The sequence below is a fragment of the Aotus nancymaae genome, unplaced genomic scaffold, assembly GCF_030222135.1.
Source record: "Aotus nancymaae isolate 86718 unplaced genomic scaffold, 86718_ANA_hifiasm-v0.15.2.pri h1tg000031l, whole genome shotgun sequence".
NCBI lineage: Eukaryota > Metazoa > Chordata > Mammalia > Primates > Aotidae > Aotus > Aotus nancymaae.
Window position 1 is genome coordinate 3,666,082 of NW_026988444.1, and position 70,487 is coordinate 3,736,568.

Sequence of the window (70,487 nt, forward strand, 5' to 3'; positions counted from 1 at the left end):
CCTCGGGGGTCGCTGGGGATTTGCCCTCCCTTCCAAGATCATCTCCTAACATAACAGGTTCTTCAAGTTACATTTCTCCCTGAGTCCCCAAGCCTGTGTAAAGGGCCGGCTCCCTGGCTCCGGGAGGGCTGGGCTGGGGGTGTGCATGGAAGGTGTGCTGGTTGCTTTCCAAATGACTACACCTGTCCTGCTTCCCCATCAAACAGCCTCTGAGTTTACAGCTCCTGCAGGCTCTGTTTTTGTGAACAGACACATTTAGGAGCTTTGGATGTGGCATTCCTCTCCTTGGTTCAGCAGGCCCCAGGGAACTGGGTACTGAGGTGCTCTCAGGGGGCCAAAACCTTCAGCTGGGGATTCCAGAACCAGCCAAGAGCTTGAGAACGGGCGGAGGGAGAGGGGAAGGAGAGTGGGAGGCATTGCAGACAGATCAGAACTGGCCTCGGCGAATCTAGGGACAGAACCCAGGCTGCCCTTACCGAGGGTCCTGCCGGCTGGCATCCTTCCCCGGGGAAGGCAGAGTGGGGTTCTCTGGTGTCTTTCCCTGGGCACCCAATGTCCTGTGGTTTATTGTGTTCATGTGATGGGCGTCAGTCCTGCAGCAGCACTGAGAGGACAAGAGGTGGGCCCTGGGGGCTTGTGGTTCCCCAGCCTCTGCTGCTGGGTCTTAGTTACCTTTATTGTTTTCCTTACTGATCACCAAATTCATATGAATTCATCTAGAAAACAGCATGAGGAAGTACATGAATAAACATCACTTGTAAATCCCACCTTCCAAAATTGACCACAGTTTATAATGCTAGTTGCTGGTGTGTATCCATTTTCTCGTGTGTGTGTGTGTGTGTGTGTGTGTGTGTGTTTACCGTCTTGTCTATTACAGTCTGTTGTCTGTATAACACACACACAGAAGCACACGTTTATACCATAGGACTGTGCTGCTTGCAGTGTTATGTAATGTTGACTTGATTTTCAGTAAACAATTTTACTACCTTTCTTCCGTGTCACTAACTGATGTTCTCTTAACCATGAGCTTGAATTTCACTGGATGGGCACCTTATTTTAGTTCCGTTGCGTATACTTTCTCATTTCTATAATAATTTCTTCTTTAGCACGTTATGAAACATGCTGCTGTTTTTTTCTCCTGGGCTATCTTTTTATTATTGAGTTCTGATTTGGTTGCATCTTGGTGAGAGAATGTGGCCTGCTCAATTCCGATGCTTTGAGCTGTGTGGAGGCTGCCTTTATGGCCCACAACATAGTCACTTTCATAAAAGCGCCATATATTTTTTTCACAACTCAATTACTTTATTGGGCTTAACAAATAGCATTTTCTGCTCACTATGCTAGATGGAATGATACGGAGAAGATTAGTGCGGCCTCTGGGCAAGGATAACACACACAATTTTTGAAGCATTCCATATAATTAAAAAAAACAGTATTTTGACATATCGTTATATTTTTACTGTAAAATACACGTAACACAAATAACCTTTTTTTTGAGACGGGGTCTCACTCTGTTGCCCAGGCTGGAATGCAGTGGCATGATCTTGGCTCACTGCAACCTCCGCCTCTCAGGTTCAAGTGATTCTCATGCCTCAGCCTCCTGAGTAGCTGGCAGGCATACACCACCACACCCGGCTAATTTTTTTTTTTTTTTGTATTTTTAGTAGAGACAGGGGTTTGCCATGTTGGCCAGGCTGATCTTGAACTCCTGACCTCAAGTGACACCCGCCTTGGCCTCTCCAAGTACTGGGATTACAGATGTGAGCCACCCTGCCCGGCCTCTCCAAGTGCTGGGATTACAGATGTGAGCCACCCTGCCTGGCCTACCATCTTAACCATTTTTAAGTGTACAGCTCAACGGCATTGAGTACATTCACATTGCTGTGCAGCTGATCTCTAGAACTTTTTCACCTTGCAAAACTAAAACTCTGTGTCCATTAGACAGTGACTTCCCATTTCCCCTACCCCCAGCCCCTGGCACCCATCATTCTACTTTCTGTGTTTGTGAATCTAACTGCTCTGGGAACCTCTTATGAACAGAATCATACAGTATTTATCTTTTTTGTGACTGGCTTGTTTCACTAAGCACAATGTCCTCAAGGCTCATTGATGTTGTAGCATGGGTCAGCATTTCCTTTCATTTTAAGGCTGAGAATAATATCCCGTTGTATATATAGACCACATGTTACGCACCCACTCATCCATCGGTAAAGCTTGGCTTATTTCTGTCTTTTGGCTATTTGCGTAATGCTTCTGTGAACATGGGTACGCAAATATGTCTTTGAGATCCTGTTTTCACTTATTTTGGGTATATACTCAGAATTGCTGGATTACGTGGTAATTTTGGATTTAATCTTTTCAGGAACTGGCGTACTGTTTTCTATAGTGGCTATACTACTTTGCGTTCCCGCTAGTAACGTACAAAAGTTCCAGTTTCTCCATTTCCTCAGCAGCAAGTGCTATTTTCATGCTCTCTATAATTCTGAGAAGGATCTGTACCTTCATATTGTTGGGCACAGTGCTGTCGCGTATGTGCCCTTCTGTCAAGCTTGTAACTGTTTTGTACAAATCTGTATAGTAATAGATGTTTTTCTATTGGACTCATCACTTTCTGAGAGAGGTGTTCTAAAGTCTCCCAAGCACTATGACTAACAGTTTATTTCTCCTTGCAGTTTTTTCTGGCTCATATATTTTTTCATCCTTTGCTTTAAATTTTTCTGAATTCTTATATTTTAACTGTGTTTTTTATAAGCACTGAGTCAGGGCCAGGTACAGTGGCTCACGCCTGTAATTTCAGCACTTTGGGAGGCGGAGGCAGGCAGAGTGTTTGATTTCAGGAGTTTGAGATGAGCCTGGGCAACATGGCAACACCCATCTTGACTAAAAATACACACACACACACACACACACACACACACACACAATAGCTGGGTGTGGTGGTGCATGCCTGTGTGGTCCCAGCTACTCTGGAGCCTGAGGTGGGAGGATCGCTTGAGCCAAAGTGGGCAGGGCATATGGGGGTGGGGAGTGCAGGGGAGCAGAGGTTGCAATGAGCCAAGATCACGCCACTGCACTCCAGCATGGGTGACAGACAGATACCTTGTCTCAAAAAAAAAAAACAAAAAAAAAAACATAAAGTCAGTAGTCTTTGTTTTTACCTGGAGAGGGTTCATCACGTTTGGATTGATGATACTATCTTATTAAGTGCTGTTTTTCCCACTTTTTGTTTTTTCTCAACCTCATTTTTTTGAACTTGTTTGGGAGACAGAACGGTTTTATCCTCTTATTTATTTTTCCTAGATCTTCCTAGTTTAGAGTTTGTGTATTATATGACTGTTATTTTAATAGTTACAGTAGCTACTTTAACACTGGTAGTTGTGAACTCTAAGCTTAATCACTTCTTTAGCTTTCTTCAAATAATACAAGGACAATCCTAATGTATCTGCTATATTGTCCAGTGTTTCCATTGTATCCTGTGGTTTATTTTTTTTAGACGGAGTCTCGCTCTGTCACTAGGCTGGAGTGCAGTGGCACCATCTTGGCTCACTGCAACCTCCAACTCCCTGGTTCAAGGGATTCTCCTGCCTCGGCCTCCCAAGTAGCTGGAATTACAGGCGTGGCACCACCATGCCCAGCTAATTTTTTAGTACAGACAGGGTTTCACCATGTTGGCCAGGATGGTCTCGATCTCCTGACCTCATGATCTACCTACCTTTCAGAGTGCTGGGATTATAGGCGTGAGCCACCGTGCCTGACTTACCCTGTTTTTAAACTCACAAATTAAACATTCTATTGTTTAGGCAGCCAAGGTTTGTCAGAATTTATCTACCTACTTACCAATATCTCATGGTTTCATTTTTAATTTTTATGGGTACATAGTAGGTGCATATGTTTATGGGGGTACATTCATTATTCCTCCTTGCATCAAATACCCTCCATCTGGGATCCTTTTCCATCTTTCTAAAGTTGATCCTTTAGAATTTCCTTTAAGGGATACAGGATGCAACAAGCAGAATTGTCTGAAACTAGCCCTAGAAGCTGGCTCAGGGTGGCCTGGAGAGGGTCAGTTAAAACCACCCCGCCCCCACTCAGCCTGCCTTCTTTCAGTGGGAGGGAGTGATGCAAGCCCAGCATCCCTTGGGGCCCAGGTGTGGGGCAGCTGGCTTTCTCAGGCAGCAATGAAAACAGCTGGCACCCAAGTCCCAATTGCTGCTGCCTTAGAGAGTCATCCCCCTCCTAATAGGTCACTTCCTGTTTGCCTTAGAAGGGTAGCAACAGGGGCCAGTGCTTCTCCCTGGAAGGTGAGCTGTCTCAGTGTGAGCAGAACAAGGCGAGGTGGGGGTTGGAGGCTCCCTGCTTTTGTGTCTCTTGCTGCCACTTGCCATGTAAGCTTCTGATGCAGGAGTTTTCATGGCTACTTTGCTATCTGGGGACCTCCAGCCAGTGACACCTCCGTCCGGGGCTCACTCAGCCCCAGGTTCGCCACAGAAGGTGCCCCACCCACTCAGTCTGCTGGGCCGCACTTGGTTGCACTCTGGCGCAGATCCCGAGGCCACCACAACTGTGTGCTCAGCTCCTGGCTGGAGGGTGTGTGTGGGCGAGTTGAGTATGGGGTCCGGCTGGCTGCTCCAATCACTGGCACAGAAGTGGGCTCTGTGTGGGGCTTGTGGCTGGACCAGGCATGTCGCAAGTAACTCCCACAGTGAACTCTAGCGTCCAGATGAGGGGAACACAGTAGCACTCAGACAGGGAAGCTCGCAAACTTGAAGCCCCAGAAGGTGTGCTAACAGCTCTTTTAGGCCTGCCGGCAGCCTGACAAATGGGAGTGTGTTAACAGCTCTGTCAGTCCTGTTAACCCACTCTGGCCCATGGCTCTGGGGCTGGCCTGGCCCTGCCACTGCTCCCTGTTGCAGGATGTGGCCACTAGGCACTAATGGTGGGTGGGGAGGGTAGAGGGCTAGAGTGTTACTGCCTTCTTTGTACCTGAGTTCAGTGAGGTCCTGCTTGTTCCACATCCAGGAAGAATGTGATTATGTTGACAACTGAAGGATGAGAATAGTGGAGAAGAGTTTTATTGAGTGATGAAACAGCTTCAACAGAGATAGTATTTGAGGATGGTCTCCCACCAGAAGTCATCTGGTCTCTCTCTCAGTGTGGCTGGGTCTGGGGCTTTTATGAGCTCAGAATGGGGGTGTGTGTGCTGATTGGTTTGTGAGTATGCAAAAAAGGCTAAAACAAAGGTACCATTCAAAGGTGGTCATGACACTAAAAAACCAATTAGGGAAGGGCGGGCATATGTAAAATAGGTGAAGGGTGGAGATCAATCAGAGGAAAGCACACCAAATGGGAAGAGAGGTTCTCAATCTCATCCCTGGACTTATCCAACATTGGTAGCTTGGCTTTCAGGCTTTAAACTGTCTTTGGTTTGAAGGTGAGGTTTCACTGGAGGCCTGCCCCCATCTGCCTAAGTATTTGTCTACCTCCTGCTATCACTTCCCTAATAAAGCTTATTTCTTAATCTATTGTTTTATTGGGAAATCATCTAAGATCTGCTTCCTGGCAGGTGGTGACCACCAAGAGACCCACCTTTTGCCAGTGCCTTTTATTAATAAACTTTGTCTATTTTGTCATCATACCTGAAAGATAGTTTCACTGGGTATAGAATTCTAGGATGACAATTGATCTCTTAAAGCACGTTGAAGATGTCATTCTAGTGCATTCTGGCATCCACTGATGCTGTTGAGAAGTTGGCTTTCAGTTACATTTGTTTCCTATGTGATCTCTCTTCTTTCTCTGGCTGCTTTTTAAATCTTTTTCCTTGGCATCCTGTAGTCTCAGGACTTCAACATGAGTTGAAGTGTGCTTTTATTTAAATCTTGCTAAGAAATTATTAATGAGATACCTGGATTTCTAACTCTGGAAAAATTTCATTCCTATCTCCTTTAATATTGCTTCCTCTCTTCTCTGTTGACTCCCTTCTTGAACTCCAGGGTAGATGCTTCTTAGACCCTCCTACCCCAGCCACCACATCCTTTACTTCTTGTCTGTATTTTCCTGTCTCTGTCTCTTAGTCCTACAGTTGGGATGATTTTGTTTTTATTTATTTTTATTTTTTATTATATATATATATATATATATTTTTTTTATTGTGTTTTAGGTTTTGGGTGTGTGATGCTCCCCTCCCTGTGTCCATGTGTTCTCATTGTTCACCACCTGCCTATGAGTGAGAACATGCAGTGTTTGATTTTCTGTTTTTTATTTTTAAAATTTCATTTACTTTTTAGAAATGGGGTCTCACTCTGTCACTCAGGCCAGAAAGAGTAAAATAGTGGGAATATAACTTACTGCAGCCTTAACCTCCTGGGCTCAAGTGATCCTCCCACTTCAACCTCCTGAGTAGCTAGGACTACAGGCACATGCCACCATGCCTAGCTAGCTTGTTTTTTTGTAGAGATGGGGTCTTACTCTCCTTCCCATGCTGGTTTTGAACTCCTGGCCTCAAGCGATCCTCCCACCTCAGCCTCCTGAGTCTCTGGGATAACAGGTGTGAGCCACCTTGCCCAGCTAGGATGATTTCTTGAGCACTGTCTTTAAGTCCACAACCAGTTGCCTCTTCAGACATCTCTAATACGCTTTTCACTGCAACCATTTCATACTTTTTTTGGCCATTGTTTTCATTTCATTTTAGAAGTTCTAATCTTTTTTCAAATATACTGGTTCTTTCTGTGAAGTCTCTGGGCCCTTGCTCACATTTTCTTCCTCCTTTTTTTTTTTTAATTATCTCGTTGCATACCAACCTTGTTCACATTTTCATGCCACTTTTTACTACTTAAACACTGAAGTTGAGATTGACACCTTCCCCAGCCTGGCACTCCCTGCACCCTTCTCATGTGTGTGCGTCGCCAGGGTGCAGGCGTGTCAACTCCCCGGCGGCCGAGACTTTTGTCCATTTATCTCACTTTTGTGTCCATGTCCTTGAACAGGGCTCAGTAAGCCAGCACTGGACGGATAGACGGCGGCTCCATATTCGGTGCCTTGTCAGTGTCTGAAGCCTGTGAAGGACCCTTTTGCTGACTCTCCTTCCGTGTTTACTCTGCTGTTCTTGCCCCATGAGAGGTCATTTTTCTTGGAACTTATCTGTGGGAGTTCTTTGAGGCCCAGGTTGAAAGGGTCTCTAGAAAGGAACTATATTTGATCTTGCCAGTTGCTTGGGGCACCATGGACCTAGAACTCCTGTCAGTTAGGTTCTATGCTTGAGAGTTTTCAGAACACCGAAGTGTGAATTTCGGTGGGATTCCGACTAAACTTCATGTGAGGCCCAGCCTGGGCTAAGGTTGAGATGAGCAGGCTTTTTTGCTGAGCCAATATTTGAGTTCTTGTTACTTCTACCTCCACCTCCTCCTCAATGTTATCTTAAAATTTTTTTTTTTAATTGTGATAAAATACACATAATATATAATTTACCACCTCAACCATGTTTAATTGTACATTTCAATAGTGTTAAGTGTGTTGACATTGTTGGACAACTGATCTCTAGAAGGTTTTCATCTTGAAAATGGAAACTCTATACCCATTAATCACTAACTCCCTGCTTCCCCTCCCCCAGCCCCTGGCTGAACTGCCCTTCTTTCTCTTGATGAACTTGACTACTCTAGATACCTCATGAGTGAAATCATATAGCGTCTGCCCTTTTGTGTTGGATTATTTTGCACAGCATAAATGTCTTCAGGATTCATCCGCATGGTAGCATATCACAAAATTTCCTTCCTATTTAAGGATGAAGAATATTCTAGGATGTGGATAAACCACGTTTTGTGGGTCCATTCATTCACTCACGGATGCTTGGGTTGCTTCCACCTTTTGGCTGCGTGAATAATGCTGCTATAAATAAACATGGGTATACAAACATCTAAGTCCCTGCTTTTAATTCTTTTGGATATACTTGGAATTGCTGGATCACGTGGCAATTCTGTTTGACTTTTTGAGTAGCCACCGTACCATTTTCCATAGCGCCTGTAGCATTTGAAGTTCCCACCAGTAGTGCACAGTTTCGCCATATCTTTGCCAACACTTGTCATTTTCTATTTTTTCTTAAATAGTAGCCTTCCTAGTGGGCGCAAAATGCTGTTGCATTATGGTTTTGATTTATATGTCCCTAAAGGTTAGAGACGTTGAGTATCTTTTCAAATGCTTATTGCTGAATGGCATATCTTCTTTGGACAAATGTCTATTCCAGTCTTTTGCCTATTTTGTTCTCTTTTGGTAGAGGTCAGGGTCTTATTGGGATGCCCAGCTGGTCACAAACTCCTGAGCTCAAGCGATCCTCTCACCTTGGCCTCCCAAAACACTGGGATTACAGGCATGAGCCGCTGTGCCCAGCCACTTTGCGTGTTTTTAAAATGAGGCTATTTGTGCTTTGTTTTCGTTGCTGTTCTTACTCTCATTACTGTTTACCCTGCGGGCAGGCTCTCTCGGTGCCAGCTCTGCGTGAGCATTTTGTGTTAGTCTCCTGCCCTAAATTGCTTTCTGCACCCTATGCAGTCATCTAGGTCGAAGCTCAAGCCCTCAGCAGAGAGTCTGAGATGAGTGCTGCTCTGGCCCCATTAAGCTGCCAGGTTTCTGCCTTCTCTTTGCTTCTGGCCTCTGTGGCAGCCTGAGGATGTCTCTAACAAGAGGATTTTTACATTTTCTTCAGCATTTTAGCTGCTTCCACCGGCAGGCCCATCAGGCATCTAATTCCCCACAGTACAGAAACCGTAGCTCCTGGAGATTGATTTTCTTACCACGTCCTGTTTTGCTTGTGTCTGAGAGAGCCTGAGGAATTCCATATAGATAAATGCATCATTAGGTTCACGACAGAAAGGAAAGCGGGGGACAAATGTGTGTCTACACCATGATCCTGATTTTGTAATTTTATATGCCTGTGAATAAGGACATGAAGTTTATGTAGAGAAAGGAAAAGAGGTCATTTCTTAGATTGGTGTAATGGGGATAACTTACTTTCCTTTTTAAAATGCACTCCTCCTGTCATCAGCCCTGCAGCCAGTCAGTCCGTCAGTCCGTCAGTCCGGCAGTCCGGCAGTTGTCAGTCAGTCCGGCAGTCAGTCATCCAGCAGTCAGTCGGTCTGTCAGCCAGTCAGTCCAGCAGTCAATCAGTTGTCAGTCAGTCCGGCAGTTCAGCAGTCCGGCAGTCAGTTGTCAGTCAGCCAGTCGGTCTGTCAGCCAATCAGTCTGGCAGCCAGTCAGTCCGTCAGTCCGGCAGTCACTTGTTAGTCAGTCTGGCAGTCTGGCAGTCCAGCAGTCAGTCAGTTGTCGGTCAGTCCAGCAGTCTGGCAGTCAGTCATCCAGCAGTCAGTCCGGCAGTCCGGCAGTCAGTTGTCAGTCAGTCCAGCAGTCCATCAGTCCTGCAGTCAGTCAGTTGTCAGTCAGTCAGTCTGGTAGCCAGTCAGTCCATCAGTCCGGCAGTCTGGCAGTCTGTCAGTCCGGCAGTCAGTCAGTTGTCAGTCAGTCCGGCAGTCTGTCAGTTGTCAGTCAGTCAGTCCAGCAGCCAGTCAGTCCGGCAGTCAGTCAATCTGGCAGCCAGTCAGTCCATCAGTCCGGCAGTCTGTCAGTCTGTCAGTCTGACAGTCAGTCAGTTGTCAGTCAGTCAGTCCAGCAGCCAGTCAGTCCGGCAGTCCAGCAGTCAGTTGTCAGTCAGTCCGGCAGTCTGTCAGTCCAGCAGTCAGTCAGTTGTCAGTCCATCAGTCCGGCAGCCAGTCAGTCCATCAATCTGGCAGTCCGGCAGTCCAGCAGTCAGTCCGTCCGTCAGTCTGTCAGTCTGTCCAGAGTAAGTCCTTAACTCCAGCCCTGTCTTGGAAGCAGGAGACCCAGAGACCGAAGAGATTAGAAAGTGTCCAGCCCTGAGTCATTGTGCTTGTGATGCTGGTTGTGTAAACGAGGAGCAGTGACCTGCAAGCGAGGTTTGGTGATGCAGTACTGGCATGGGGGTTAAATGCCTTAACAACGGAGGGGCAACCTAAGAAAGAATCCCAGCAGTTTGGGGGAGAATGCCTAGTTCTCCAACAAATGTTTTCAATGGACAACAGAACTACTGGAAAAGTTTGAAGTTGTGACTTTCCTTAGAATGGTGAAAACAGGATTCCATTTTCAAAAATGTCCTTTTCACACTGGTAAGAAATGCCAGCCACAGAGGGGCTCTCAGCTGCGGGGGTGGGGCAGAAGTGTCTAGGGCTTAGAGAGCATCCCAGCCCACTTCGGGCTTCCAAGAGCAATTCAGAATTCCTATGTGGAAAAGGAGAGCGGGGCAAGTTCCCAGAGAGACGAAGGGCAGCGTGGCCGGGAGACTTCCTCTCCGCGGGGACACCGCCTTCTCGGGCGGTCGGCAGCCTTCTTCAGGTCCCCTGTCTTTGCAAAAAGTGGTGCTCAAAGCTGGGACTTAAACTGAACAGATTTCCTAGAGGAAACACGCACACACCATCACACTCTGCTAACGCTGCTTTTATGGACATTTCCCTGAGAAATATTTCTCTCTGGAAAAATAAATTCACAGGATGTAATTAAAACCATGATGTGTGTATGTTGGCCAGGGCTCTTCTTAAGTGCTTCACCAAATGGGCCACTAAATAAAGCAATGAAGGCTGGCTTTGTTCACGTCGGTTAACAATGCCATTTATTAATTGTAACACAGGGCATTCTCGGACTTTATGGTTTCAGAAACAGCCTTGTGGCTGGCCCTTGCCCAAGGCAGCCCCGGTTCTGACCCCAGTGTGACCTCTGCAGGAGACACAGCCGAGGGCTCTGCGGTGGCACTGGATGAGGCGACAGGCTCAGCTCCACCGACGCGCCCATTAGGCTGTTTTCTGCTGATAACCTAGGGGAAAATATATTCCAAACGTGAGACAAATTCCTGAAAAAGAAAATGTTAGCAAGGCAGTGCTTTTGAGTAACAGGGCTAAGGGGAGTTATGTCTTCTTACCTTCGGCGTGGCTCCCAGAGAGGCCTCCCTGCTCCCAGCCCGGCCTCTCCTGCTGGTCCTCAGCCTGGAGCAACTGTAATTCCAGTTTCTTTACTGGATGTATGAGTTCTGAGGCTGTGGAAACAGTTCACCGCAGACCTGTCTGAAGCCTGGGTGTCCCCAGGGCTGCGCTCCCCCTGCCCCCACCCCCTGCATGAGGGTCCTCCCTGCCTCTGTCAGCTTCTGGGGACCCCAGGTGTTCCCTGGCTTGTGGCCACATCACTGCACTCTCCAGCCCCGTCTCCACACCGCCTTCTCTCTCTCCAATCTGCCTTTGCCTTTCTCTTGTAAAGGCAGCTGCCATTGGGTCAGGGCCTGCCCTCAGTCCAGGGCCATCTCATCTTGAGATCCTTAATCGCATCAGCAAAGACCTTTTCCCAAATAAGGTCCCAGGCTGTGGACTGTTTCGGGGGCTGCCATTCAGCCCTCCACGCTGGTCTGTAGGCTCCACGGATGGTGTCCAGCTTTGCTTGCCCCTGAACCCTAGGACCCCGGTGCCGTGGTGTGGCAGTTTGTCAATTTCAGAGCCTGAAAGACTTTATCTGTTGGTTCAGGCGTGGGCCAGCTCCTGTGAGAGAATCAGAATACCCCTCCTACCAGAAGCCACTTTCGAGGAGCCTAAGCGTCTGCCAGGAGAGATAGGCCAGCTCCTCTGGCAGCTGCAGTCAGGTGAGGAGAGATAAATGCTGCCGGGAGGGCCTGGAGCCAAGGCCCCAGCTGGCCAGGTAAAGCTGCCAGGGGGTGTGGGGGGGGACATCTGGTGAGGAGAGAGAGGTCACCAGGACAGGGGTCTGGGAGGGAGGGAGCCTCGTGCGCAGACCCCAGGGAAAGCATGCTGGCCCTGGAGGGTTAGGTTCTAGGCTGGAGCTTGGGAGCTGGAGGAGGGGAAGGAGGTTGGGGCTCTTCTCGGGACGGGCCTCAGATGCCCAGTCCTCCAGGAGTCTATACATGGGCATTCAGGGGACCATGAAGGAGTCTGTGAGTCCGAGTGACAGAGACCAACTGGCATGGCAGGAAAAGTTACTGGCATTAGGAAGGCATGGTGGGGCCAGCTTAGAGACTCCAGCACCGTAGTAGGACAGGCAGGGAGAGGAGCCCAGGGCTGGGATAGGGTCTCCACTCACCCTTCTCTGAAAACTGCCAGGCCTGTGTTCTGGAGCCCGCTCAGTGCTGGGCAAGCTGGGCTGTTGGTCCCCCTGGGGCCGAGAAGTCTCTAAGAATCTCCTGCCTCTGCAGCCAGTCCCTGCTCTGGGACTGAGATTTCCTCACCTCTGACTCCTCCCCCTGAGGCAGTGACCAGCACATAGTAGGTGCTTTCCATGGGTGCTGCCTGGAGAGACGCAGGCCTCTGCAGAGGATGCATGGTCTCACTGAGCACCGTGGCCTCCCGACACTCGTGGAGTTCTCGGTCACACCACGTGAGGCAGCACGGCACCTGTGGGGGGAGTGGGCGAGGGCACCCCCTTGACAGGGCTCTCAGGGCTCACACTGTCCTCTGCAGTCCCCGCTGCTGGGCTCCCCGGTCCTCCCTTGGGGCCTCCACTGCCAGGATAAACCACATCCAGGTAGAGGCCGACTTGGCTAGAGGGAGGCTTCGAGGGCTACAAGAAGACCACTGCCCACGCCCTGCCCAGCCCCACGGGGCCCAGCTGAGGGCCTGCTGGGACACTGCCTCTGCCCCTGAGCCCTGCTCTGTTCCCAGCTGGGCAGAGAAGGTGGGTTCAATTTGGGACAGGGTGGGGTGGGGTGGGAGGCTGGAGGCGGGACGGGCTTCACTCAGCAGAGCCCTGCCATCGTGAGAGTTAGCAGCCATGGCGCCGATGCCACTGTTTGCTGAGGCTCTCTCTGCCCGGAAGCCTGTGGCACTTTCTATGGGATTTTGGGTCTTTACAAAGCCTGCAAGGTAGGTATTACCAGCCCATTTTACAAGGAGGCAGCTGATGCTTGGAGGCTTTGCCCTGTCTGGTGGCTCAGCTGGAAGGAGGTGAGTCTGGCTCCCTAGCTTAGGGCAGACACCCTGACTCTCCACGGGTGGGCTCCAAGGCCTGAGACAGGGTCTGCGGGGCAGGGGCTGGTAAAGCTGTTTCCAGGGCAAAGCCTGGAGAGTCAGCCAGCTGCCCTCATCTCACGGCCTCACCTGGTAAACCTTTAGATGCCCTGCTTCCTTCAAAGCAGGTGATCCTTCAAAGGAGAGGGCTGGGCCCCCTGGGAGGAGACGCCCCAAACACAGGCCCACAGGGCCTAGGACCAGGAGAGATTCCCATTTCTGGTCCCTGTCTGGGTGACATCTTCTGCCCAATTCCCAGAGACAGCTGTGGGGGTTGAGCGGCAGCAGCATCGGCATACCTAGGCCCGGCAGGGTCCTCACCAGTCTGCAGCTGTGGGGCTCAGGTTTCCAGCCCCCCATATGCCTGCTGTGCTTCCGGAGGGGCCCCCGGTTCCCTGCAACAGGAGGGATGAGGGATGGGAGCCCCTTCTCAGACCTCTGGAACCAGAAGGCCCATTGTTGGACATTTTGTTATAAAATGATGCTTAACCAGTACTACTGTAGCTGAATCTCACACATCTGATTACTTCCCTAGAACGAATGCCTGGAAGAGGCATTTCTGATCAAGGACTACTCATTCTGATGCTTTAGCTAGACTGCCACATTTTCCGCCAGAAAGACTGGGCTAGGCTACACGGAGGAGCCACTGGGGCCACCATAGGGGAGGCCTGAGCCTCAAGGGGGCAAAAGGAGGCGATGGGTGATTTTATGGTAGGAAGAAATGCAGGGGTGGGGAAATGGGAGGGAGCCATGGGGTCCTGGAGGGGCACAGACAGCCCCCTGCACAGGTCCCGCCGCCGGTGTGCTGGCTGGGACGGCACTGGCAAGGCCCTGTGGCTTGCAGGTGATGTGACCAAGTGGATTCAACTCCAGTGGCCACTGAGTGTCTCTGTGCAGGTGGCTCTTTTATGTTCAGAGGATCTGGAAGAAAACGGGCTCTGGAGAGGTGAGGTCTGAGGGGGAGGTGGGCTGTGGGGCTGCACAGTCTGGGTGTGAGCCCAACTCAGCCACCTGTGGGCTGTGTGGTTTTGGGGACAGCAGCAGGTCCCCTGGTCTCAGGGTCCTGAGAAATGGGGGTGATGGTATTGGCAGAGCATGGCCAGTGATTACGTGTCCTTCCCGCTCCCGCACTGCTAGTTCTGTGGATGCTGTACTGCACCCTGCGGGCATCTAAGAGGCACAGAGATAGGGATGTGAGGCCACCTCTCCACTACGGGCCATGCAGCCTCAGGTTTTTCTAAGAGGCAAGATCCCAAGGGGAACACGTGGCAGGGGAGGTGGAGCTGCAGGAGCAGGAGGGAAGCTCTGTTCAGGGCACTCAATACCTTGATGCAAAGGCTGCTGACACGTGGGACGCTCACTGTGGGCCCACAGAAACCAGACAGGCGGAGCACCGGAGGCCCTGGGAGACCTGGCTCTCACCTGGCTGCACATTAGGTCACCCGGGCGCTCTGAACGACCCAACGGCCAACCCACACCCCAGACTGACTGCACCAGAGCCTCTTCTAAAAAATAAAGCAATTGCGGTAAAATATAGAACATAAAATTTAACGTTTTTTAAATGCACAGTTCAGTAGTGTTAAATCACAGTTCACATTGTTGTGCAACCAATTTCCAAAACTTTTTCATCTTCCTCAACTGAAACTCCGTCCCCATTAAACAGTAACTCCTCATTCCCCACTTCCCCAGCCCTTGGCAACCCCCACTCCACTCTACGATTTCACTGCTCCACATTATGACCTCACGTAAGTGGAATCACACAGTACTGTATTTGTCTTTTTGTGACTGGCTTATCTCACTCATCGTAACGTCTTCAAGGTCATCCCTGTTGTGGCATGTGTCAGGATTTCCTTCCTCTCTAAGGCTGAGCGCTATTGCATTGCGTGGATGGACTGCATTTCGTTTATTCATTCAGGAACACGTGAGTCGGTTTCAGGCTTCGGACTTGCTGAAGCTCCAAGAGTTTGGATGTGCAGCTGTGGTGGAGCAGCGTCATCATCGGTCACCTGTCCCTCATGTCAGCGGTGCTCTCTGCTGTCATCAAGTCCAAACACCACCGCAGGAAGCACCCCTACTCCTGCCTCCACCCCGCACAGGGCCTGCCAGGTCTGCACCCAGGTGGACCCACCCAGTGTATCTGGGCCACTCAGGGCCAGCCTCAGCAGGGGCACTTGCGGGGCTGCGCCTGCGGCTTCCTTACTCTCTGGTGTGTTGTACACAACGATGGGCCAGCAGGTCACGCCCACGACTGCAGGGGTTTCCGTCCTTCCTTATCAGTCTCCTGCTGTGCTGTGAACAAGTCAGTCCTCCTCCCGCCTGAGGCCTGCATTCTAACTCGGCGGGGCAGAATGGGAGGACCCCAGGGGAATGCGTGCTGAAGGACCAAAACCAATACTCACGGTGGGACGACGCTGCGATATTTGAACTTGGGAGTGTGCAGGGAATGTTACTCGTTTGTTCACAAACGCATTCATTTATTCAATGAACTCCGCGTCAGCCACTGGCTGTCATCAGCCGCCGAGCTGATTGCGGGCTTCATGGAAGGGATTTGGGGGAGCATTCATTCAAAACAGCACGCTGCGACGCTCAGCCCTGCGGTGGGCCGTCACCCCTCCCCGTGCCTCCGAATCCACCCTCCCGGGGCTGCTAGTGGCTCGGTGGGCACCTGCCGGGACCCCGCCAGCCTAGCTCAGGCCCGGGTCCCGCTCGCGAGGTTCCCCGCCCACACCCGGCAGAAGCCACGCCCCGTCCGTGGCGGCGGGGACGACCCGACCGACCGGACCCAGGCTGCTGCCCCAGGCAACGAGCTTTCCGACTCCTCGGCTTCTTATGAGGGGAAACCACAGCGCAGCCGGCGCCCCGAGAGTCGGTAACTCGCGAAGTCCACGCCGGAACCCGCCAGCACCCACCTCGGCAGGGAAGGCGGAAGTGGCGGCGCGGACCCGGAAACCAGTGAGGCTGGCGCGCGCCCGCCGGAAGCCGTGACCCCGACGCGGCCGTTTCGCCCGTGGCGCCGGAAGTGGTCGCAGGCAGCTCTGCTTCCTGCCTGAGGGGCGCGGCGGGCCCGTGGCGGCCGCAGAGGCGGAAGCACTCATGGCGGAGGGCGGCAGCCCAGACGGGCGGGCGGGGCCGGGGTCCGCAGGTAACGTGCGCGCGGCTGCCGCGGGGCGTGTGGGGATGGCTCTGGCTGGCTCTGGCGTCCCTGCCGAGGCCCTGCGTCCTCGTCCCGGGCTGGCCGGGCTCACCGGGCAGCCAGGGAGCCGCTTCCCGCAGGCCGGGGTCGGGGGTCAGTGCGGCTCGTCGTGCGGGGCGGCCCCACCACGGACGCGCTGCCGGCTCGTCAGCCTCGAGTGCAGTCCCCGCGCTAGATTTTCTTTCCGGTGGAACTTGCTCGTAACTTCTCTCCGGTTAGCCGATACGAATTTGATATGACCCAACTGCAAAAATAGGCCGCGGGCCACCTTCCAGCTCTGAGTGCACGGATCAGGAAAGCCTCCCGGAGGGCGGGCACCTTTTCAACCCTCTGCCACCCACGACGTGACCGGTGGTACAGCGGGGCAGCCTTCCCACCCCCCACGGGCACAGACCAGCGACAACGGGGACGCCATCTCCAGCGAGCTCGTCAGTGACACAGCATGTCCAGAGGCAGCTAGAAAGGCTTACACCCACCATCCAAAATAACCTCCTTATCCTACCTCCACCTTGAAGGGCCCCTACCACGCACATGTGAAGGAAGCGGTCAGGACAGGTTCCTCTTTTCCGGTGGTGTGGTAGGAGTCCCTTCTTGCCGGATTTCTGAGTTTGCCATCCGCGCCAATGGTTTCATGTGCTCTGGGCTTTACATTCTTCCTCTCCTTCTTAGTAATAAACCAAGAAATTTGTTAAAAATCTCAAAAGATTGACTTAGAGACTGGTGCGGATAGTCTTTTTCCACCCCTCCCTCCCTCCCCACCTTCTTCCAATCATTTAAGAGACTTTTGTTGAAGACCTACTGTTGGCTAGACCCAGCGGAGGAAACTGCAGTGACCAGAACAAGCCAGACAAAGCATCCACCACCCTGGGCTTTGGTTGGCATTGACTTTGACATCAGAGACAGCCGGGGCCTTAGGGTCTAGGATGTCATTCCATGTGAGAGTGAGAGATGGAATGAGACGTGTTCCGTGGGAAAAAGAGGACTAACAGCTACTTCCCAGTATAGAGAGGGGTCCTGGGGAAGAAACACTGGCTTTGGCGGCTGCACAGGGCTCCTCTTTTTTTGATGTTTTTTTTTTTTGAGACGGAGTTTAGCCCTTGTTGCCCAGGCTGAATTGCAGTGGCGTGATCTTGGCTCACTGCAGCCTCCGCCTCCCGGGTTCAAGCGATTCTCCTGCTTCAGCCTTCCGAGTAGCTGCCCAGCTAAATTTTGTATTTTTAATAGAAATGGGATTTCACCGTGTTGACCAGGCTGATCTTGAACTCCTGAGCTCAGGTGATACCCTGGCCTAGGCATCCTAAAGTGATAGCATTACAGAGGGCCTTTTTTTTTTTGAAGGAGTCTCTCGCTGTCACCAGGTTGGAGTGCAGTGGTGCAGTCTCGGCTCACTGCAACCTCCGCCTCCCGGGTTCAAGCGATTCTCCTGCCTCAGCCTCCCGAGTAGCTGGGACTACAGGCATGCGCTACCATGCCCACCTAGTTTTTGTATTTTCAGTAGAGAAGGGGTTTCACCATGTTGCCCCGGATGGTCTCGGTCTCTTGACCTCGTGATCTGCGCCGCCTCTGTCCCAAAGTGCTGGGATTACAGGCGTGAGCCACTGTGCCCAACCGAGGGCTCCTTTTTATATCCTCATGCACTGCTGTTTTGTTATTCAGTGTGTTTGGGCCTGGGGTGGAGGGACAACAGATTTTCAGTTGAAGCTTAAGTGCTATCCTGGGGCAGTTGTGTTGTTATTGGAATAGCTGGTCAGCAAGACACAAACTTGAAGTTGCTTTTGAATCTGGAGCTGGGGAAAGATTCTGAGGCTACTTTTGAGATGGGCCAGAAATGGATAGCACAGAGGCCAGCAGAGGGGGCCCAGAAGAGAGCTCAGCAAAAGTCCTGTGGCTGCTGCTTACCTGTTGGTTATTGCCTTACACCTGAATCTTTCCCACTCCTACTTTGAACTTTTTCACTCTGTGGTAACCACAACTGTGGGGTTAATTACAGGGGAGGATAGTTACTGAAGGAAGACAGGGATAGTGGCGTAAAGAGCTGTTCATGCCTGCTTGTTGATCTGTGGCCGGCCTGGTTGTGGAATCAGCGTGAGCAGCCCAATGGACTCAAATCCTGGAGGGCAAGGACACTTCCTCATCACCCCATTGTACCAAAAGAGATTTGATTTTAATATAAAAAAAAAATTTCAGCATCTGGAAGAGCCCCTTATGGAGGGCGTGCTTTATACCTGCATGTCTGGTCTCACTCTAGGACAGCATGGCAGGGCAGGGACTTGAATCCAAGCCGTCTGTGTTTTTCTTTGTTACATACTTGCAAATCTGTGTAACTATTTTTACAAAACGTAAATCTCCAGGTGTTTATTTTGGGTTATGATGTGAGGTGAATGACTCAGTATTTCCAAATAAGTACTTAATGGTACAAATGCCATTTGTTGAATACTCTTACATTCTTGCTGATTTTGATGCTGGTTTATAATTTCAGGCATACCTTGGAGATAGTGTGTGTTCAGTTCCAGAACACTGTGATCAAGTGAATACTGCAATAAAGCAAGTCATGTGAATTTTTTGGTTTCCCATGCATATATAAGTTATGTTTACATGATGCTATGGTCTATTAAAAGTGCAATAATACCATTATGCCTAAAAATGTACACATTTTAGTTAAAAAATATTGCTGAAAAATGTTCACCATCATCTGAGCTATCAGTCACAAACTTTTTGCTGGTGGAGCATCTTGCTCCAGTATTGATGGCTCCTGACTCATCAAGGGGCAGTGGTAATTCTTAAATTAGATGACAATGAAGTTGCCATATCGACTGGCTCTTCCTTTCATGAGATTTCTTTGTAGCATGAGATATTGTTTGATGGCATTTTACCCACAGTAGAGCTTCTTTCAAAATTGGAATCGGTCTTCTTCAGCCCTGCTGCTGCTTTATCAATGAAGTGTATGTCGCCTTCTAAATCCTTTGTTGTCATTTTGACAGTGTTCACAGCATCTTCACCAGGAGTAGATTTCATCTCAAGAAACTGCTTTCTTTGCTCATCCGTAAGAAACAACTCCTCATCCATTCAAGTTTTATCATGAGATTGCAGTAATTTATTCATATCTGCAGGCTGTAATTCTAGTTCTCTTGTGATTTCCACCACATCTGCAGGTATTTCCTCCACTGAAGTCTTGATCCCCTCAAAGTCATTCATGCGGGTTGGAATCAACTTCTTTCAAACCCCTGTTAAAATTGATATTTTGACCTCCTCCCATGAATCACAAATGTTCTAAATGACATCTAGATTGGTGAATCCTTTCCTGAAGGTTTTTAATTCATTTTTGCCCAGATCCATCAGAGGAACCACTATCTATGGCAGCAATAGCCCTACAAATTGTATTAAATGATGTTAATACGTGAAAGTCAGAACGACTCCCTGATCCACAGGCTGTGGAATGGCTATGTTTGCAGGCATGAAAACAGCATGAATCTTGTACATCTCCATGAGAGCTCATGAGTGACTAGGCGCTTTGTCAGGGAGCAGTACTATTGTGAAAGGGATCTTCTGAGCAGTAGGTCTCAACAGTGGGCTGAAAATATTCACTAAACTATGCTGTGAACAGATGTGCTGCCACCTGGACTTTGTTGTTTCGTTTTTAGTGCATAGGCAGAAGGAGTTTTGGAATGGTGAGTGAGCACTGACTTCAGCTTAAAGTCACCGGCTTCGTTAGCCCCTAACAAGAGAGTTGGCCTGTCCTCTACAGCTTTGACACTAGGCATTGACTTCTCTGTAGCTGTGAAAGTCCTAGATGGCATCTTTTTTCCAATAGAAGGCTGTTTCTTCTACATTGAAAATCTGTTGTTTAGTGTAGCCATCTTCACCAATTATCTTTTAGCCACGTCTTCTGAATAACTTGCTGCAGTGTCCACGTCAGCACTTGCTGCTTCACTTTGTACTTTTGTGTGATGAGATGGTTTCTTTAAACCTTGTGAACCAATCTCTGCTAGCTTTAGACTTCGTTTCTGCACCTTCCTCAGCTCTCTCAGGCTTCATAGAATTGGAGAGAGTTAGGGCCTTGTTCTAGATTAGGCTTTGGCCTAAGGGAATGTTGTGGCTGGCTTGATAGTATCTCCAGACAACTCAGACTTTATATCAGCAATAAGGCTGTTTTGCTTTCTTATAAATTGTGTGTTGTTCACAGGGATAGCACTTTTAATTTCCCTCAAGCTCTTTTCCTTTGCATTCACAACTTGGCTGTTTGGCACAAGAGGCCTAGCTTTCAACCTTTCTCAGCTTTCCACATGCGTTTCTCATTAAGCTTAATCATTTCTAGCTTTTAATTTAAAGTGAGAGATGTATGACTGTTTCTTTAATTTGAACACTCAGAAGCCAGTGTAGGGTTATTAGCCTAATTTCAGTACTGTGTCTGGGGAACAGGGAGGACTGAGGGGAGAGAGAGAGAGAGAGACAGGGAGTGACAGGGAGCAACAGGGAGCGGCTGGTTGGTGGAGCAGTCAGAACACAGACCACGTGGATGGATTAAGCACCCTGTCTCATTTGGGCACAGTTTGTGGCCCCCCAAAACAATTACAGTAGTGACATCACAAATCACTCATCACCATAACAGATAAGATAATAATGAAAAAGTTTGAAATATTCCAAGAATTACCAGATTGTGACCCAGAAGACACAAAATGAACACATCCTGTTGTATAAATACAGGGTTGCCACAGACCGTCAGTTTGTAAAAAACACAGTTCTCTCTGGAGCTTGATAAAGTGAAGTGCAGTGCAATGAAGGGTGCTGGTATTGAGTTGTTTGTACTAAGGTCTTTCTGGGCGTTGATGGTTTGGTTTATTAATTTTTATTTTGATGAGCGTTCTGTTACCTAGTAGGGTAGGGCTTTTTCTCTGTAACTTACTAAAAAAACCAGAAAAGTTCTCCCTTATTTATATTTTCAGATAAACTTTAGAATATTTTTTGTGACATCTGATAACAAAACCCCAAAGAAATGGTTCGTACTTTATTTAAAATTCCTTAAATATTGAATCTTTTTATCCAAGTGCATGGTGTGTTTTTTCTGCTTATTCTGTTCTTTTGTGTTGCCTTTCAGTTTTATAGTCTTCATTATATGGGCTGGATTTATGTTTACGTACATGTATTTTTAACCTTTTTTATTGAGGTGGAACTTCCGTATGGTCAAGTGCACCTTTCTCATGAGTTTCTTAGGCAGGCCTCCCTGTGGCCATTACCCAGGGCAGCATGGTAGGGCGTCATCCATGTGGCAGACGGCAGCATTTACTCAGCCCTTGGGTTTTGCCCTACGTCTTTTTTTGTAGTGAAGGAGATGACGATGTTTCTCTTTCATAGTTTCCCAGTTTTAAGATATTCCCATATACTTGGAGTAAATAGAGTAATTGCACGCTAGATTCTTTGGTACAGTATTGATTCAATCTGCAAATATTTTCTTTAGGATCTTGCTTCTGTATTCTTCAGTAGGTTTGGCTTATAATTCCTGGGCCCCACCAACTTTTTAAAAGTTAATCTTGTCAGGGTTGGTGTCAGGAATGTGCTAGTTTTATAAGGGAAAGTTTCTACTATTTTCTCTTTTTGTTTTTACAGATAGGGTCTTGCTGTGTTGCTTAGGCTGGTCTTGAACTCCTGGCCTCAAGTGATCCTCCTGCCTCAGCCTCTTGAGTAGCTGGGATTATAGGCGTGCCACCATGCCCAGCTTGTGATTTATTTCTTGAGCATTTGAATGTGCCCCATAGCTGGGAGAGGGAAGACTTGCTGCAGATGGTACCCTCTTTTGGTTAACCTTGGTAGGGCCTCCCTGAGCTAACAGGAGCCCCTCTCTTCAGTGCAGGTCGTAATCTGAAGGAGTGGCTGAGGGAGCAGTTTTGTGATCATCCGCTGGAGCACTGTGAGGACACGAGGCTCCATGATGCAGCCTACGTCGGGGACCTCCAGACCCTAAGGAACCTGTTGCAAGAGGAGAGCTACCGGAGGTGAGCAGCGCTGCCCCGGGGCTGGTCCGGGCGCTTGAGCCCTGCAGGGCTGCATGAAGCTGAGCCCCACAGTCAGGATTGCAGATAAAGACCTTGATGTTGGGAGGAATGTGTTCCAGTTTTAGAGGAAGGGGAAAAAGGAGACTGAAGCAGCATGGACAGAGTTGTAGGAGACAGCCAGATAGTGTGGGCAGGGAGACCTGACTTCAGGTCCTGCTCTGTCATTAACTTTAGTGTTTTCTGGCAACTTCTGGGCCTCTGTGGACCTCAGCCTCCTGATGTCACCCCTGAAGTCAGCACCATTTCTGTCTTCAGTGGCGGCCCTGCCCCATCTTGGGTCTCTTGTGGCTCTTGATCTCAGGCGCTTCTGTACGTTCACCTTCCTTCACCAGCTTCCCTGGCGCCCTCTCCTCTGCTTCTCAGGCCCTCAGTCATCTGCCCTCGGACCTGGGCCTCAGCCTTAGGCCCTCTGCCTCATCACCTTTCTCCTTACTGTTCTTATCAGTGGTCCCCTGCCCTGGCCTTGCCAAACTCTGCCTGTCTCCACAAAACGGCTCCAGCCCTTCGTTCACGGCAGCCGATGCTTGCCCCTCCCTCTCCCTTCTCAGGACGCCTGGGAGAGCAGAATTTGCCTGCTCTCTGGAGTGTTCTCTGATTCTTCTGCGGGTTTAAGGTTGGAGTCCCAGCTAAAGCTTAAATTCAGCCGCAGCCGTGAGCTGTCCGTGCTGCTTTTGTGTTTCTGCTGTTCCTCCAGGACCCACGTGGCAGTGTGTTGATAGGAGCAGTGCCTACGTGTCGGTGCTGAGACTCATGCTGCCACTTTTCTTTGGATAGTTTCCAAGAAAAGGATTTCTACAGGAATATGTTTCTTCATTTCCTTCTAATGTCTTAGTGGTATTTCATCAGAAAAATATCAGTTTTTAAAAGAAAAATACCAGAAAGGACTGTCAGATAAAGATGGATGGGTCACATACAAATATTTAATGTGGATGACTCAAGCCCAAAGCAAACCTAAATTAAACTTGCAGATGTAACAGTAGAATGAGAGTTCAGTGAGGCCTCAGACCAAGTCTTTCCTATTGCTTTTCCCAGCACTGTTTATTCTTCCTTTACTCAGGTCCAGGGCGTCTCTGTTTCTTTACGTTTTCCTGTTGCTGTTTGTCACTTCTTTGGTGATGAGTTCCTGGAGCATTCCTCCCTTGACTTTCCTGTGCAGTCAGAGCTGGGGCACAGCTGACGGCGGAGTCCGGAGGGCTGGCTTGCGGAGCTGCTCCTGCTGCATGTTCCTGGGGCCTGGTTTGATGCTCTGGGCCCTTAGCTTTGTTCTCAGTTACACCGGGAGCTCGCTGTGAACTGGTTGCGGTTGCTGCCTTGCTGGGTTAGTGGTTGGGGCAGGCAGTTGCAGTCTGATTGCGACATCTGCTGAGAGCTGAGTCTGGACAGGTTCCTCTGCAGCTGTTGGCCTGGGGTGTAGCCCCCATGCCACCTTAGTGATCCTTTAGGCCATAATTTGTTCAGTGTTAGAGGTTGGGGGGCCTACATAGTCACCTAATCCTGGTGAGGATGCTGAGGCCCAGAGAGAGGCCCAGCCTCAAGCCTTCACATGTGGTAACTGAGGAAGAGCGGCCTGACCCAGACTCCTGGGTGAGTGCGCTGTTCATTTGGCACTGCCTCCCAGGCAGACCCTTTCCACCTGTGTAGAGGAAGGCACTTTGGACAGCAATCAGGAAATCTAGGAACTAGGGATCTTAGCATTGATGCTGATCATTCTGCTGATGCCTCGAGTTTCCTGTCTCTGGAATGGGGCTGGTAATGCCTGTCCTGCCCTGCCATGCCCAGGTTCCACAGGGGAAAGGTGTGAAAGCATTTCAGAAGGCAGAGCCCATTAACGAGGTGTTATTAACCAGCGGGGGACTATGTCAGTCACCTCCTCGGGAGTCTGTCTATGGGCCAGGGCGAGGGGGGCAGTGCAGCCTGCCCCTGTCCTGGGGCTGCATCTCATGAGCCCCCTTGTGATCCTCCTGCAGCCGCATCAACGAGAAGTCTGTCTGGTGCTGTGGCTGGCTCCCCTGCACACCGTTGCGAATCGCGGCCACTGCAGGCCATGGGAACTGTGTGGACTTCCTTATCCGGAAGGGGGCTGAGGTGGATCTGGTGGACGTAAAAGGACAGACGGCCCTGTATGTGGCTGTGGTGAACGGGCACCTAGAGAGTGCCCAGATCCTTCTCGAAGCAGGCGCGGACCCCAACGGAAGCCGGCACCATCGCAGCACCCCTGTCTACCATGCTTCTCGTGTGGGCCGGGCTGACATCCTGAAGGCTCTCATCAGGTCAGTACTGCGGGGCTCCTGGCCGCCAGGCTCCTGCGGCCACTTCACTTTTCTTCGCTGTATTTGCAGTTTTTCTCTGTTTAGAATTCGCTTCGTTGGATGACTTGCCTGTTTTGCTGGTCTTTGTAAAGAGCTGCTTCTTGGCTTTATCAGCTCTCTTTGTTTTTCTGCCTACGTGTTCCTTTATATCTGCTTTTATCTTTTTCTGATTTTTCATTTTTTTTCCCTTTTAAGTTGAATGCTTAGTCTTTTTTTTTTTTTGATTAAGAATGAAAACTTTGGTGCATGCCTGTAATCCCAGCATTTTGGGAGGCCAAGGCAGGTGGATCACGAGGTCAAGAGATCGAGACCCTTCTGACCAAGATGGTGAAACCCCATCTCTACTAAAAATACAAAAAAAAAATTAGCCGGGCATGGTGGCAAGCGCCTGTAATCCCTGCTACTCTGGAGGCTGAGGCAGGAGAATCACCTGAACCCGGGAGGTGTAGGTTGTAGTGAGCCAAGATCGTGCCACTGCACTCCAGAGTGAGACTCCGTCTCAAAAAAAAAAAAAAAAAGAGGAATGAAAACTTGTAAGGTTAACTTAACCTTTTACTATAGTTTTGATCATCCTCTCTAAGCTTCTTCCTTATTTTTTAAGTAGCTCTAATTGAAGTCGCTTTCCTCTTTGTTCTTAGAGTTATGGAAGATAAGGTTTTAATAACACTTTTATTATATTATGCTCAGATGATATGGACCATATAGTTTTCATTTTGGGGATTCTTTGAATTTTAAAGAAGTTATTATTATTATTTTTGTTTAGTTTTTGAGATGGGGTCTAACTTTGTTGCCCAGGCTTGAGTGCTGTGGTGTGATCATAGCTCACTACACCAATCTCCTGGGTCCAAGTGATCCTCCAGTCTCAGCCTTCCTGGTAGGTGACACTGTAGCTGTGCACCACTGTGCTGGCCTTATTGTTACTTATTAATGTCAGATTACATTGTTGTGAATGCTTGAAACAAGTACATGACCATGGGTGTTTTATTTACATATGATACTTTGTTAACCTAAATTAGGTTAACGCTCTCTCTTTTTTTTTTTTTTTTTTAATTTTCTTGCCATTGGATCTGCCAGAAATTTAAAGAAGTCTGTTAGTCTCTGATCACATTTGTGATTTTGCCATTTTTCCCTTTGTACTTTGAATAGGTTTTGTTTTGAAAATGTTCATGGTAATTGAGATCATAAAAATTCCTGCTTATGTATGATGCTCTGTCAAAACAAGAGCACTGTTAGTTTCATTTAAGGCCAGTTTACATGGCATTATATAATATTTTTAATCCTAGTGCGTTTCAGTAGTTCTGTTTGCACTTGTGTAGAACTATTTGTCTAGGCGTTTTTGCTTTTTAATACAGTTAACGTTATTGCTGTAGCTGATGTTAGGGTCTGTTTCTGTTACCTTTCTGTTTTGTAACTATTTGCATTTGATATCTTTTCTTCATGTACGTTTTTATTGCTTTCCCCTTCCATTGTATTACGTTTACGTCTTATTTTAATCATACTAATGGTTGCCTTTTTTTTTCCCTTTGGAACCAGATTGTTTTTTTTATTTTTCATGTTTCTAGTGACTTCTTTCCAGCAAAGGTGGTTTTTTCCCTCCCTTACTCTGGAGACCAAATTGCTCTGCATTTGGACAGGGTGCAGTTTAGGTAGCTCATTCTCAGCAAATGTTTCCGTGTTGGAAAGGATTAGGTAAGCGTTCTGTTGTTAGAGGCTGCAGCCAGGTTGGTTCTGAGGAGCAGGGACCTGACATTCCCTTTACCCAGCACAGAACATGGTTTTTAAATTAGGCACTGAGAATAAGCTTTTCCGGTTTTATAAATTAAATAGCTACACAATTGGCTTTTGGGAGGATAAAGAAATGAGAGTGGTAAGGTTGTTATGTTAAGAGGATGCTAAAGCTGCGAGGCTTTTTTCCTCTTTTTAAGGCTTTCTAAAGCCTTTGGGCATTTCAGTCAATTCATGATGCACAAGTACTTTGTTACCTGTAGGCCGACCGAGAAGTATGTACACAGATGCCCTTCTTGTGAAAATATTACTAAGTCATCTTATTCCCTCACTGGAGCACAGGACATTGCTTTTACAAGGCAGTACCAAGAACATATATTATTCTATTAAAAAGTTTCCTATAGTCTAAATTCCAAGATAATTGACTGTTGGAAGGAAGAGTGATGTGGTTAAGTTACTGAACAGCAATGTTATCTGGAAATAACTTGGCTCTGCCTTCCCTGTGCCAGTTCCCTCTTAGACAGGGCTCTCATCTTTCACGATTGCAATTTTCTGTCCCTCTATAAGTCACCTCCATTTTGTTATTTATAAATTCCCTTGGTATATATTGCTCATATTTTAGAGAAAAGGTACAGAATGGTATTTCTGTATGTGCAAAAGTTATATTGATTTATTGAGTTCTCCCAGTGTTTCCTTGACAGTGATATTAAACGCAATAGAAGAATTTGGAAAAAATTCAGGATTAAAATTAACTGGATCTCATCCAGTATATTTTTATGAGTGGATGAAGGGCTATCTTTCCCACAGCTCAGCTTATACCAGATTGTCATATTGCCCAACATTACAAATGTTTTGGAAGATTTTCCCTAAGAATAAGGAGAAAAAAGCCATCACTGCTTGAGATCTAGTTTTCCTTTGCTTAATTGGTTGGGTGTATGAAATGAAATATGAATTTCTTGTTCGTTCTGTGTGTTTTAGAATGCTTCCCCTGTCACGCCTAGAATGTCTTGGAAAGGGAGTGATGTTTGTGTTTGTTGTGGAAGCTAAATTGTCATGTAAGCGTGTTGGTCCATGTGCTCGTCCTCAGTCCTGTGTTGCCTGAAAGCAGCTGTTTCGGTTCCAGGGGAACGTTTCTGTGGTGGTGCTGAGGAGGCGCTTGGAAAGCTTGGTTGCGGGCCATTCCTGTCGGCCAGCGCTGTGATTGTGGCATGGAAGACGACGCTGTTCTGGCCTCCCCGCGCCCTGTGTGTTCTGGCCCTGCCATCGCTGCTCTCCACATACTCCCCTTTCCTATTTTCAAATGAAATACTTTGGTGGTGGTGAATCTTGTGAGACATTGTGGGACCGTGTGGGGCTGACGAAAGCTCAAGAAAACAGGTGCTGACTCTGATGTTTACTCAGATGAGAGTCACTAATGCGTTTTGGGCAGGAATCTTGAAGTGAGGTTGTGTTCCCATTCCCTCCGTCAGGCTGCATGTGATCTCAGTGTGTCCATTACTGCTGATACTCACTTCCGTTACTTGATGAAGATGGTGCCTGCCGTGTTTCGGTACTGTAAAGCTATTCCTGTTCTCTCTGTAATTAGGATTCTGCGGAGAGGTGCTCTGCAACCATGTATATATCCTGTTCAGCTCAGATTTTTAATTGTTCGTTTATTTATTTGTTAGTATAGACTCATGGTTTCTGTATTATTCAATGAGTTATAATTCATTATTATTGTTACTTAATTTGAAATTCATATTGTCCCAGATTTGGCTATTGATAGCTGCTTCAAGCCGTCTCTGTCCTTTTGACGTGTCCTTATCATTTTGTGAGTAGTTCCTTTCTCATGGAACAAGATATTCTGGGCTCATCTTGCACTTTGACTGTCTCAGTCCTGGAATAAGTCATTTCTCCAAGGTTTCTTTTAGTGAAGAATGGTGTGCAGAAACCTACATCTGGAGGCTAGGAGTGCCTGTTGCTTTTGGGGTGTCACTGTTTTCACACCCTCCTCCTGGACCAAGCTAAGGTTTTATGTACATTCCACATTTTTGTCTATATTTATTTTTTTATTTTTTAAGACAGAGTCTCGCTCTGTCACCCAGGCTGGAGTGCAGTGGTGTGATCTCGGCTCACTGCAACCTCCACCCCCCTGGTTCTAGCAATTCCCCTGCCTCAGCCTCCCAAGGAGCTAGGATTACAGGTGCTCACCACCACGCCCGGCTATTTTTTTTGCATTTTTAGTAGAGATGGAGTTTCACCACGTTGGTCAGGCTGGTCTTGAACTTCTGACCTCATGATCTACCTGCCTCGGCCTCCCAAAGTGCTGAGATTACAAGAGTTCACCTGGCTATCCTTAATCCAGGCTAACGCCACAAGGTTCTTCCTAGTTTCTTCCTTTCACCAGTGAGAACCTGGCTCCCCTGCCCCTCTTCACACACTACCTGTGTTGGCTATGTTGTCCCCTGTGTGGCACCAGATAGCCTCCTTTTGTGGCCCCTTCCCATACATGGCTCCTGGCCTGTTTGTGCTCTTATACCTCATGCCAGGTAGCCATTCTTGACAGGTGGCCTCACTTTGCCAGGACTCTGGGAGCCAGGGCCCCCTCATTGGCTGATCCCTGTTCAGAGTAAAAATGATTAGGAGTTTGGACTTGGCCTGGAAGAACCCTAAGTGCCTGATAGAGAGCAGTGTATTTGGTCATCTCTGAGCAGAGTGACAAGGGCAGGTAAAGTCAGTGGAGTCATTTAGAGATTGGCTTTGGTGGACAATGAGGCTTCTAAGTCAGGGGGCTCCTGCACCTGCCCTGTGTGAGATTTGTTTCCTCCTATCCAGGCTGCTGCTGGGGGTCAGGAGGGGCAGCCTAGGGGTTACCTTGCTCATGGCCGTGTGCATACCCCTGTGGAGAGCTGCATGACGCTCCCCTGCCAGCAAGCTGTGCGTCCTGGCCTGGGGCCTTCCAAGTGAACCTGGCACTGGGAGTGGTCTGTGCTAATCACGGGAGTCTGGATGTTTAGTGTGCCTGAAAAGAAAGACGTCCTTGTGGGCAGCGCGTTGTGGCACCAGGTAGATACCTGATTGAGTTCATGTGTTTCTTTTTGCTTAAAAAAATTTTTTCTTTTTGAGACAGAGTCACACTCTGTTGCCTAGGCTGGAGTGTAGTGCAGTCTCAGTTCACTGCAACCTCTGCTTCCCTGGGTTTAAGCAATTTTCCTGCCTCAGCCTCCCGAATAGCTGGGATTACAGGTGCTGGCCAGCACGCCTAGCTAGTTTTTGTATTTTTAGTAGAGACGGGATTTTGCCAAGTTGGTCAGGCTGGTCTCGAACTCCTGACCTCAGGTGATCCGCCTGCCTCTGCCTCCCAAAGTGCTAGGATTATAGGCATGAGCCACCACGCCTGGCTGCTTTCAACTTTTAAGGATTGCTTTTTAGTTAATTTTGTTTTACAACATAAAAAATTTACATGGTTCCAAAGTCAAATAAAACAAGGTATACGTTTTTTTTTGAGACATTCTCGCTCTGTTGCCCAGGCTGTAGTGCAGTGGCACAATCTTGGCTCACTGCAGCCTCTGCCTCCTGGGTTCAAGTAACTGTCATGCCTCAGCCTCCTGAGTAGCTGTGACTACAGGTGTATGCTACCATACTCAGCTAATTTTTTTTTGTATTTTTAGTAGAGACTGGGTTTTGCCATATTGGCTAGCGAACACCTGGCCTCAAGTGATCTGCCTGCCTTGGCCTCCCAAAGTGTTGGGATTACAGGCATGAGCCACCATGCTTGGTCAATGTACAAATTTTTGGAAGTCTAGCTTGTATCCTTGTCTCCTTCATCCTGTTCTCTCCCTTCCCAGTAGATAACCATTAAAAAATTCCATGGTTTACCATAAGCACACTGCAACCTGCTCCCCCATAGAAGCAGTAGTGGACTGTCCACTCTCACTGTCCTGCTTCCTCCCCCTCTTCCTGTGCTTGGAGGCCGTTCTGGAGCAGTGTATAGCAGCCCTCCTCACTCCTTTCAGAGCTGCACAGTGCTGCATTGTGCAGATGAGCCGAAGTTCATTCAGCCAGTCCCCTGTTAGTGGACATGTGGGTGGTTTACTGTCTCCAGCTGTTATGGATAGTGCTTTAATGAATTGTCTTGTGCATACATTTTTTCATAGTTTTGCAGATGTGTTTTGGAAATAGATCCTGAGAAATGTAATTGATTGACAGGTTAAATACATATAATTTTGCTAGTGATTGACAGATTTCCCCCCTCCATAGGGGGAGTGTTTACTTTTCATTGCTCAAACAATGAGTGAGACTTTCTGTTTTCTAACCTGGTCAATAAATTTTTGGATTTTTCCCAATCTGATAGGTGAGAAGTGATATCTCAGAATAGTTTTAATTTGCATTTCTGTTTTGAGTGAGGCTGAGTGTCTTTTCCTGTGGCTAAGAACCATTTGTAGCTGTCCATCTCTCTGACTTTTCTTTTTCTTTTTTTCAAGATGGAGTCTCGATCTGTTGCCTAGGCTGGAGTGCAGTGGCACCAGCTCTGCTCACTGCAACCTCTGCCTCCCAGGTTGAAGCAATTGTCTTGCTTCAGCCTCCTGAGTAGCTGGGATCACAGGTGCGTGACACCACGCCCAGCTAACATTTGTATTTTTAGTAGCGACAGGGTTTTGCTGTGTTGACCAGGCTAGTTTCAAACTCCTGACCTCAGGTGATCTGCCTGCCTTGGCCTCCCAAAGTGCTGGGATTATAGGTGTGAGCCACTGTGCCTGTCCCCATCTCTCTATTTTTTTCTACAGGGCTATTGGTCTTTTTCTTTTAGAAGCTCTTTATATGTTAGGGATATTAACGCTTTGTAACATTTTTCCCCAATTTTTCATTGATTGTTTTACTTTGCTTATATTGTTCTGTCATGCTAATGCCATGCAAAAGTTTTTCTTTTCAAAATTTTTATGTTAAAAACATTTTTGTTGTGGATTTTGTGTCAGAATTAGGCAAATTTTACTTAGAGGTTTTTTCTAGTTTTTGCATGGTTTCATATTTCACGTTTTAAATTCTGATTCATTTGGAATGTATTCCAGTATATGCTATGGTGAATGGATTTACTTTTACCTTCTTCCATATGGATGTCCAGTTATCCCAAAAAACACATATTAAGACATCCACATCCCTCCCTTATTTGAGATCCTGCCTTTATTTATATATGAAATTTCTATATGCAATTTGGCCCATTTCAAGATTTTCTGTAAAGTTCCATTATTCTGTCAATTTCGTTCACATACCAATACCACAGTTTTATTTTTAGCCTTTATAGTAAATTTCACTTATGGCGTGGCTACCTCCCACCCTACATTATTGCTTGACTTTTTCATCTTGTTTGATCTTACAGATGAACTTGATAAATCAACTAATGCAGCTTCAGGGATGCTGTTTTTATTTATTTATGTTTTTAATCAACTTATTCTAGTAATGATATTTTCATTTATAAAATAAATTTAGGGGGAATTATCTTAACAATGTTGAGTCTTACCCAGCACTGTGCCGTGTCTTTCCATTCTCTTAGGTCTACCTTTGTTCACGTTCAGTAATAGTTTATTATTTACCTTATGCAAATTTTGGACATTTATTGTTAAGTTTATGCTTAGATATGTCATTGTAAAATTTATTTTGTGATCATAAATGGAGTTTTCTTTTTATATGAAGGCTATTGGTTTTGTAACCTGTTACTTCAATAAGTAATCTCATTGCTTGTTAGTTTTTCCATATTATTTAGGGCTTTTCAGACATGTTGTATCCTCTGAAAATAGGGATTTTTTTACCTCTTATTTTCCAATCTTATGCATTTAATTGTTTCTCTTGACTAATTGCACAGGGTACTTTTAACACCGTGTTCATTAGGAGGCTGGAAAGCAGCAATCTGTCTCGATCCAGCTTTGGCAAGAGTGCTTCTAGCCTTTCCCTGTTAAATGATACACTGACTTCTGGCCTGAGGAAATATGTATAAAAGAAAAGCCGTCACTTTCTGTTTTATTGAGCATTTTTAAACGTGCACAGCTCTTAAGTTTTGTCATATGCCCTCCTTTTTTTTTTTCTTATTTTGCATCTGCAGAGATAATCAGAGGAATTTCCCCTCAGCCTCGTTTTACATTTGATTATATTCATAGTGTTTATAATATTGGAGCTGCCTGTGTGCATTCTTGGGATAACTCCCATGAGGTCATGGTATATTGCTTTCTTAATATGCTTTAGGATTCTCTTTGGCTAATATTTTATGGAAGATTTAAAATTGATACTCATAAATGAAATTAGTTGGTAGTTTTTCCTATGCTTTGGCCTTTGTCAGGTTTGGGGGCTATTGTGCCAATTTTGTCAGATGAATTTGGAAGTTTCTCTTCTTTTTCTTTGCTCTGAAATAGTTTAAATAGCCTTGTGATTATTGGACCTTTAAGGTTTGAAGGAGTCCCTTAGGAATTATTGTATATGCAGGGATTCCAAGTTCTTTCCTGCTACCTTATCTTTCTGGATGTAATGAAGCTATCTAATCTGTGGAGTCTCCTATAGCGCCTGGTGTCACCAAATCAATGTGATCTGTGAAGTCTTCTGTAGCCCCTGGTGTGGGATCTGTGGGCTGTGGTCGGTCCCCTGCACAGTCTGACTTTCCCTTTCTTCCCTGCAGGTACGGGGCTGATGTTGATGTCAACCACCACCTGACTCCTGACGTCCAGCCCCGATTCTCCCGGCGTCTCACCTCCTTGGTGGTCTGCCCCTTGTATATCAGTGCAGCCTACCACAACCTCCAGTGCTTCCGGCTGCTCCTTCTGGCTGGAGCGAACCCTGACTTCAATTGCAATGGTCCTGTCAACACACAGGGATTCTACAGGGGCTCTCCTGGGTGCGTCATGGACGCAGTCCTGCGTCATGGCTGTGAGGCAGCCTTCGTGAGCCTGCTAGTAGAGTTTGGAGCCAACCTGAATCTGGTGAAGTGGGAGTCATTGGGTCCAGAGTCGAGAGGAAGAAGAAAGGTGGACCCTGAGGCCTTGCAAATCTTTAAAGAGGCCAGAAGTAAGTGGCCTGAGTTCAGCTCTGACTTGTGGGCTGGGTTGATTGAATGAATCAAGATGTAGCAATAAACAAAAAACAAAACAAAAAAAACTTCTAACTGAGCACTTGGCCAAAATCTTCAGTTAGCACTCACAGTTTTCCAGACGGTTATTCAGATTGATCTTCTCTTTAAATTCCTGGTCACCAAGAATCGATATCAGGAAATCTCTAAAAGTACATGTGTGTTGTCAGAACTCCTAGAATTATGTTCTCTCTCTCTCTTTCCTTTTTTGAGACAGGGTCTCGCTCTGTCACCCAGGCTGGAGTACAGTGGTGCAATCATGGCTCACTGTAGCCGTATTTTCCTGGGGCTTGTGTGATCCTCCCACTTCAGCCTGCCAAGTAGCTGGGACTATAGATGCACACCATGCCTAGTTAATTTTTGTATTTTTTGTAGAGATGAGGTTTTGCTATGTTGCCCAGGCTTGTGTTGAACTCCTAGGCTCAAGTGATCTGCCTGCCTCGGCCTCCCAAAGTGCTAAGATTATAGGCATGAGCCACTCCCCTGGCCTAGAATTATATTCTCTTTATCCTTTTGCTCTGCTTTCTGGCCCCAGATTCTTACAGACAGTGACTTCTTTTATGCCTGGTTTTTAAATGAGCCCTTAAAACAACTTGTAAGTGGCTTTCTAGGGTTCCTCACTTTCCTTTCTTCAGTTACACTCAAGTATCGATATTTTGGATTGTGTGATAAGCCTCAGTTTTGTTAAAATAAAGTTCCTAGTCTGCTTATTTATGAAGAAGGATTTTTTTTTAACAATTAATGCATCAATAGCACAAGAGATTGGAATTGATCCGTGGCTTGGTCTTGTCATCTGAGGCTCTCACTGGGATTCAGACACTGACCTCCTATGTCCTCTTTGACCTCCTGCCCACACGTCTCCCTCTCCCGCCGCTCCCAGACTGGGTCCCGAGACCTCCAAGTTGATAACCTCTTCCTTCCCCCTACTTCTCAAAGGACTAAATTCATTGTGTTTTTGTTACTCGATTTCCCTAAACCAGTTCATTAAAGCATGCTCCTGTGTAGCCTTCCCGCAAATAGTTAATGGTCAGCTGGGAACCATACTGATAGAAAAAGCAGCTTGCTTTCATGACTGTTCCACTCATCAGCTTCCTCGCTAACTGAGGCAGAACTTGGCTGCGCTCTTTTCATTGGGAGCAAAGTCGTCAGCCTGTGCCCCTCAGGCACTGCTCCGCTCGTGTTCCTTAGGTTCTTGTGGAGCTTCAGGGTTTGACCAAGAGAAGAGGCTGACAGAGGCTGGGTGCCAGCGGCTTGCACCTGCCAGGACCTTCAATGGTCCACTCTGATTTCTTTGTCTAGTGCATTAAACATGGTCAAGTTGCGACCCAGGGAGCAGATGCCTGGGTTAATGAGGCTGTAAAAGTTTCGCTCCTTCCTCCAACAGAAGGAGCAGATTAGAAGACCTTCCTCCCTGGGGCCTCCTCTCTTCATCCATCAGGAAAAGCCATCACTTTGTGTCTACTGAGCATTTTGAAGTTGGTAGTGAGCATTTGTGCAGTTCTGGCTGCCAGTCCCAGCTGCCTTTGCTCTCTAGAGCTAGGATAGAATTAACCTTTCTCTGTCCCTCCCTTTCTTCCCCTGACCTCCAGGTGTTCCCAGAACCTTGCTGAGTTTGTGCCGTGTGGCTGTGAGAAGAACTCTAGGCAAATACCGGCTTCATCTGATTCCTTCACTGCCTCTGCCAGACCCCATAAAGAAGTTTCTACTTCATGAGTAGTTCTCAGTGCAGCGGTTGATTCCAGTGAGGGAGAAGGTGATCTGCAGGGAAGGTGGATACCGAGTCCCGCGTGCTGTGCTGCCGGCGGTATCCTGGTGGCTGTTGCTACAGAAGACGCTCTAGTGGACTGTGATTCCTCCTCAGGTGCCTGGGCCGCTGAACAGTCCTTGGGTCGTTGTCAGCCGAGAGGCTTATACAAAAGTTATTCTTGTTTTTCCCAAGTTCTGTATTTTGGATTTTCAGTTGCATATGAATGTAACGGGCCATGGAGTATGTACACGTAGGGGCTGAGGTTGGAGGCCTAGTAATTTCCCTGGAGGGAAGACTCCTAGCACTTCTGGAACTGTGCTTCTATTTATTTTTCTACTTCTCAATTTGATTGTTTGATTAAAGCCTAGTATCTTAAGTGAAAAGGGAGTTTTGTAAGCAAAACAGAGGACAGAAATGCAGTTCATGAACTTGCTAGTTTGTTTTCCCTGCTCCTGGGGTAACATGCACTAGTCATACACACACCCCTTCCTTGCACTTCAGGCCTCTCTCTGTGGTCAGGTGTCGTAGTGATTGTCTTCTTCAGGGCTGGTTTTCTGGCTGCACAGCACCTGTTCTGATACCTACTGTGCCTCTCATCAGGTGTCATGATTTTTCTGCCACTTCACCTTAGGGAGCTTCCAGTGATTGATTTTAGGAGGCCCACACCAAACTGCCCAGGAAATGACTGCCTTCCTTGGGAACAAGGACTGTTCCAACAGCATTCACTGCCAGTTCTAACAGGCGAGGAAAATGCCCGCGGCACTGTCTCCTGTCCCCTACACACACCAGAAAATGAAAAAGGCAGTGGGTCCTCTGGATGGTTCTAGCCTCCAGGTACATGGTATCCAGTGGACAGAACATCTGGCAGTTGGTTGATGGCTCTTTTTTGTCTCAGTAGCTGCTTCTAGAATCTACGCAAGGGGATAGCAGTGAGGTCAGAAGTCTTTCCTGGCCTGCTGGGAACCGTGGCAGGGGAGAGAGATGACCTGGGTTATCACTGCTGATAGCTTTGGCTGCATGGGTGGGGCTTCCCCTCACCCAGGGCTACGCTGCCAGGTTTGAGGGTCACCGGCAGGTGGGCAGGTGACTGCGGCCTCAGAGCTCTCCCAGGTTGCTGCTATTTCCCATGAATCACATCACATTTTGTCATTTGGAGCCCATGAGGACCATTGTGTGGATCCATGGTGATTCTGGACTTCAGATATATTTAGGAAGGAGCAGATTTCAAATCTGTTTAGATTTTCTATAATAAGAGAAATCCAATTTGTAAAAATTGAACAATGACATTGTTTTACTTATTAGCATCACTGTGTGTCTTAGCAGGCAGGCAGTGCCTGGCCATTATTGCATTCTACAGCCTGAGGATGGAGTTCTATACCCCCGACCCCCTGTGTCACAAATGGGCTCTGTGTGGGTCACCTCAGCTGGCCCGGTTGTGTGCAGATGGAGTTCTGAAAGGAAGAACAGTCCTCGGGTGATTGAGAGGAGAAGCGCAATCCTGGAGGTGTTTGCTCAGCTGAGGTGACACTGTGAGAAGCTGTGATGGTTGTGTAAATGTGGGCTGTGTGCTGTTCCCAAGGGGAGCTTGAGATTGGGTCCTGCTGAAGTCAGGAGAGTCTTCCCAAGAGAGGAGAGGAACCGCAGGTGGTGAGCGGCTGGGGAGGGCCAGGACAGCCAGAGCCGGGTGCTGCTGGGCTTCAGCCCGGGAGAAGGGGTAGGTGTGTTCTTTGTGGCACCCAAAGTGGGACTAGGACAAAAATTGGGCTGGGGCTGGGGCAGGAGCTATAGGGGGTTAAGGAATGATGATATGGAAGTTGGAGCCACCAAAGTGGGCTGGGCCTTGTCACTGGAGGTCATAGGCAGTGGCTCATCACCCTGGTAGCGCTGAGAGGGGCTTTCAAGGAGGCAGCTTAGCTCCCTGCACTCTGGGCTCTTTCCGGGCTTACTGTTTAGCCCCTCTCACCTCTTGAGTCTCTTCTTCCTGCTGCCCTTTGGGTTCAGGGTAGGAGAGGAGGGTGGCTTTTCTTGAGGTGAGCCATGTTGTAGACACACGACATGCTCTGTGTCTGCCCTACTGAGTGCTTTCTGCAGGGGCCTGGTAAGGACGAGGCCTCCCCAGCCCTTCCTGGTGTAGAAGGTGGCTCAGTTCTTGGACCTTTTGGGAAGCAGCACCTGGGAATGCTGCCTCATGGGAGTCCCATGTATGAGTGCGCTGGTGTGACCTTCAGGCTGCACAGAGGTGAGGACCTACGTGTGGCAGCGTGGGCATCACGCTTCTTTGTACAGTGCAGGGCCTGCTTCTGATGGATCAGGCCGCTGCCTCCGGTCTTTAGAAGGAATGGACTGAATGGATCCTTGCAGAGGAGCCTCACCCAGACCTGGCCAGGGAATGATGTGTCTGGAAAGAGAAAGAGCTGGAGGAGGGGCCTCTTGCATCCCTTCCCTGGCCTGTGGCCTGCCCTGGCTGGCCTGCAGGTGTCTAGGGTCTCAGCTTTTCATTTGCAGAGGACATATTCAACTTCCTCTTTGTTCAAGCCAGGCTTTGTGGACTTTTTCAGAATCCAAACAACTTGGAAGTTTGGTGTCTTGTTTCATAGCTGCCAAACATGAATCTGAAAACAGTGTGGGTAGCTAAGGGAATTCCTCCTGGATTTTAGTGATACTCCCTTCACTAAAGCTCCCTTTTTATTCTATTGGCAAGGATGGGAAAGAGTTGCACTCTCCACCTGAGCACTTTATAAAATCACCTTCCTAAGCCCTGGGGCGCCTGAGTCTTGCGGCACAGGGAAACGTGGTCCTCAGTGAGGCTGCTGCCTGATTGGCCCAGAGTCCTCCCCAGGAGAAGGGCTCAATGGGCTGGTGGGAAGGAGCCTGAAGGTTGCCCCTGGCTGCATCCCAGGAGCGTCTGACTGTCCCGTCACCACTTCCAGGGCAGCTGCTGGCTGTTGAACAGAGTCCTGGGCCCTGGGCCTTGGCTGCTGTCAACAGGTGGGCTGGGCTGGGCCGGGCCGGGGTGGGGTGGGGGACAACGTTAATACCTCTGAGAATTCAGCTTTGGAGTCCCGGGTGAGGGGTTTTAGATAAACCCATCGGTATTACCCACATTCTGTGACTCTTTGTATCACTCATGTTATTTATTTATTTATTTAATTTATATTCTGCCTTGTTGCAGAAAAGTGTTTAAGGCAACAATGCTTGTTTTTTGGTGTTTTCTTTTGACATTTGAAAGTTTAGTTAAAATGTATTTGTTAAATAGATAATTTTAAAGAGAAAGGACAATTGTTTTAAGTAAGTTTTCTTTTTTCTTTTTCTATGAATTGATCCTTCAAATTAAACGTTCTTGAGAGAAAGAGGAAGAGAGGAAGATACAGGAGACATAGGGCTGAGGCAAGGGAGAGTCTGCCTGCGGGAGACGCTTGGCCTGTGCTTTGCTGCTATCCGTGTGGCCTTGGCCAAGTCCCTGTTCACAGTGGTGACTCTACTTTAGACAGGGACAGGGCTTCCTGCTGTGCCTTGCCAGCGGGGTTTTGTGGGGTCACTTGGGAAAGCACCTGTATTACACACACAGTCCCCATGTGCGTGGAAACTGCTGTTGTGGTGACTTGTCCCTGTTCTCAGTGCAAACGCATTTGAGGTGATGGCTGGAGGAGCCTGTGACCCGGGAGATCTCAGCTGGACCTTGGGCCCCAATGGACCAGAGTCCTTGTGGCCCACAGTGTAGCATGGGGATGGAGTGCTTTATGCAGGTGAGGCGTATGAAAACAGCATGGTAAATAATTGATGAAGTCACGTTTATTCAACTTGAAGGATTGTCTTTTATTCCGAGGTTATTTTTGTCCTGATTTGGATGATAAAATGTCCTTTTATGTAATGAAGGTGAAAGTGGAGGGCAATAGTTTTGCTTTTGAAATGCTCTTGGTTGCAAAACAAAACATTGGCTGCCGTTTGTCAGCCCCAGAATTTCTTCTTCAGTTCGCCTGTCTTTGAAACCCCAAAGTCAGGGAATTGAAGTCTAGCTGTGGTGTGTATTTATGTATTGGTGAGAAATTCCTCTTGGGTTCTTAAACAGCCTGTCCACTGGCAAAGAGCACTGCAGCATTTCCACTGCCTCACTGTCCAAGAACAAGTTGGGAGATCGCTGCATGCGGTTTTAGGAAGTGCAAACACCTGTGGGGATGGGCCTCTGGCTACCTCTGGATCCATGAGACATACTCACAGGAAGTTGGTGTGGCCTTCGGTGAGGACTGTCCCCCTTAACCTGGACCCTGGGAGCCTGTGGCCCCCTGTATGTTGGTGATGACACTAGTGTGGGTCTTCTGGCTCTGGGGCTGCAGCTTCTGCTTCCTCACCTGGCCGTCTGCACTCAGCAGGCAGGCCTGGCCTCCAGGACCTGGATCTCCACCAGCTCGGATCGCTGTCCTGGAAGAACCTGTTTGGGCCACATGACCTCCTTTCTCACTTACACCTCACTTCCCTCTTCTCCCTCCAAACCTGAATCTCTCAGTGTGGAATGAAATAGTTTAGGTGGTTCCATGATGCAAGTTGGTGGGATTCACGTCCTAGGAGAAATTCCACAGAGAGGAATGTTTAGATTTTGAGGTGCACGGTGATGTGTGGCATAAATACCGTAAATTCTCAGCAGACAGTGGGATGGAGAAGTGAGTGGGGGCAGAAGGGGGACTTCTGTTGCCTTGACATGTGATTGCTCAGTGCCTGGAATGGAGGCGAGTCTCTTTTTTTATGTTGCTTTGATTTCAAGATCTCTTAGATATACTTGGTAGCATATGGATGTCCATAAAACCAGTTTGAGAGTGGCGTTTATGAACAAGCTGTCTCGTGTGTGCAGTTGCTGCTGTAATTGAGCTGGCAGTGCCCTGCCCTGCGGTGTCTGCACAGCTCCCACTGCTTTTCTTTGCTGTTGGGCATGTGAGGCATGACTTGCAGCGGGGCCTGGTGCCTGGGGACCTGCTGAAGAGAATGCTCGCCGCCGGCCCTCTGTCTCCTTTTCTGCTTTGGTAATGGATACGTGTGTGCCTGCAGTGGCTGGGACCATGACTGTTTCTGCCCTTGTGCCTAGTTAAGAGCTTTCAAAAGCATAACGGACATTTTTGATATGCTGTTGTAACTTTAATAAATGCTTTATTTCCCTCTAATTCCCCCAAAATGCCTTAATTTTGTGGACTATTTATTTCAACAGGTGGAAGTGTTGTCATATGAAATCGGTGTGCACATTTCAAGAAGGGAGTTCTTTTTTCTTTTTTCTTTCTATGGAAAGTTTCAAGTGATTAGGTAGAAAGAAGGACTCTGAAGCAGAAGTTTTTAACTGCTCTAAAGGAACTTGGGGCTCCAGGGACGTACCCCAAATGCTGCCCAGGTTGAAACTCCCTGACTGTCTGTTTTACTTAGTGGCTTGTGGTTTCCAGTTTGAAGAGAGTTGTGCCCCTAAAAGTGTTTGAAACCTGTGGATTTCAAGCAAGGTGCCATTGTCCCCCCAGTGTTCTGTGGGGTGGGAAGTGATGGAGACTGTGGGCAAGCCTGTTGTTTTTGGCCCCCTGTTATATGGGACCTGTTTTGACAGTGGGTGGGTGAGATGTGAAAATTTGGGATGAACCTGGAATGAATGAACTAAATAAAGACATGCATTCATCTGTCAGCGACTCCTGGCGTGTTCTTTCTCTTCATTGCTTGTCCCAGAACCTCTGCCACCTCTCCTGCCCTCCTGCAAAGAAGGCTTTTATCTCGAGCAGCCTCAGTCTCTCTGCCTCAAAACTAGCTGGATTTATGTGGCAGAGATTGCTAGTTCCCATCACCATCCACTGTTTCCATCTGTGGTGATACGACTCAGTACTTGGATTCCCAGAATAAAGGCTTCATTCCTCAGCCTCCTGTGCAGCTAGGTGTGGCTGTTTACCATTGAAATCCCATGGAAATGACAGGGAATTTTTTTTAAAAAAGCATAAATCCACTAGGATGATTAAAAATCACAACAAAATTGGAAAGCTCTCCAGAAATTAGGTAAATGGTAGCTGACTTAGAAACACCTGAGAAATCTACAGTGTAAGAAAGAAATGGGAACATCTGAGCATCTGAGTTGTATTGCAGAGCTCCCAGAGGCTCTGGAATTGCCAGTTCAAGGTTCTTCTGGAAGTAGTTGTGAGATAAGGTGAAACCAGGAGCAGAGGCCTGTTTCAGAAGCTGTTAGACTCCCCATTCCACACAGTTGGGTAACTGTGCCTACCTCAAACCAGAGGAGTGAAAGGCCAGAGGAGGTGTGCCGCTTTCAGCCTTCAGCGTCTGAAGTCAGCTCAATCGTATCCTCTCGTAAGAAAGCAGAAAGAGGCTTATTTGAAGGGAATCTCACCAGCCTAAAAGGAAGGACCTAAAGTTACTCATACATAACGTGGCCCAGGAAATGCTCTTACACGTCTCTCAGTGGATCCCAGTGAATAAAAGGCTTCTGAGAATGACGGCTGTAAGTTTCTAGATTACAAGGGCTCCGCTAACCTAGTGCTAACACAGTGGAAGAAGAAAGCACCTGGCGTCTTCAGTGCACATCAGTATCACATCCAGGCACATGAGTGAGGTTTCAGAACACCAGGGCACTGCTGGAGGAACAGACAGTACACATGCAGAGTATCAGGAATCAGAACAGCTTTGCAGTCCTCAGATGCTGCATAGGAAACTGAGGGAATATGGGCCTTCTCAAATTCTGAAGGAAGATTGTTTCCAGATTAAAAGTCATGTCAAAAGACTTGTAGGCTCTTTAAAAATGTACATTCCACACACCCTTTTATTTATTTTTATTATTTTTTTGAGACAGGGTCTCACTCTGTCATCTAGACTGGGTCGAGTGCAGTGGCATGAACACTGCTCACTGCAGCCTTGACTTCCCAGGCTCAGTGATCCTCCTGCCTGAGCTTCCCAAGTAGTTAGGACCACAGGCATGTGCCACCATGCCTGGCTGATTTCTTGTCAAAAAAAGGTTTTGCTATGTTGGCCAGGCTGGTGTTGAACTCCTGGGCTCAAGCGATCAGCGCATCTTGGCCTCCGAAAGTGCTGGGATTGCGGGCGTGAGCCACCGCGCCCGGCCTCTACACACCCTTTTAAATAAAAGGAATAGAGGCGGGGCGTGGTGGCTCACGCCTGCTATCCCAGCACTTTGGGAAGCTGAGGCAGGTGGATCACGAGGTCAAGAGATCAAAACCACCCTGGCCAACGTAGTGAAACTGTGTCTATTAAAAATACATAAATTAGCCAGGCATGGTGGCATTCGCCTGTAGTCGCAGCTACTCGGGAGGCTGAGGCAGGAGAATTGTTTGAACCCCGGAGGTGGTGGTTACAGTGAGCCAAGATTGTGCCACTGCACTCCAGCCTGGAGATAGAGCAAGATTGTCTCAAAAAAAAAAAAAGAAAAAGGACTAGAGGATGTACTCCAAAAGAAGAAGGGTTGGCATAAAGGCAATGGCAAATCCAGTGCAAAGAGCAAGGTGACTCTTCAGAACACAGCAAAAGGAGGTTCCAGGATAGCAGATGTGCTCTCGGCATGGAAGGCAGGCAGTCTGGGTTTGGTGCTGGCTCCAGAGAAGATGGCTTAACAGAACACCTGTTGCCTCTGAACACACTGAGGATTTACATAGGAGCTGAGAAGGAATTATTGACTACCTAGAAAACCAAGGGACATAACTCCAAGGAAAACAAGTTGGATAGGAAAGAAAAAGTTACCACAGAAACACTGCTATGTAATTCAGTTATGATTAGTATTTATATAGTCCTAAAATACAGGCACTGGACAGTAACCGTGCTATGATAGTACCCTATTAGGAGAATGGAGGGTGGGAGGAGGACTGATGGGAAGTGTGTGTGAGCAAAAGCTGAATAATCCTCTTCCATAAGGAGAGACCAAGAGAAAATGTCCAGCCTTGAAAGGCATTTTGGCCCTGATTGAGTGCCAGAGAGTACGCCCCCAGCAGAAACCATACCCATGAGAGGCCTGTGGGAGAGGCTTTGGCTTCTGTTTAAACCAGCCCAGAAGCAGCACAGCGGAGAGAAACCCTGCAGAAGGGCTGAGGGCAGGGCCTCGTGGAAAGCTGAGGAGTCCACACATCAGGGAAACCCTTAGCGTGAAGCAAGGATGGGCCCCAGCACTGGCCTCTTCAGCAGCAGGCCGTCACAGTGTGGGGAGCCACATGGGGGCACCGACGTTAGGGGAACCTACGAAGTGTGGCGTGTGAAGGGGGCATGAGCAGCAAGTGCACAGCTGTTCAGCACCAGAGAACCCGGGGACGTGGAACCCAGTGCTGGAGAAAGGTCTCGTAAGTGCAGTGAATGTGGGAAGTTTCTTAGCTACAACTCTGGCTTCATTGAATACCAGGAAATCCACTGTGGCGCTGAGCCTTGCGAGTGCAGCTGATGGGGGAAAGCATTCAGCAAAGGACTCACCTTTCATCGGTGCCAGAAGATTCACAACAGAAAGCCCTCATTAATGCAGTAAAGTTTGGAAAACCTGTAACCATATCGCCAAGTTCATCCAGCATCAGAGAGTTCACTCTGTAGAAAGTCCTTACAAATGCACAGAAAGTGTTCCGCCAAAGGTCTGCTCTTATTTAGCCCTGGAGGATTTTCAGCTTTAAAATGGTCGTATGGAATCAAGCCGGTTTCACTCCCCCAACAGAAAACCAAAAACAAATATACAGTGTGAGATTTTCACCAGCAGCAACCCAGTCAGTACTCCAGAGAATGAGACAGATTCTGGGGCCACAGAGAAGTGAAAAAACTCCAGGCAGATGGTAGGAGAACCAGACTTTCTACATCCATGATGCTCCTCCCCCAGATTCTCCCCAGCAACAAGTGAGTGGAGAATCTTCCCCCAACTGTATTAGTACACTGCTATGAAAAACTGCCCGAGACTGGGTAATTTATAAAGAAAAGAGTTTTAATTGACTCACAGTTCTGCATGGTTGGGGAGGCCTCAGGAAACATAATCATGGTGGAAGGGGAAGCAGGCACCTTCTTCATAAGATAGAGAGGGAGAGAGAGAGAGAGTGAGAGAGTGTGAGTGTGTGTGTGTGTGTGTGTGTGTGTGTGAAGGCGGAACTGTCAGACACTTGTAAAACCATCAGATCTTGTGAGAACTCACTATCACTAGAACAGCATGGGGAAACCACCCCCACGATCCAATCACCTTCCACCAGGTACCTCCCTGGACACCTGGGGATTATGGGGATTACAATTCAAGATGAGATTTGGATGACACAGAGCTCAACCGTCTCGCTGACTCATGGTTTTTACACTGAGAACGGTGAGACCGAGGTGGCCAACCAGCTTTCCCACCATGCCAGATTCCCTGGCAGGAGACCTGTCTTTGCATTGACCCACAGGCAGCAGCATGACTGCCTGAAGGGAGAAATAGCTGAGAATAGGCAGTGACAAATGGGGGAGGGGGAGATACCATCCCCAGCCCTGGAGAGACTGCTCTGTAACAGCCACAGGAGACGCCACATCAGAGTGGCTGTTCAGCAGCATGCTGGAGGAGCTATGTTTCACAGGTCCCTTGGGCACAAACCCCTCACCGGCCTTCTCATACTGCTGGGATAATCCCTTTGGGACCTTCCTAGTTCAGGACAGACAAAGCTCCCATCATGTACTGGAGTCGAGGTGAGCCTGGGTTTAACATGCCATGTGGAGCTGAAAAGGGGGCGGTGACTTAGTGGTAAAGACTTATTAAGCAAAAATATCCAATAAAAACCAAAACAAGCCTGACAGAGAAAACTGTAATAAGTAATCCTTCAATGCAAGTACAGATGTATACCCACAAGAAACAACAGGAAGCAGGGAACTGTGACCTCTTCAAAAGGGACAAAGCAAAAATGTAGTCGCCCTAATGAGAAGAGAGTTTGTGAGCTCTCTGACCTCGAATTCAAAATAGCAGTTTTACAGAAACTCAGGGATCACCAAGATAACAAAGAAAATCACTTCTGAAATTTATCAGAGAAATTTAACAAAGATGGAAATAATAAACAGAAATCTTGGAACAGAAAAGTACATTTGCTGAACTGAAGAACTCATTAGAGGCTCTGATCAGCAGAATGGACCAAGCAGAGGAAAGAATCAGTGAGCTTGAAGACTGTCTCTTTGAAAATACACAGAGGAGAAAAAAGAACAAGAAGGAATGAAGATCGCTTACAAGAGGTAGAAAATTACCTCAAAAGACCAAATCTGAGAATCATGGGTGTTCAGGAGAGAGCTGAGCAAGGGCAAGGGGTGGAAAGCAGATTCACAGAAATAACAACAGAGGACTTCCCAAAGCTTGAGAAGGAGTTAAACATCCAGGCCTGGGAAGGTCTGAGAACAACAGATTCCACCCAAATGAGACTACCCCAAGGTATACACTACTCAAACTCTCAAAGGTCAAGGACAAAGAGAGGATCCTAAAAGCAGCAAGTGACATAAATAACATGAATGAATGGAGCTCTGATTCACCTCACAGCAGGATTCTCAACGGGGAACCATACCCTAACCCTAACCACCTTTAACTTGGGAGTTTTGGCAGGGGGAATGGAATGGAATTTTCAAAATGCCCGATGATTTAGCCCTGAAATGTGCGTCACCCAGAACGTTGCTCGGAGTGCAGCGCATGGGGGGAAGCTCCTGCCAAACGCCAGGCTTGTGCTGCGGAAACGCCATTCAGTACAGCCTGTTTGGAAGAGCTTTAAGTTGCAGGTCCAGCCTCTTGCCCTCCCTTGGCAAACTCACACCCAAGAAAGACGTCATGAATGCAGATACAGGAAAAGGCCTTCTACCACAGACTTCCTCATTCAGCACCGGAATGTTCGCCGGAGACCCAGTCCTTACCAGTGCAGCCGGTGTGAGGAAACCTTCAGCCAAGGCTCTCACCCCACTCCGCACTAGAAGTTCCGGCTGGAGGAGGACCTGAGGTGTGCAGGGAATGTGCACTGTCCTTGTTTGACTTAACAGCACATGCCAGAGAGGAGATCTGAGAGCAGCCTTTGTGGGGACGGCCTTAGCCAGAAGTTCTGTTCAGATGTCCACTTTGGGTGCTGCTCAGGCATGGTGCTGGGTCTGTGGGAAGCTTGCGGGAGCTACGTGGCACATTGCAGCCTGCCCAGACCCCTTGCCAGAGTCATGTTACTGTCACTGCCTGTGGCAGAAGCCACCTCCTCTAGCAGCTGTCCGGGACTCCTCAGCCACCCCACTGTTCTCTTTCCAGTCCCTTGAGGGAATCCGGCGTAGTCTGAGCCTTCATTCCCTTCTCCCTGATTGGATGGGGCTTGGACATGACCCAGCTTTGGCTAAAGGGACCTTAGCAAGGGTCTTTTTGTGGCTCACAGGGACGGTTTACCTTTTTTCATGGATGTTGCTGGCCTCATGTGACTCTGGGTGGATTTGTCTGGCTTCCAACTCAAACTTCCAAGGGAACAGCCTGCCTCATTAGGCCACCTTTAATTTGGGAGTTTATTATGTGGAGTGGCTGAGAATAGAACTGGAGTCTGCCATCACTGAAGGTAGGGGTGGGGCGTGGAGGCAGAAGGATACAGGGAGGAGCTCTCAGTCCACTTGGCTGAAGTTGTTTTGCTGCACAGGACCTGGGAATGACTGAGGGGCTGTGTGCAGCTCAGTGCTGTGGCCCGGATGGATGTCAGGATTGCCCCTGGGCCCAGGGCACCCTGAGGAGAGAGTGGTTGGTGGGACAGTCCCAGTGTGTCTTGGGGCAGCCTGAGCTTGGTCCGTTGTATCCAGGGACGTCTCCCATGTTCCATTTCTATTGTGGGGAAGCTTTTCCCTGGGACTGCCAGGAGCCATGTGCCTGAAGTGCAGAACCTGGAAGGCGGTGTCACTGATGGTAAGACCTGCCGGAGCCACATAGGAGTCATAGTGCAGAAACACCACATCTGAATCGCCGGGGCTGGGGGAGACTGCAGCAAACCTAGGGGAGGTGCCCCTTTGAACTGGGCATTCACACATGTTCAGTAGCTGCTCTGTGAGTTGGCAGTGCACAGAAATGCTCAGCACCTGCAGCCCTGTGTCCCACAGCCACTCATGGGCAGAGCAAATCATCAAAAGCAGCCTAGTCCAGGGTGGAGAAGTTCACTGGGTGCCCTGGGCAGGGCTTCATATTTGGTAGAGTAGAGCTGTGGGCAGGAAATTACTTGCTGGGATGCAAAGAAATTTGCAGGATAGCTGCTTGTAGGGGATGCTTTTGGACTTGCTGGGAAGCTGGAGTGGGCTGGGCTCCTGGGGAATGCTGGGCCGCTGCCTGTGGGGCAGTTGAACTTTTTGGGAAGCTGGCTAGGACAGCCGCAGAACTCAGGCAGGATGCTCCCTGCTGGGTGCTGCTGAAGCCTGCTGGAGGTAAGCTCCGCTGGCATCGACATACCTGCGAGTGTCAGGGGAACCGGAAGGAATGCACAGTGGAACTAGGAAGAGAAACCCCTTCTTCTCCCAGTGTCCCTTTAGAGCTGCCACCGGCAGGCTCAGCCCTGTGCCAGCTGGCAAGGAGGGTGTGCTTCTGGGTCCCGGCAGAGCACTGGGGATGGATGTGCAGGCTGCAGGAGGAGGCCTGTCATGTGCTTGAAGCAGTTTGCAGGCTTCTTCCTCGGGGGACCCAGCCTCCCTTTCAAGCATCTTGGCCTGTGGATGGAGTTAGGTCTGGGAAATGGGAGAGAGGCTGTCGCTATGCACAGTTGTGACTCAAGTCAGGTTTTTGGCTCCCAGACCTAAGATTTTCTTCTTTTTTCCATCAGTCAGTCCTCTTGTATTACTAGGGATACCATGTTCAATTAGCCACTGCCAGAGAGCCCTGCGGACCAAGGTGTTTTGATTGCCAGTCTGCTACCTCCCTTGGCAGATGCAGCCCCTGGCCTTTGGTGGTCAAGCCCTGGCATTTGGCCTCTGCTCCTCTGGAACCCTATTGTCCCCATTGAAATCAGAGAGCCAAGCTCAGTGGCAGCATCCCCACTATCGCACCTGCCTGCCAAGGAGCGCATTTGCAAAGCTTTTCAGGGATGCAGGTGCTCCCCTTACTTACTTATCAGTGCCCGAGTGAAAGCAGGAGTGCTTTGGGACCGTCTCGTGGTGTGTAGTTAGAGACAGATGTGCAGGTCACACGTGTTAAACCCAGTCTAACATTCCCATCTCCCTGCACCTCTGGAATCCCTCCTCCATGCTTGGAAAACTCTAGCATCTCAAACTTGTTAAGCGTAGGTCATTTCTGAGTCCGAGTTTCAGTAAACAATCAGATAAGCTGTTAGAGCTGTGTGGCTTGTTCCCCAGGTGTGCCTCATTGATGGATCCAGGTACTGGTACCTGGAGTGGCATGAACCTGCTTCAGGGCAAGAGTCCACAATTGGTGGTGATGTCAGGTAACGGGATTGCTTTTCTTTTCTTTTTTTTTTTTTGAGACAGGGTCTCACTCTGTTGCGCAGGTTGGAGTGCAGTGGTGCAATCTCAGCTCGTTACTGCCTCTGCCTGCTGGATTCAGGCGGTACTCAGCCTCTGAGTAGCTGGGATTACAGACATGTGCCACCATGCCTGGCTAATTTTTGTATTTTTAGTAGAGATGGGGTTTCATCATGTTGGCCAGGCTGGTCTCAAACTTCTGGCCTCAAGTGATCTTCCTGCCTTAGCCTCCCAAAGTGCTGGGATTACAGGGATGAGGCACCATGCCTGGCTAGTAGCAGGATTTCTTACAAGGGCTCTTTCCAACCCACTGACTTTGGTTGGAGAAATTGATGTTATTGGCATATTTTTAAAATCACATCCAAATGAGGCTGCAGAGCATGAAGAAAATATTTTCTAGAGTGAAATGCTACAAAGAGTGGACAAGGAATCCATCTGCTACCATCCCTCCCATCCACTCAGTCCCAGTCTCCTAGGCTGCGAGGGTGGCCAGTGTGGTGTCTGATGACGCTGTCAGTCATCCTCAGGGACAGCTCCAAAGGTTTAGCATCCACGTTTGCTCCAAGTATTCAGAACGTCTCACAGATGGGTGTCATTTCTGAAAACCTATAATTGTAGGCTAAAATTTTCTGATTTAGTTTAAAAATGGAATAAAAAAAGCGCCTCCTTAAGTTTCATGCTCTAGATGCTGCCTCCAACTGACCCTAGTCCTGGCTCTGAACCCTGAGGTCTGTGCTTTGGGGCAGTCTCTTGAGCTGGACTGCTTGGCTTGAGTTCTGGCCTAACCACTTATGACCTGAGCTGCAGGCTCCTGGCCCCTGTGCTGTTGTTTTTTCATCTTCGATATGGGGAGCGTAACGGTGCGCACCTGGTAGGGTTGTTGAGACAGCTGGATGGACCAGCAGGCAGGCGCCTTCCGATGCCTGTCTCTTGAGAGACACTCAGCAAGTGCCGGCTGTCGTGGCTCCTCCTCCCTCTCCTCTCCCTGCCACACCTGAGTGAGGGTGGTGCTATGGTATTCTAGTTCGGAGCCAGCAGGGCTAAGATTATGGCGCTAATGTGCCCTAGCTGAGGGGCCTTGGGAGCGTTATATAACTGACTGAGCTTCTGTTTCCTCATCCGCAAAGCGGGGCTGCCAATGTCACATCCTTTGTGGGATGTTGTGGGGGATACCTGATGCAATGCAGGTCAGATGCGGAGTGTCATGCTGGGCCATGCTGCACTGCATCCAGGATACCAGTGTTGATAATGACATCCCGACTCCGCCAGTCATGGCTGACACTACCGTCTATGGTGCGAAGCGCCCTGGCATCAGAGGTGGTAAAACGTGGACCTGTGTCTCTCGGCATTGCAGAAACGCAGGTTTTCCATTACGCAGTTGCCTCTTCATGCAGTGCGTGGCCTGGACTGTCCCAGCAGGCTTTTCCTGTGTGAACTCGCTTCCACACAGCGTCTAAAACAATGGGGAGAGAAGCGCCCTGTGACCTCGAGGTGCGCCGGCTTCTATTGGCGGAGGCTGGGGATGTGACAGGCCTAACGGAATCAAGGCCTCGGTACTTAAGCTGTTCTTTGATTGTTTCCTGCAGGAAAGAAAACTTTATACACAAGGTGGGTCGCCTGAAGATGAGATTATCTGTTGGAAACCTGAGTTCAGCGTACTCCTGCTGTCTGATCTCTGAATGCTGTGCTTTCGACAGGGGTCTCCTGGGCCCCATATTTGGATGCTCAGTTTCAGGTTCCTCTTCATTCACCTCTGCGTGTGGAGGTGGCAGGAATGCAGTGATTGTCACCCTCCTTCTTCCAGCGTTTTCAGTCTCTGCTCTCCAGGGACCTGTTTTCTGCATGTCGCGTCTCCTGGTTCCATCACACCTACGTGACAGCACAGTCACCCTGGAGAGGAACGGAAGGCAGTGTCAGCCTCTACCTGTCTTACTTGTGCTAGGGAAGAATGAGCTCATGGCCCTCCTGAGACTTCATCCTGAGGGTCGGTGAATGTCAGAATGGCAGCGACAGCAAGGGCTGACTCTGGCTTTGACCTTCAGGCCCTAAGCAGCCAGTAGAGTCCTGCTCAGTCTTGGCTTTCACTGTGGGCGCTGAGGCTCGGCAGGAGACACAGCTGGCTGTGGCGGATCCCCTCCCCGGTGGTGCCGGGGCCAAGCCCAGGGCCTCTCCCATGCTGTGCCCTGTCCTTGGGCGCCTCAACTTCCCCATGCCTTTTGAGCAGAACAGGAGCCTGTTCGTTGAGAAACTAAATTAGAGCGGATTCGAAGGGTAACGATGCTTCCTACGGAAGCTGGCGCCCTGGGTTTAGAACGAGGCAGCCCGTTCATTTGCTGTGTGTCCTTGCCTGCTCTCAGAGCCTTCCTATATAGGTGCTTTATCAATGCTGGTCAGTGAAGGAATGAGTGAATAATGTTTTTCAACAGAAATGAATTCATTTTGTAGACTAAAATAGCCTCAGGGGAGCCCACAGCAGAGACCCTGCATGCTGTGGCTCCCCGAGGCTGCTTTTGCTCCAGGTCTTGTATCTGGGAGCCTGGCCATCTAGCATCCCTGGGAAGGGGTTTTTGGAAAACGTGCGTTCATGGATTTGAAATCCCAAATGGGATATCCACACTGCTTGAGAAGGCGCAGTTGGGCCCTGAGCCAAGCTGTGGTGAGCCCTGGTCTCCAGGGTGGCTCTAGAGGACCGAGGGGCCCAGGCGGGAGAGGCTGTGCTGTGTTGAGAGCTCGCATTTCATGGCTTGTAAAACCCAATCGGAATTCCAGGTGTGCCAGATAAAAACCACATTTGATGTCCCAGTAACCTAGTAACAGCAGGGTGGAGGACTTGGGGAGAGACCCAAGAAGCTCCCTGAAAAGGGTTACCAATCTGGTGGCCGTCACCTTCCCGACCCATTGTTGTGGCCACTTGGAGAGGTCCCAGCCCTGTGCGCCCTCTCCTGGCCCCAGCCGTAGGGAGCTGTTCACTTCCCCTGACCACATGGCCTGCTTGTCGCACAGCTGTGCAGGGTCCTTCCTCTCTCTTGGATGCCCCATCCCCGGGAAGCCTTCCCTTCCCTCCCAGCTGAGTGGTAACCCCACCCCAATCTCTCACTCCAAGGCCTGTAATTTAGACGTGCCCAGCATCAAGGATTTGTGGTAAGGATCTGAGTACCGGATTGCCATCTTCATGCCTAGAGAGGCCGGCACAGGTGATCAGTGAACAAGATAGGTCAACAGCCCGGGTAGTGAGGTGTGCTGGGGTGAGGGTGGCGGGTCCTTCGTGTGCAGAGACCCATAGCTGATCTCTGCTTGAGTACCTCTAAGCCTTCTACTTCTTAAGGCCACTAGGATGAGATAAGTTTTACCCTATGAGTTAAAACTTTAAAAAAGCCCCACAATATCCTAATCCATGTGTCTTAGTCCATTCCTGCTGCTATAACACAATCCCTGAGACTGGGTAATCAAAAGAATAGAAATCTATTTTTCCTAGTCCTGGAGGCTGGGGAGTTCAAGGTGAAGGCGCTGGCAGGTTCAGTGTCGGGTGAGGGCCTGCTCTCTGCTTCTGTGATGGCACCTCATTTCTGTGTCCTCGCATGGCAAAAGGGGAGGAAGGGCAAAGAGCTTAGCTAGTTCCCTGGAGCTGCCCACCCCTTTTATTTTTCTGGAGACAGTCTCACTCTGTCACCCAGGCTGGAGTGCAGTGATGCAGTCAGAGCTCACTGCAGCGTTGACTTCTTAGGCTGAAGTGATCCCCACCACCCCTGCCCCCCGAGGAGCTGGGACTACAGGCATGTACCACCGCACAAGGATAATTACAAAATTTTTGTGTGTGTGGATATGGGACCTCACTATGTTGCCCAGCTGGTCTCAAACTCCTGGGCTCAAGCAATCCTCCTGCCTCAGCCTCCCAGCCCCCTGGTTGGGATTACAGGCCTGAGCCACTGTGCCAAGCCCTGGAGCCCTTTTATAAGGGAACTAATCCATTCTTGAGGGAGGAGACCTCATGACTGAATCATCTTCTAAAGACCCCATCTCTTAATACCATCTCTTTGGGTCTTAGGTTCCAATATATGAATTTTTGGTGGGGAGGCACATACATTCAAACCATAGGATCATGGAAATGAGGCATTTCTGAAAAGGGACTTTTATTTATTGTCCAACACTGATGATAGTTGGATGGGCGGTCCCTTGGCAGGTCTTGTTAGGAGAGGAGGAGGTTCTGGAAGAATTGTTCTGTCTAATCGGGAAAAGCTTCTGTTCTATAGATGCTGATGATTTAAATCCTACAGGATATCCCGTAAGATTAAAGGATGCCCACTTAAATTTGACTTTCAGATAAACAATACGTTTTTTTATACTTATGTTTCACACAATATTTAAATTTAACTGGGCTTCCTCCATTTTTTATTTACTAAATCTGGAACCTCTATTTGGAATAAACTCAGGAATAAAATTCAAGTTTTTATGAGTTTGTAATGCTCTCTGTGGGAAATTTGACTCATAAATAAGGATGATGATATTTTGAAAAGCAAAGTAATCAGAAAGACATTTTTTCTTTACAAAACCTAAATAAACCCCTTCTAAATAAACTTCCAAATAATCTAAAAAGAATTAGTGATTTCCCAAGTGCTCATTATCCACTCATCTGTTGATAATAACCATTGCAATGGCCTGAAGAAACATACATATTTTGTAAAATATTTTCCTAAAGCCTAATTTCTTGTATCTACCCATTTTTTTTGCTCTTCTTATTGTTCTCTTTTCCTTTTGATGTTTCAAGATTGATTCTTTTATCATTTCCTTTCCATTTCAAGAGCTTCTGTAAACATTATTTTAGGATAGGTCTTCTGGTTCCAAATTTTCTTAGTTTTTCTGCATCCAAGAAGGTCTTGATCACCCCTTTCATTTCTGAAGGATATCTTCATTGACAGTTCTTTTCTTTGATCATTTGAAAAATTTTGTGCCATTTCCTTCTGGCTTCCATGGTTTCTCATGAGCAATCTGCTGTCATTTGAATTGCTTCTTTCACATGGGTAAGATGCTGATTATCTCTTAATGCTTTCAAGATTTTTTCATTGTTCTTAGTTCTCGGGAGTTTTGTTATGAGGTGTCTTTGATGTGAATGTCTTTGTGGTTATCCTGTTTGGCATTTGCTCAGCTTCTTGTATCTATACGTTTGTGTTTTTTGCCAAATTTAAGAAATTTCAGCCATTATTTGTTTGAGAACTTTTTCAGACCGTCCCTTTTTCTCTTCTTTTCCCAGGACTCTGATGACATAAATGTTTCATCTTTTGTTATAATTCCACAGGTCCCTGAGGTTCTGTTCATTTGTTTTTCAGTCTGTTTTTTCCTGTGTTAGATTGATTGTATTGTTCTCTCTTTCAGTTCATGGATTCCTTCCTCTGCCTTCCCCATTCTGTTGTGGAACCTATTCAGTGAGTTTTTCTCTTTGTTTTGGTCATTGTATTCTTTAGTTCTGATATTTCCATTTGTTTCTTCTTCATATTTATGTTTTTTTTTTTTTTGCCAAGGCTTTCTATAAAAAAACATTTATTTCAGTATGTTTCCAATTCCTTGATGAAGCATTTTTATGATGGCTGCTTTAAAATCTTCAAGATTTTGAATATTATTAACACAGAATATTGATAAACATTTGATGGGTATGTTATTTACTCTAATCTGATTACATTATATGTATTGAAACATCACTATGTACCCCATGAATATGCATATTATTTTTTAATTTGTCAATTAAAAAATAAAAATTAGCAAGTAAAATAATCCGCATCATATAATTCCAGTGTGTGTGTCATCTTGATATTGGTGTCTATTTATTGTTGTTGTTTTTTTTTTTCATTCAAGTTGATACTTTCCTGGTTCTTGGTATGACAAGTGAATTTCAGCTGTATCCTAAACATTTTGGGTGTTCAGGATCCTATTTAAATCTTCTGTCTTTACAAGCTTCCTCTGATACTTTGCCACTTAAGAGAGTGTCAGGAGGAGTGGAAATCCAAATTACCCTCTCAGCTTCTGTTGATACCCAAGAGGATGGAGAAGGATGTCTCATTTCTTCTGGGTGTGGGTGGTGGTCGACATTTAGGCCTTACTATGCTTTTTCTGATGCAAACCCAGTGGGAAGGGGAAGGGCCATCTTTTACTGCCAGGTGGAGATGAAGATTTGACTTACTCACATGGCCTTCTCTGACACTCTAGGGGAGATGGAAGCATTGGTTTTCTTGATCTTAGTTTGGGAGAGGTCTTCTTAGGGGAAGCCCTGCATCCAGTGTTGCCTTGTCACTGATACTAAAGAAAGGACTTTAGATTTCAAGCATTATCTTTTAGACTCCATAGAGATTGCCTTTTATTTCTTTCTCTTACCTAATTGCTTTGGCTAGGACTTCCAGTACTATGTGGAATAGGAGTGGTGGAAATGGGCATCCTTATTGTTCCTAATCTTAGAGGCAAAGCTTTCTCTTTTCTCCATTCGGTATGATGTTAACTGTAGGTTTGTCATACATGGTATTTATTGTTTCAAGGTATATATATCTTCTATACCTAATGTGCAAAGAGTGTTTATCATAAAGGAATGTTGGATTTTCAAATGCTCTGTCTGTGTTTATTGAAATGATCATTTCATTGTCTTTTTTTGTTAACGTGGTATAGCACATGTATTGATTTGCATATATTGAACCATCCTCATGTTCCTGGGATAAATCCCACTTGATCATAATGCTCTTTTAAATGTGCCTTTCAATTTAGTTTGCTAGTATCTTCTTGAGAATTTTTGCATCTATGTTCCTTAAAGATATTGGCCTATTGCTTTCTTTTTTATTGTGTTCTTATCTGGTTTTGGAATCAGAGTAATGCTGGCCTCATATAATTAGTTTGCAAGTTTTCCCCCATCTTCAATTTTCTGGAATATTTTCAGTGGAATTGGTATTAGTACTTCCTTAAATATTTGGTAGACGTCAGTAGTGAAGCCATCAGGTCCTAGACTTTAAAATTTTTATTTATTTTATTTTTTTTTATGGAAGACTTTTTATGACTGATTCAGTTTTCTTACCTGTTATTGGTCTGTTAAAATTTCCTACTTCTTCATAATTTAATCTTGATATCTTATGTCCAGGAATGTATTTATTTCTTCTATGTTTACAAATTTTTTGTTTTATACATGTTCATAATAGTCTCTTATTATCCTTTATATTTCTGTGATATTAGTTGTAACATCTCCTTTTTCATTTCTGATTTTAGGTATTTGTGTCTTTCCTCTTTTTTCTTAGTCTAGCTAAAGGTTTGTTGATATGGTTTATCTTTTCAAAGAAACTAATGTTTTGTTTCATTGATCTTTTGAATTGGTCTTTTTTTTTTTTGCACTTTATTTCTGCTCTGAGCTTTATTATTTCCTTCCTTCTACCAATCTTGGGTTTAGTTTGTTCTTATTTTTCTAGTTCCTAGATGTTCATGGCAGGTCATTTATTAGAAATCTTTCTTCTTTTTTTTTTTTTTTTTTTTTTTTGAGACGGAGTTTCGCTCTTGATACCCAGGCTGGAGCGCAATGGCGCGATCTCGGCTCACCGCAATCTCCGCCTCCTGGGTTCAGGCAATTCTCCTGCCTCAGCCTCCTGAGTAGCTGGGATTACAGGCACGCGCCACCGTGCCCAGCTAGTTTTTTGTATTAGTAGAGACGGGGTTTCACCATGTTGACCAAGATGGTCTCGATCTCTTGACCTCGTGATCCACCCGCCTCGGCCTCCCAAAGTGCTGGGATTACAGGCTTGAGCCACCGCGCCCGGCCCCTTTCTTCTTTTTTGATGTAGAGGTTTACCACTATGAACTTCCCTCTTAGAACTGCTTTTGCTTTGTGCCATAGGTTTTGGAATGATGTGTTTCTATTCTGGTTTAATTATTATTATTTATTTTTATTTTTCACAGACAGAGTCTTGCTCTGTTGCCCGGGCTGGAGTGCAGTGGCACAATTGTAGTTCACTGTAACCTTGAACTTCTGGGCTCAAATGATCCTCCTGCCTCAGCCTCCCATTTGCTGCCATGCCCAGCAATTTTTTTAAAATTACCTATAGAGACAATGTCTCATTATGTTGAATAGGGTGGTCTCAAACTCCCGGCCTTAGGTGATCCTCCCACCTTGGATCTCAAGGAATTTAAAAATTTCCCTTTTCATTTATTTATTAACCCATTGGTTATTTAGCGTGTTGTTGAATTTTCATATACTTGTAAGACGTCTGAAATTTTTCTTCTTGTTGGCTTCTAGTTTTCCTTGTCGTTGACTTCTTTTGTGGCCTGAAAAAATACTTGATATGATCTCTGTCTTCTTAAGTTTGTTAAGATTTGTTTTGTGGCCTAACATATGATCTATCCTGAAGAAAGTTCCTTGCGCTGTTGAAAAGAAGGTGTATTATATAGATGTTGGATAGAATGTTTTATAAATGTCTGTTAGGTCTATTTGGTCTGTGGTATAAATTCAATTTTTTGTTGTTGTTTTCTGTCTAGATGATCTGTTCACTGCCAAAAGTAGAACCCTGAAGTCCCCTACTATTTTTGTGTGGTGGGCTATCTCTCTCTCTTGAGCTACTAATCTTTGCTTTATATATTTGGATGCTCTGATGTTGGCTGCATGTATGTTTATAGTTGTTATATCCTCCTTATGAATTGCTTCCTTTATAATTTTATAATGACCTTCTTTTTCTCTTTTTACAGTTTTTGACTTAAAGTCTATTTTGTCTGATAGTAATATGGCTATTCCTGTTTGTTTTTGGTTTATGTTGGCATGGAAATATGTTTTTCCATTTCTTTCAGTTTGTCTTTAGCAGTGAGACGAGTCTCTTGTGGGCAGCATGTAGATGGGCCTGTTTTAAAAAATCAATTCAACCACTTTATATCTTTTAGCTGTAAAATTAATCTGTTTACATTCAAAGTTATTATTGGTAGAAAAAGACCTACTCCTGCCATTTTATTAATTGTTTCCTGGTTGTTTTGTAGACCCTTTGTTCTTCTTTCTTTCTTTTTGTTCACCTCTGTGGTTTGGTGGTTTTTGGTGCTAAGGTTTGTTTTCTTTCTTATTTGTGTATCTGCTATAATTTTCTTCTTTGTGGTTACCATGGGTCTGATATAAAGAGTCTTGTAGTTATAGTGCACTATTTTTTTTTTTTTTTTTTTGAGACAAGGTCTTGCTCTGTTGCCCAGGTTGGAGTGCAGTGGCATGATCCCAGGGCTCAAGTGATCCTCCTGCTTCAGGCTTCTGAGTAGATGGGACCATGGGCCCACATGACCATGCCTGGCTTATTTTTTGTAAAGACGGAGTCTCACTTTGTTGCTCAGGCTGTTCTTGAACTCCTGGGCACAAGTGATCCTCCTGCCTCAGCCTCCTGGTGCTGGGATTACAGGCATGAGCCGCTGTGCCTGGCGATATAATATACTATTTTGAACTGCTAACAACTTAAAATGTATAAAAAATATTATACATAAAAATACTCTAGACTTTCCCCCTTCCACCTACAATTTGTATTTTAGTTGTCTTAACTTAATGTTTTTGACCTTTTTGATTTTTAGATATCAAACGAGAGGACTGGAAGATTTACATAGCACCATTACAGCACTGGGCTATTCTAACTATGATAGACTTACCTATACTGGTGAGTTTCATAATTTTATGTGTTTTAATGATAGTAATTATTGTCTCTTTGTTTCTAGCTATAGCATTCCCTTAAACATTCTTTGTAAGGCCAGTCAGGTGGTAATGAATTCCCTCAGTTTTTGCTTGTCTAGGAAGGTTTTTATTTCTTCTTCATTACTGAAGGACAGCTTTTGTAGATACGGTGTTCTTGGCTGACAGTTTTTTTTTTCTTTTAACACTTTGAATGTATTATTCCATTCTCTCCTAGCTTGAAAGGTTTCCACTGAGAAATCTACTGATAGTCTAATGGAAATTTCTGATAGTCTAATGTGAATTGATGTTTCACTCTTGTAGCTTTTAGAATTCTTGCTTTGTCTTTGACTATAATGTGCCTCAAAGAGGATGATTTTTAGTTGAGTTTTATTGGGAATCTTTGAGCTTCCTGGATCTGGATATTTATATCTCTCCCAAGACTTGGAAAGTTTCCAGCTATAATTTTGTTAAATAGATTTCTGTGCTGTTTTTCTCCATTCCTTCTCACTGTTGCATTCCTATAATGCGAATATTTGTTCATTTAATGGTGTCTTATAAGTCTTAAGTTTCTTCATTTTTTAAATATTATTATTTTTTTTCCCCCTGACTAGATTTTTCAAAAGACCTGTCTTCAAGTTCAGGGATTCTTTTTTCTGCTTGATCTAGTCTGCTGTTGAAGCTATCAACTATATTTTAAAAATTACATTGATTAAATTTTTGAGTTCCAAGATTTCTTTTGTGTGTTTTTTTAATGATATCTATTTCTCAGTTGACTTTTTTATCCAGATCATGAATTATTTTCCTGATCTTATTGAATTATTTGTCTATACTTTCTCGTATGAGTTTCCTTAAGGTCATTACTTTGAATTTCTTTTTAGGCATTTTATAAATACTCTTTTCTTTGTGGTCTGTTATGGTATACTTACTGTGTTTCTTTGGGATATCATGTTTCCTTGCTTTTTTACGTTTTATGTCTCTCATGTCCCTACATTCATACCTGCACATCTAATGGAATAGTTGCTTTTTTGGATTTTATAAGGCGGCTTTCATAGGAACCCATCCCTGGAGATGGGGTCTAGGGTGTTGGTTGGGAATGGTGCATTGGCTTTGGTTCTAAGGAGTCCCCCCAGTCTGAGAAGATCCTGGTGGGGAAGACAGTGTGGCAGAGGCAGGATACCTCACTCACCTCTCTAAGGTGCTATCCTGGACTTCTGTGCCCCACAGGGTTTTCACCACTCCTGTGGTGCTCTCTAGTGTATCTCCTCAGTCACTGGAGTGGAAACATAGGTATCTGATGCTTTGTTCCCTTTCTGGGGGTGGGAGTGGGGGGAAGTGCCAGCAAACTCTAGCTGGCCATCCTGCTGATGTCTGATACTTGCACTGTCTTCTAACATCATAGAAGTCCAGGGGGAAAGTGTGCTGGTCATTGATGGAGCAACAAAGTGCAAATTGGTGTTTGGAGAGAAGGGAGATTTTCAGGTACTTTTGGAGGGGAGTCTTTGAGTCCTTTCACATAAGTAAGAAAGTTTTTAAAAAAGCTATCAACCAGAAGCATAAGTAGGTCCTGCTCTGATGAAAGACACAATGATGAGAAAAGCCCTGGACACCAGTCTTGTCCCTGGGTGTGAGAGGTCTAGACCTGCAGGCTCTGCCTGTCCTGACACTGTCAAGTGGGGACTGGCCCAGTGCTGCCTGGGCTCCTGGGATTTGGCTGTGCTGCTGGCCTCAGCTGGCCTGTTTGGGGCATGTATGGTTACAAACCTCTGTTTAGTCTAGCAGGTACATGGTACCTACAGGAGAGCCAGGAGAGGGATTGCTTCTACAGCCCTAGGGATATTGGGGCCTAAGGGCATCTGTCTTCTGATGGAGGAACTCTGAGCAGGAACAAAGCAAACTTTTAATCTAGGACAAGAGGAAAATTTCTCACTTTCAACTGCATGGAAGTTCATCAGCACCTCTGCAAGGTTTGTATCATTCTGGCAAGAATGGGGACTGGGTAAGGGAGGAGTTTGGGAAGGGGCCCAGCAGATTGTTGCCCCATGTATGAAAGTCCTCGGAGAATGACAGCTTTAGCTCCAGCCCCCACTCCATTTAATCCAGACCTTAACCAGGATTCCAGCAAGTTAAAGGTGACTCTCATCCTGAGTTTTATTGTTCAGATGTTGGTCCTTTATTATGTAATTTGGCCTGATGTAGGCTGAGAAAATGCATTGTCTTATTTCACCCTTGACGTTTTTATTGCAGGGAATTTTCAAATCTGTGGGAAAGGCTGTTCAGGCTGCTTCCTTGGGAAGTATTTAAAGGGATACAAGTCAGCTACTGAATGCAAAGAGGGGAAAAATTAGGGAGAAGAGAGAAAATACAAGGGGAAAGGAATTAAACAATAAGGAACCCAGTCACAGCATTTTATTTCTCCATTTGTTCTTTGTATCATAAGTTTCGAAGTAAGATGTATTTCCCCAATAGTTTTTTTTTCTCTTTGTTAATCAGAAGTGAATTGGACCTTCTGTTTCTTTTCAGTGAGAGAGACCTGCCCCCAGCTCTGTGATCTTGGCCATTTCTCTTTACTTTTCTGGGCCTCTTTATCTACAGAGGGAGCTCAAGAATGTCTACTGCTTAAGCTTATTTCGAGTTAAGTGAGATTCATTGTCATTCAACAAATACTTATTGAGTGTCTATATGTACCTGGTACCTGGCCCTGTTCTAGGAGCTGGCTCCTGCTTTCCTGGGGCTTATCAAGAGGTACCCCAAGCAAAGGATGCTGTTTAATGAGGCAAGCATCAAAGTGAGGGTGGGAGGGCTCCTTGTGGGAAGCTGCATTTAGCCAAAATCTGATGTTGAGGAGGAGTTTACGAGGAGAGGGGGCAGGTTGGAGAGTGGAGGAAGAGGAATGGCTTGTACAGAGGCCTGTGGTGCCAAGTCACCCAGCACTCTCAAGGGGCTGAGAGGAGTCCGGCCAGCAAGGCTGGAGGGAAGAGGGCTGCAGAGAGAGGAACAAAAGGAGGCTGGAGAGACCAGAGATAGAGACCATGGAGCATTGCTGGGTCAGGTGAAAGCAGGGAAAGTCACCTGGGACTTGCATTTTGGAAGGAGCCTTCTGACTGCAGGAACTGGCCTTGAGGTCTGAGGGAAGCTGAGAATCTGGTCATTGCTAGAGTTCAGCCTTGATCCTGGCAGCGTGGACTGTGGTGGTGGTGGATGGTGGAGGGGAAGGAATAGAGGCTGATGTTAGAATTGTTCAGGAAGAAAGATCCTCTGAACTTGGTGACTGACTGGATAATGGGTAGTGAGGAAAAGGACGCTGTTGGGATGAGGCCTAGATTTCTGCCTCATACGCTGGATAGCCTTGTTATTTACTGAGATGCAGGTTAACATGGTAGGCCAGCCTTGGACATGCTGAATCTGATGTACCTTTGAGATACTCACTGAAAAATGTGGAATAGGTTAGTAGGATGTACCATTTTGGAATTCAGAGATGAGGTCTGGCCCCATTTTTTCATCTTTCCTGTATTCATACCAACTGCCATAATAGCTTTTCTTTGCTTTTTTTCTTTTTGTGATGGAGCATTGCTCTGTTGCCCAGGCTGGAGTGCAGTGGTGTGATCTTGGCTCACAGCAACCTCTGCCTCCTGGGTTCAAGCAATTCTCCTGTCTCAGCCTCCCAAGTAGCTGGGATTACAGGCATGTACCACCATGCCTGGCTAATTTTTGCATTTTTAGTAGAGATGGGGTTTTACCATGTTGGCCAGGCAGATCTCGAATTCCTGGCCTCAAGTGATCTGCCTGCTTCAGCCTCCCAAAGTGCTGGGGTTACAGGCTCGAGCCATCATGTCCAGACATAATAGCTTTTCAGTTCTTTCCTTGAGAGGCAGAGTAAACTTTCCCCACCTTGATTGTAGGATCAACTATCTTCCATAAAAAAGCCCCAAAATCTTCCTGAACTCAAATCTCTTTTGCTATGGTCTGAATGTTTGTGTCACTCCAAAATTCATATGTTGGAATCATAACCCACAAGGTGACGGTATTAGGAGGTAGGCGCTTGGGAGGAGGTTAGGTCATGAGGGCTCAGCGCCCTTATAAAAGACGCCGCAGATAGCTAGCTCACCCCTTCCACCATGTGAGGACATAGAAGGTACTGTCTGTGGACCAGAAAGTGGGCCCTCATCAGACACCAAATCTGCTGGTACCATGATCTTGGACTTCCTAGCCTCTAGATTGTGAGAAATAAATTTCTGTTGTTTTAAAGTTATGCAGTTTATGGCATTTTGTTTTGGAAGCCTAACAGTGTAAAACACCCCTGTAGCTATATTCACCTCATCTCTCCTGCCATGCGTGCTTCAAACGGCTCCAAGTTTGCTGTCCTTGAGATGAAGCTCTTTGAGTAGTTCCTGCTGGACAGTGCCTCTCCATCTTCAGGCCTGTGAAACCAAAGACACAAATTATCTTCCTGCTGCCTAATATCCCACAGTGGGACAGGCATAATATAGCCATTATAGATATTCCTTTTGAAAAAGGGAAAAATGAGAGATGAAAAGTAGTCATTGGTCCATAACAATTCTGAAATCCAGCTGGGGAAATGTTAGAAGTCCCTCGATTGGGTCTTGAGGCCTCGAAGTGACTCTTCTCTCTGAGCTCTTGGCTACACCCCTGAGACATCTTTCCTTTTCTTTTTTTGGTGAAAGATAGTGCATGTTTGCAGTGGAGTAGTTTTCACAGCCTTCTTGTTAGTAGATTTTTTTTGGGGTCAAACTGCTTCCTTTCATTTAGTTTTATCTCTGTCCTTTTCAGATTAAGCTGGCAGTGTTTTTACTGAAATAAATCTCTCTAAAACATTGTGGGTCACAGTGAATTTCATTGCAGGTATACCCCATTAAACAGAAGCTTCAGTACCATAGGAAAGGTAATACAAAAAAATAGAAGCTACATTCACAGAAGTCTTCTGGATAAGCCCTTAAGCTTTGTTTTTTCCTTATTTGGGTTTAGTTTGCTATTTTTTTCATATTGTCTTAAAATGGAGACTTTGATAATTGGTTTTAAGCTTTTCTTCTTTTCTCTTATGTGTATTTAAATTGATAAAAATTTCCCTCTAAGCATGGCTTCAACTTTAATTTCATATGTTTGTATGTTTTGATATGTTATATTTTCATGTTCATTCATTTCAAAATATTTCTAATTTCCATTATTGTTTCTTTTTTGAATCATAGGTTTAGAAGAGTATTTGGGAATTTTAATTTCCCCACAATTGTAGCTTAGTTCCACTGTAGTCAGAAAATAAAGAACATAATCCGTATTCTTTGAAATTGAAAATTCTTTGAAATTGTTGAGATTTCAGTATGTTGCTCAAATCTTCTATGGGTATACTGATATTTTTCTCTGCTTATTCTACCCATTTTGGAGAGATATTTGTTAAAATATCCCATTTTGATTGTGTATTAATCTATTTTTCTTTTTATTTTTGTGAATATTTGATTACATATCTTAGACCTATATTATTAGGTGCATATAAATTTGCAATTGCCATGGCTTTCTGGTGGGTTGACTCTTATTATTATGAAATATCCCTCTTTACCTCTTTATCTCTATTCATGTTTCTTTATTTTCTTTCTTTTTTTTTTTGACAGAGTCTTACTCTGTTACCCAGACTGGACTGCTGTGATGTGATCTTGGCTCACTGCAACCTTTGCCTCCTGGGCTCAAGTGATTCTTGTGCCTTAACCTCCCAAGTAGCTGGGATTACAGGCACCTGCCACCATGCCTAGCTAATTTTTTTGTACTTTTAGTAGAGACACAGTTTTACCATGTTGACCAGGCTGGTCATGATGTTACTTTCTTTTGAGTTTGATATTTTCTGGCTATCCATTGGTTAGTGATTGCATGGTATATCTTTTCTTTTTTTAATCCTTTTACTTTCACATTCTCTGTATTCTTGTATTTAAGATCTGTCTCTTATAAACATCATAGAATTGGACTTTGTATTTTTATCCATCTGTCTTTTAATTGATATATTTAATAAATTTGTATTTATTGTAGTTACCTTTTTATTTTTTCTTTGCTCACATGTCAAATATTTCTTGCTCCAAATTTCTCTTAAAATGATTTTCTGTATTTTTATTTGTATTTCTCTTTCTGTATTGAATTTTCTATGAACTTATCTTCTAGTTCTCTAATTATCTCTTCAACTATGTCTAATCTGCTTTGAAAGTCGTGTATTGGACCTATTGATTTAATGATTAGTTCTCTCTTTTTTTATGAGTATAATATACACAGTCATCCTAAGTGTTTAGCCTGATGAATTGTTACACACACACACACACACACACACACACACACACATTGCATATCTGTATCTATATCTATTGTATCTCTATATCCAAATAATTATCACCTGGATGAAGATGTTTTAAGTTCCTAGCACCCCAAAGTCTCCATCATGTGTCTTGTGTCTGATATTTCCTTCAAAGATAAGCAGTTTTTTGACCCGTATCACCATGGATTAGTCTGCATTTAGATTTTTCACAAATATTTCCCATAGTATTAACTCTTTTGTGTCTGACTTCTTAACTCAGCATCATGTCTGAGATTTATTCATGCCATTCTATGCAGTAGTTTTTTTTTATTGCAACCATTATGTCAGCAGATTATATGAATAAAGCATATTTCATTTATTCATTCTGTTGTTGAGGGGCGTTGGAATTGTTTCCACAATAGTATTCTCTTGTGACTTTTTTCTCTTGGTGCTGTGTCCAGTGTGTCTGGTAACTTTCAGCTGAATGCTGGACACTGTGATCATAAATTGTACAGTCCTGAATGATGTTATCTTCCTCTAGAGAAGGTTTACTTTTGCTTATGACAGGCAGTTAGATTAGGGGTAGGTAGTGAGCTGCCTTGAGGTGATTTTCAGTCTTTATGAGGCCAAGTCTATTTCTGGATCATTGTTATTCACATGTGATGCTCCAACTCCAATTTTGCCACAGCATAGTGATAGTGCCCAAAGCTCTGCCTGGCTTTCAGGAACTTGACTTTTGCTTTCTCTCAGCCTCTGGGCTACTGTTTGCAAATCAGCAAGGACTTTGAGGAGATAAGTGATGCAGAGGGTTGGGCTCACTTTCCTGCATTTCCCTGCCTTGTTGCTTAAGGTTCTCAGCTCTTGGCTGACTTGTTAACCTTGAACTCCATTCTTCTTCCTCAATCCTGTGGGACTGATGCAACTGCTTAACTTCTCTCACTTATAGTAGCCAGTTTCTGCTTGGCTTCTAATCCTCTTGACTCTGTGCTGTTTAGGAATTTTCAAATATCTGGAGGGTGATCGCAGTACGTAATGTGAGGCTCATGTGAGTGCAGTTTCCTTCTTCCTGGGACCTTTGCCTTTTATCCAGTGTTTCTTCTTATTTTGGGTGGGGAGTTTGGTCTGATAAAAGTGATTCTGTCATACCAGAAGCAGATTGATGAAATAATTCCAGGCCACTTGTTTTAGTAGTGGTTTGCATTAGAGTATTGTCAGTGATTTTGAAATGTGAATATAAGCATGTGAGGTAGTTAGCAGAGTTATTGTCCCCACTTTACAGATGGGGACACTGAGGTTCAGCTGGGTTAAGTGGTGTGGTGGAGTTTGCATAGCTAATACGTGGTGGACCACCTTCTTGACCCTTACCCAACACTGAAATCCCCTCGCACTGTGCCTGATGCCATCTAGTGGGACCCAAACTGTACTCAGGGACCAGGAGACAGCACTAACTGAAGAAGAGGAGCCCGGTGGGTGGTGGTTCAGCCACTGGCTTAAAAGGGAGGCACTCAGTGAAAATGAGTGGAATTCTCTGTAAACAAATGCCACGTGAATGTGATCGTTTTAGCTCAGCGTGACTGGGAAATTCCAGCAGCAAATAAACCTTCTCCACATTCAGCAAACTGGGCCATCATTTCCTCCTTAAAGCAGTGGTGCTGAGAAGCGGAGCTGCAGATGCCAGCCCACCTGCATTGACCAGAGGTTCAGGGGCCATGGAGATGCCCTGTGCTGGTTCATTGTTTCAGGAACGCTCTTCAAATGCCAGGGGCGGCATAGAGGTGAATTATGGACTTTCCTTGGCTGGTGTTGACCATTTGCAGACCAGTTTCACCAGCAGAATACCATTTGCTCCATTTTTCCTGGGAGAAATGCTAACTGACGGAAGGAAGTTGAGTGGGTGGGCAGTTGGCACCTGGTGCAGGTGGTTGGATGGCTGGCACCCAGCATAGGTGGACAGCTAGCACCCGGGGTGACTGCCTGATGGAACCCAGGCTCCCTCTGCCATGTCTCGCATTTGCTGCATTAGTGCATTCACTGAGTGTGGGACACTCAGGACAGGTGGCACTGGGTCCCCTGGTTGCCATTCCTTGCCTGGGGTCCCCTTGGCTCTGGCCTTCCTAGAGTCTGTGCATGAGCTCCTGGGAGACCTCCTTTAGCCCCTCAGCATGTGGTGCCAAGGCCATGAGGGACGCCCTGAGAGGGACCCTGTGAGAGGGACCAGGGCAGTGTTGTTTCTCAGACGCTCTCTCTTCACAGCCCTCATGTCCGAATTCAGGGCCGTGACAGGGAGCCAGGAAGTGCCTTGGTGTGTCCTGCAGGTGCGCATCCAGGAGCCACACATCCGTGGCCCGACAGTGGTTCCAAGAGCTGGTCACACCTCCCACCTCAGCATCCTGGGGTTAAGGTGTGCCGTGTTCTGAATTCTTTCCAAGCTCCTCAGGTCTCCTCAGTGCTTTACGTCCTTTTAAATAGTAACGTCTGGCTGGGCATGCTGGCTCACGCCTGTAATCCCAACACTTTAGGAGGCCGAAGTGGGCGGATCAGTTGAGATCAGGAGTTCGAGACCAGCCTGGCCAACATGGTGAAACCCTGTGTCTACTAAAAACACAAAAAATTAGTTGGATGTGGTGGCATGCACCTGTAATACCGGCTACTCAGGAGGCTGACGCACGAGAATCACTTGAACCTGGGAGGCAGAGGTTGCAGTGAGCCAAGGTCATGCCACTGCACTCCAGCCTGGGCAATACAGTGAGACATTCTCTCTCTCAAAAAAAGTAACGTCTGCCTTAATATGTATTTCCCTAAATCGTCTCTTGTTGAGACTGTGCGCCAAAGAGTTAAACTAATGTCTAACAGAAATTCTCGAGTTTGCAGAATGGCAGATAAGAAACAACTTGCTGAAACACGAAAACTCTTTCTGCTTGTAAGATAACAAAACTGGCTGAGATAGCCTGAAAGCAGTATGGCAGCTAGGGTTCAAACAGAGCCAGCTTGCTGGCATCCATCACACGTTTCACACTCAGTCCCCGAGTGTGAGGAGGCACGAAGAGGTGATGGCACACGCTCGGGGACTCTCCAGACCTCCCCTTTCCTCTACCCATCTCTGATAATCCCAGAATTCAATAAACCAGAAAAGGCTTATTAGAACTCTTTTCTAAGAAAAGTACCGTCTTAAAGTCAGCACAGAGAGACAGAGTTGAGCTAGACTCTTCTCTCCTTGTTAGTTGACTTGGAAGCAAAAGCTTTTCTTTTCTCAAAACCCTGTCGTAGTATTGGCTTCTAGTGCATTGGGCAGCGCCCTCTAATCGCATGCTGAATTATCATCCTCAGTGCTGGAGGTGGGGCGTGGTGGGAGGTGATTGGATCATGGGGTGCATTTTCCATGAATGGTTTAGCACCATCTCCTTGGTGCTGTTCTTGAGATAGCGAGCGAGTTCTTGTGAGATCTGGCTGTTTAAAAGGCGTGGCATCTTCTTCCTCTATCTTGTTCCCGCTCTCACCATGCCACATGCCTGCTCCCACTTCATCTTCCTCTGTGAGTAGAAGCTTCCCGAGGCCTCTGCAGAGGCCAAGCAGAGCCATGCTTGTGCAGCCTGCAGAACTGTGAGCCAGTTAAACTCTTTTTTTAATAAATTACCTAGCCGCAGGTATTCTTCTATAGCAAGCTTGGCCAATCTGCTGCACATGGGCCACATGTGGCCCAGGATGGCTTTGAATGCGGCCCAACACAAATTTTGTAAACTTTCTTAAAACATTATGTGATTTTGTTTTTTAAAACTCGATTGCATGGTTCTCAAGCACGAACTTCGTAGATGACAGTGGAACAGAATGGAATAATCAGAGCATGTCACGTCCACAAATATTGGAGTGTTATCTGTAATTCACATTATAATTGCAAACACTGTGGTCAGAAGAAACAAAGAAAAGACAACATTAAAATTAATTAACAAAGAAGAAGAGGACTCTGTTGCAATGTCGTGTAAAACGAATTGTGCCGAGGAACTCAAGTGTGTGTTCTGTACTAGGCATAGGCCGCCACGTACTGTATGCTCTCACTATTTGTACACAAGTGTGGCTTCCAATATGTTATCTTCCAAGTGCAGACAGTTGAATTGACATCATCAGGCGTTACAAGTGCTTCTGGTGACTTGAGCAATGATTTTTAAATAATATTTCAACCTACCTTTGTAAATGACAGGTGTTTAATATTATTTAGAAGACCTGTTAGTATTACTATTTTTTTTCTTTTATTTCATTTTTATTTATTTATTTATTTATTTATTTTGTAAAGACAGGGTTTCACCATGTTGGTCAGGCTGGTCTTGAACTCCCAATCTCAGGTGATCCACCCGCCTTGGCCTCCAAAGTGCTTGGATTACAGGTGTGAGCCACCATGCCTGGCCTTTTTTTTTTCTTTTTTGAGACAGAGTCTTGCTCTGTCGCCAGGCTGGAGTGCAGTGGCGCAATCTCGGCTCACTGCAACCTCCGACTCCCTGGTTCAAGTGATTCTCCTGTCTCAGCCTCCCGAGTAGCTGGGCTTACAGGCATGTGCCATCATGCCCAGCTAATTTTTGTGTTTTTAGTAGAGACAGGGTTTCACCATGTTGGTCAGGATGGTCTCCATCTCCTGACCTCATGATTTGCCCACCTCGGCCTCCCTAAGTGCTGATATTACAGGCATGAGCCACTGCGCCAAGCCCTGCAAGTATTAGTGTTCTTATTTGCTTATGAAAGCTTGCTTTCTATTTTCCTATTACTTTTCATCATAAAAGTAAATACAGTTGCTTATCTATTATTATTTTTTTTAATTCCAGCATGGCTTGTACAATGTCTCAAAAGAAAAAAAAACCCAAAATAAAAAATACTGATGAGAGGAGATTGTTCAGCGAAAAGAGGGCAGATGACCACTTTTTTTGTCAAGGCAAATAGTAAGGCACTCGGCTTAGTTTCTAGGGAATTTGTCCCAGTTTTCAAAGACCATAATTTGAAAAGGCATTATATGGAAAGACGTGCTGCCAGATTTGGTGTGTTTGAAGGAACGTGGCATAAGGATGGAATAGCAGAACTGGAAAAATGTCTGTCTTCTCAAAAAAATTTTTTTTGAAGTTACAACTCAAACGGACCCTACTGTAAAAGTGAGTTATGTCGTAGCAAGTTTAATAACAAAAAATCAAAACTATTTACTGATGCTGAGTTTATTAAGCAGCGTATGGGAGGCATGGCATATATAATTTACCCTGATAAAAAAGAAGATGTTTCTAAAATCAGGTTGTCTCGCCAGACTATAGCCAGGCAAATCAAAGAAACTGGAAAATTGGAAAATCTGTCAAAAGAGATTTGGAGTGTGAAGCTGCTGATTTTAAATGTTGTGCCTTGGTGGCGGGTGAAGGCACTGATGCTGTGGATACGGCGGCCATTTTTATGAGAGGTATTGATGGCGACTATAACGTCACTGAAGAAATGGCTTTTTTAGTGCCATTAAAAGACACAACCAAATCAAGAAATTTATGTGAAGCAGTAAAAGATGCATTAAAGCAACTCTCTTTGTCCGTTGTGAGCGTATCTGGTGTAGTTACTGCCGGCGCCCCAGCGATGGTACGTAAGAGAGAGGGAATTGTAAAATTAATAGAAGACCATGCAGTTGCCGCCCGGAACTCACGTTTGATGAAGTTTCATTGCATAATGCATCAAGAAAATTTATGCGCAAAAGCTTTAAAAATGGATAACATCATGCAAATTGTCATCAAGGCCGTGACTTTCATAGGGGCCAAGAGACTGAATCATCGCCCATTCCAGGAATTCCTTAAAAGTATGGATGCTGACTATGGCGACATCACTGACTTTTCAGAAGTAAGATGGCTAACTCGAGGCAAAATGTTGAAAGGATTTTATGATTTGCGACATGAAATCAAGTTCTTTATGGTATCAAAAACAAAATTTGTGCCAGAACTTGACTATGAAAAC

At 46.4% G+C, this 70,487-nt stretch overlaps 1 protein-coding gene, 1 long non-coding RNA gene and 1 other non-coding gene across 3 annotated transcripts; 2 read left to right on the forward strand and 1 right to left on the reverse strand.

Annotated features, from left to right (window-relative positions):
- Positions 1-1,320: 1,320 nt before the first annotated feature.
- Positions 1,321-1,422, forward strand: LOC135277408 (U6 spliceosomal RNA). Its single transcript, XR_010345011.1, has one exon. It is a non-coding gene; the product is annotated as a U6 spliceosomal RNA (small nuclear RNA).
- Positions 1,423-10,652: 9,230 nt separating this feature from the next.
- Positions 10,653-11,580, reverse strand: LOC105731619 (uncharacterized). The gene is made up of 3 exons (XR_001110791.3): positions 11,386-11,580; positions 10,976-11,089; positions 10,653-10,870 (listed from the first exon to the last, which is right to left on the reverse strand). It is a non-coding gene; the product is annotated as an uncharacterized LOC105731619 (long non-coding RNA).
- Positions 11,581-16,154: 4,574 nt separating this feature from the next.
- On the forward strand, positions 16,155-40,832 carry ASB1 (ankyrin repeat and SOCS box containing 1). The gene is made up of 5 exons (XM_012473479.2): positions 16,155-16,203; positions 22,103-22,244; positions 24,272-24,574; positions 32,982-33,367; positions 35,018-40,832. The coding sequence occupies exons 1-5, from the start codon at positions 16,155-16,157 to the stop codon at positions 35,143-35,145; spliced, it is 1,008 nt and encodes a 335-aa protein (XP_012328902.1). The 3' UTR covers positions 35,146-40,832.
- The last annotated feature ends 29,655 nt before the right edge of the window (positions 40,833-70,487 follow it).

What these genes read in the sequence shown, in the direction of transcription:
- ASB1 (XM_012473479.2), top strand. Translation starts at nt 16,155, where the DNA reads ATGGCGGAGGGCGGCAGCCCAGACGGGCGGGCGGGGCCGGGGTCCGCA. An exon ending in CAAGAGGAGAGCTACCGGAG is followed by an intron (nt 22,245 to 24,271) that starts GTGAGCAGCGCT and finishes ATCCTCCTGCAG; the next exon opens with CCGCATCAACGAGAAGTCTG. An exon ending in ATCCTGAAGGCTCTCATCAG is followed by an intron (nt 24,575 to 32,981) that starts GTCAGTACTGCG and finishes TCTTCCCTGCAG; the next exon opens with GTACGGGGCTGATGTTGATG.